Below are 72,089 nucleotides of genomic sequence, written 5' to 3'. Positions count from 1 at the left end.
TCAGCCTGAAGTATGAGTTTGTTTGCTTGTATAGCCCAGTTACACATTTCTGTCTGTATTATGAAACGAACAAACTTTTATTAGCAAACAACTTTAATTGCTAAGAGCTGGTTCAAAGAACATATGTCATTATACACTCTTTCTATAAACAAAACAGGCAAATTTAGAAAACTTTATAAGCTCATCTTGCAGCTTCTTTAAGTGTATAGTTTAGCAGTTTGCAGGATTGAATACTATAAAATAAATTAAAAATTCAATTAGAGCACAGCGTTACGAGATCATTAGAAACGAAGTTGTCGTATTGTGTTAACAGAAAAATTCTGCTGCTTTGGGTTGTTGTAACAGAGGGCACGCTATGCCTGCTGCCGGGGCTGGGTGGACTACATAGGTGGACCTTTCATTCAGAATGTGTGCTTTGCTGGAAACATATAAGCCTAAAATTTGTGGCACGCAGTGTAAAGTCATACCATATAATTAACTCATATCATTTATAAAAACTACTAATAAAAAGCCATGCAAAAATTCTGCTACCAAGCCACGTCAGCTTATCAAATTCAGACCAAAAATGCTGATCTTGTCAAAAAGTAGCAGTGAAAGAAAAGAAAGCTCACTGTAGAAGCTTGGGTTCAAGCAGAAGAAGGGGAAGGATCCATCTCCCCTAGTCCAAGCCATGGAAAATCAGATATCTCACCTGAACCAGAATCTGAATCAGTAAATGGCAAGTGAAAGGTCACCTGTAGAAGGATGACTTGACGCATCCAGCCCTTGGAGAAGTGGTTCACATGTGATGGGTCACCCCACAGTGCTGCTGCTTAGTCCTCGGCAGCTGCAGAGGAAGCCTAGGCTGCTGGGTTTGGTGAAATGCCAAGCTTTCCCAGGGTTAACCTGCAGGGAGATTCACCTGTCCTTGGAAAAAGATTGCCATGCCGACTCTCTCATCCAGAGGCACAGTGGTTTTATTAGGCTGCAAACCTTTTGGGTCTTAGACACCCTCAGGGAGGATATAAACTGCCTGTGAGGGGTTATTTTCCTATGTTTGTGTACTGGTGTTTTAGTCTGTTGTCATCTGTGTTTCAGGTGGAAGAGTTTGTACACAGGACACTTGCTGTCTATGCCAGTCATAGCTCTGGGCAGTTTTCTGCCTTCGGGCCCAGCTTATGTCCCTGCACCAGCTTCTAAACAGTTGCATGATGCAACCAAAAGGGAGAGCGTGCCAAGCCCTTTGGCATGGTCCCGCTGACAAAGTCCTCCTTTCCCAGGACAGGGAAGGGCAGGGCTGGGCTGCAATGGCCCATTCAGCCTCTTTGCTGCGTGAGGCTTCGCAGCAATGCCGTCTGCGCGGGACGGAATGGAGAGAATGGCTTATCTCCTCATGGATCCCAGCCCACCGTGCATTTTAGGCTGGACAGATGGAAGCCCCATTGGATCTAGCTGTGGAGGGAGTACAGATTAATTGCTATCTGACTGTCGCAGAACAGTACCAATTTCATTTGCCTGGGAAAGTGGCATGTGTTCCAAGGCAAAGGAAGAATAACATTTGCCTGATGCTATTACTTCTCTTGTTCTCCGGTCTGCAAGAGGAAAAAAGAGGCATGGTACTGCATGGAAGTCTGTTTCCCCACTGAGGAGAAATAAAAACACCTCATCCTGCAGGCACGTAATTTTGTCAGTCTGCTTTGCCAATTACCTCTTTTTAAAGCACTTTAAATTAGATTCAGCTTAATTCTGCTTCACTTTCAGGCCATAACATTGTTTAGAAACAGTATGGAAACATAGATATAATAAAAGTTCTCAGTGGTTTTAAAGAAAAAAAAAGAGGGTTGATGTTTCCTTTTACTGCTCACTGCTGGCCCCTTCGCTTGGCTTCAGAGGAAGCCCTGCATGTTGGCCCTGAGCATCTTTTGGCACCTCTGCCCCTTGAGCCCACTCTGTGACTTCACATGGTGGATGCAGTTGCCCACACGTTACTGTACCCACTTATGTGGCAGCAAAGGAGACCTCCAAGTCATACATTGAAATGGTGATTAGATTTTAGTAAATATGAAGAGAAAGAGCATGTGAGGGAAGAAGGGGGGGATCTGTGCCTCTCGCTGCCACTGTGTTTGCTGAGCGTTGATAACAGCAGGTCTCAGCTGGGATGTGCTGGGGAAGGTACATGTTGTCCCTGCTGTCTCCAAGGGATAGCCACCGATACGGCAGTGACCGGCTACGTCTGGCAGATGGGGTCCTGGAGTGAGAGCAAAGCTGGTCTGCCATGCAGAATAGATATGAGGCATAGTACTAGCAGCAGAGCAGAGAGAAAAAGACCCAGTTGTGTGAATTTCCCCATCTCTGAAACCTCTCAGGTCAGCCTCCTTTGAAAACTGTGTTGCTTATTATTCTGGCTGTCAGGCTCCTTTACTGACCTTCTTGAAGACATTGCTTTGCAACAGTAAAATAATATTTGCATGGTACAGGATAAAATTTGGAACTCTCAGTTCTTCAGACAAGCCCTAGTATTTTTTCAGAGCTTAGACAAAAGCTTGGGAGCATCTGTGTCTGTTTAAATTGATGGATGTGTGCAATTACTCCATTGAAACTTATCCCAATATAAATGCAGTTATACCAACATAGGACTGGTGTAAAAGCAGAATCAGGTCCCAAATAATTGTCTGAGTCTTGAAATTGTTACACATGGGTATGTAAACTAAACCAGTTTATTTTTACCATTAGCTAATACAATAAAGTATTTCTTTGAATTTTTCCTCCTTGTAGAGGCATGTAATGTGCTTTAGTGAAGTTAATCATGTGCAGCCTCAGGTGACTACTGCTTGTATTTCTAGTTTATTTTCTAGCCTTCTTTTCATTCTCCCTTATTAATAGATGTGCTGAGGTTTCAGAGGAAGCTTAACTTTCTAGAAGCCATTTCTCTTCAACTAGCTGTGACACATGCCCGCCTGATGGATGTACAGTACTCACTTTCTCTGCAGACAAGTATCTGATTTCACTGGGAGTCCTCGCTGACTCTAATATTGCTGAGACAGCTGCTCATCTTTCTCTTTTTTTTTTCGTGGTGAGGAAGCACCATGTACTCACTCTAATTACAAATCCTGTGATCTGGCCATTCTTCAGCTTTTGCAGCCTGCCTGTAACTCTCTCTATTGAGGTTTTAAAGATGATCTGGACGCAGAACACCTGATCCCCCAAAATATTCCATTTCATTTATTGCTCAGTTTTGCACCGATCCTACTTTGGTGTCTTTACAGGGGGCAGATAGGTAAGACAGGAAAAGGTTATTTGTTTATTTCTATTTTGGTTTTAGGGAAAGGGGACTGAGAAAGCAACCCTGTAACTCCCTGGCTACCATTCTGTGTGTGAGGATGCAACATCCGATGTATGCTTTGTGGCTGGTCCTAACAGCTTTGTAGATGCTCCTCATTTCTGATGGCGGGAGGAATTCAGTGGTTTTGATTCACCGAGTCTGAGTTTGATAGCTGCTGGTGGTGCACAATGACTGTTTTCAATGGTGCCCGTAGGCACCATGTTAAGGATGAACATACAGAAACAATTAGTGACTTTTCTAAGCAGTTACTGTTTGATGACTACCTAATTAAAATTCTTCACTTAAATAAATTGGTGGCAAATACCATTGGAAAGTCCATCCCAGCTATATTTAGATTATTAAAATAGTTACAAAGATTGATACAGGTCTGCAGAGCAGCTCCACTGAGCCAGGGAATGTGTTCAATGAGTGGTGCGCTGTGGTTTGGGGCTGGGTGTACTAGCCTACACAACTGTACAGGGCACCTACCTCCTTAGCTCAATCTTTGCAAGACCCTCAACTGATATAAAATACCTGAGCTTCAAGAAGTATTGTCTTTGTGACTTACCATGTTCTAATCAACATATTCCTCTAAGTGATGGCTCACAGGGTCTGTGCAAATTTCCTCCTGATTCTGATCAGTGTACATAAAAATGCACATCAATCACTTCAAATACAAAATCTGCTTTGTTGCATGGGCATGAGTATTCCTATCTTCTTGCCTCCTCTGTCTCTCAGCCACTGCGTAAGCAGGCCCACCTGCAAGAGTAGAGTATCTATCTCTGGAGAAGGGTGATGGATTTTTATTTAGTCTGTAAGCATGTGGAAGATGTTGATGTGGAATGAATATATCTTTGAAGTTATAACTTTAGTATACGATTTCTCTGTAACTCAGGGATTTCTCTGTAACTCAGTGAAGGTCTTGTCAAGTCAGTTGGTATGGTCAGTATTCACTGATATGGTTTTGCCTAATATAGTTTGTTTTTACCTTACAAGATAACAGCATTTCTTACGATACCTTTCATCCATATGGAAGCCAAAAGCCCTTGATAAACAGCTCTTCTTTCATACTTTTACCTTGTCTTCAGCCTTCTGAAATTTAAAGTAATTTCTTTTGTTGAAACAAGTATATAGCAGAGACTGTTCAGAAGTTCTTTGGTTGGCCTTCTCCATAGTTCTGTGTTTACTTACCACCCAACACAGTGCAAACTTGGGGGTGTTGTGCTGATTTGTCCTCTGAGTATTATTTCCATAAGTGTTTATTTTCCAGGAGATAGTGCGGACTGCCCACCTGAGGATGTGCAGAAAAGCAGAGTGCAAAGAAAAGATCCACTTAATTGATACATTAATGTCAATGCAAAAAGCTTCCCTGTAACTCAAAAGTGGCAAAATAAAGATCCACGTCCAAAAAAAGCAATTTTGCTATTCTATAGAAGGGGGTTTGTTATAGACCTCAGCATCCCTGTTTTTCTTTTTTAAATTGCGTTGTTCACCATACAGCCTATATTGATATATTTTTTAAAATCTCAGTCACATGGGTGAACACTTTGAAAGATACATTAAAAAATGACAAAAAACCTGGGTTTCTTCCTCTTCATTTTGGATGACTTCCAGGCCATCTAAATCAGATTCTGGCCTTGGCTGCTGCCGTTTCACACCCTTTGTCCCCTGTTGCTGTTCAGTCCTGGCAAAATCCTATTCCTTTCTAACTGATAAAAGCTTCAAATACGTACCTATCTGGAAAAGTTGCTGTTTGATCCAGAAGCTTCCAAAATTATGCTATTTGTCTAAGACTTGAAAACAGCCTTGTGCAGATGCTATACTCTTTGACCCCTATCTGTTAAGCATGCATGACACCCAGAGACATACAGTTGTAGTTACTCCCTTAAATAGTCTTATTAAACAAGTTTGTGTAATATAAATCAGTGAGCAAATATCAAATGCCTGAGTGAAATCCTAATCTCACTGAGGTCTACAGCAAACCCCCTTCTATAGAATAGCAAAATTGCTTTTTTTGGACCTGGATCTTTATTTTGCCACTTTTGAGTTACAGGGAAGCTTTTTGCATTGACATCACTGTACCAAAAGCAAGTACTGTGTCAACAAAAGTGATGTCTTTGAATGGTGGGTGACATGATTACTATTTCTGCCTCATTATGTGAAGTTCATTTTGAGTTTGCAAAGCGTTCCACAAGTCTCAGTTAAATCACACCATAAGGGAAATATCGATGTACACATTTTAAATGTGCATATACTTCCACAGTGAGCATAATAGTTAATCCAGAAAACTAGAGGGATATGCAGCATAGGACACATAAGTGTCCTCTAAGACTAGAATGAATGGGGGCTGTAAACTGGCATATATTAATTTTCCCCATTATTGTCCTTAATGCTTTTGTATCTGAACTTAGAAGCACTACAGAAATTCACTAAGTTTTCATTTGCGCTTTGCTGTTCTCTGGTAGCGTAACAAGCAACACAAAAGGGGAGTGTTTGAGAATGCTCCCAGATGTTCGGCTTGCTAAAGCACTGCACATGTGCCGGCTGTATTTGGTATTTTTAGATTTCTCTGAGATCCAAAACACTATCAAACCCCAACAGCTTTTTCTCTCTGAATCTTCAATCCATGCTGTGTGGCACTCGTTCGTATTTTATGATGCCAAAACAGGGGCTGAATAATCAGATACCCTGGCACTTTGATACGTTTTCTGAAACTACAGGAAAAAAAAAAGAAGTTTGGGCTTAGGAATGCATTCTTTAGCTCCTCTGGTAAAATCCTTAGCCAGTAATATCCTCCCTAACCTGTTATGGGGTTAAAAAGAACAAAAAACCCTCCTAACCACATTATTCTTCCTTGTAAATCACACACAAATTTTTCTAGTCCTCCTGCCCTGATTCCCAACACTCCCCCCCACCCCCCGCCCACTCTGTCTCCTCTCATGTAAGATATTAAAAAATTATAGTGTTTCTCCTGGGCACCACGAGGTTGAACTAGAAAGCCTGTCTACAGCACATTCAAAGATGACACCTGTTTCCTATTTAAAGCAAGTTCTGAATTTCAGCAGATATTGCTGTTTCTCAAACCTGATTAATGCACTAATATACATTGTTCAAGACTCTGCATCTTCTTTCATATTAATCTTTCCCATGCTCTCATCCTGCCCCTTCTTCCCTCCCAGGATTTCCCCATCAGGCTTATCTTTTCGTCTGACTGCAGCACCACATCTAACCATCTCCTTCCACCTCAACAGCTTATCTCTGGTATTAACCACATGGCGATGCTTGTTTCCTATGCTTCTGGCTGCGAGCATTAAATGGCTGATTGGATCACCTTGTTATATCGCTAGTAAACGTACAGTGCCTCTGGGAAAACAGTTACAGCTTCAGGGAGCCTGCAGTAACGTAGTCAAAATGCAAACTGACAACTGGGAGATTTAGCAAGGAGAGGTTCCTCCCCGTTGCACAGGCCCCTCTCAACCAGCATGGGAGGTGTTTTCTCTGCTATTTCCAGCTTTGGTGTGAGGAGTCTCCCCAGTTATTTTTATGAGAGAAATGTTTTTTTAAGACCTCTGCATGTCCCTGCTGTACACTCTGTGCTGGCTGCCCAAGGGCTGTCGAGTGACAGACAGAAGGAGGGACTGCAGCCAGGGTGGTGGCATGAGCCAGGGGGACATGTGACCCACATGGAGTCTGTGTCACCAAGTGAAGCATGCCTTGGCAGGCCTGCCTGGTCACTGACCCCGCACCGGCTCAAACCACTTCTTGGTAAAAGGTTCCTTTCTGGGAAAGGTTTCTTAAGATCCAGGCTATGAGTGTTGCACTTTGATACCTTGTCAAATTGCTGCTGCCACTACGGCAAGTGCTATTTCCAAAGCAAATGTACTTTTCAATGTCTTAGTTAAATGCCGATTGGTGCTTCTTCTGTGCAGGCACCGAAACTGGGACTGCTGGTCTGAGCAATGAGGCACATGTAGCATGTCTCACTGCATCAGAGTTTATGAGTTGGAATGGCTTTAATGGAAAATATCTAGTACAATGAAGAACCTTAGTCCCAAAAATAGGAGAGCTATAGGGTCATAAATCACAGAAAAAATTACATAATAAGGAACGCTTGGAGGTTTCTAGTCCAACCTTCTGCTAAGGCCAGGGTTAGAGCAGGTTGCTCATGGCTTCATCCAGTCATGTTCTGAAAAACTCCAAAGACAGAGATTACTCAGCCTCTCTGGATGCATTTTCTCAAAATCAATGTGCAATTTTTAAATAGATCTCAAGTTTTCAGGTAAGAGTAGGATATACTTTGCTCCTCTGCTTGGAGAATCATACGGTGCCTCAGCTGCAAGTGTTCAGGACAGAAGTTACTCCTGTGACTGCAGCAAACGTACATGGCTAGGTTCCAGAGGGTTTTCCTGGAGCCTTTACCACCAAGGTCAGAGGATTATAAGGCCATCAGATATGAGTACAGTGTGAAAATATGCCCACGTAACAAAATCTGGCCTAGCTTTACCTCTTGGATGCCCACCAGCCTGCTGTGTGAGGATCCAGCCATTGGATGTTTCACTTGAATTTTTATGGAGTATGGACAGAGTCCAGGCAAAGGCCCCTGTTTGTTTCCTCTACCTACTCCCTAACACCTGCTTTTGAGACCTCATGGTTTGACTCCTTAGCTTAGGTCCAGTGCAGACTCATCTTTCTTTTCTTGCATCAGTATTTCCACTGTAGAACTTAACGTTCCATTTCCATCTGATTCTTCAAGAGCTAGTCACTTGTTAGTGGAAAATACATACACGTGGGTGCATAGAGCCTTTGTGTGGAGCTTCTGAAGAGAACAAATTCAATTACTTAATAGAAAAGTACAGAAGAACTTACTAATTCTTGCGGACTTAAAAAGCTCCAAAAACATGACTGCTGCCTTTCCTTGGGAACTGGGCAGGGAGTTACAACATCAGGAGTCAGGACGTCCAGTTGCCTCCTGAGGATCCCACACCAGCTTTCTGATCAGGAACTGCTGAACCAGGGCTTGAACTGAGCACTCAGTTTGGAGCCTACTGCAAAGTTCATAGCAAATTTTCCAACTTGCCACATTTAAGGGTCTGGCTTGCAAAACTATCTGTTTCAAGCAGTGGTGGGAATGCACAGTTATGTTACATTTTTAAGAAGATACGTTAATTTAGCAAAATTTAGCAAGCCTATGAAACATTTGGTAAGAAAGGAATAGGAGTGCCGCCTTAATGCAGCAAATAAATTTTCATCAGTGTTAGAGTGCAAATTGCTCACACCCAAATTAGGAAGTGACATGTTTGTGCATCTGTAGAATTGTGTGTGAATGAGCAAATAAAGAGACATCTCAAAACCAGAGAGAGCAGAGCAGTGCTGACCAATGCCATGGCCAGAACAGTGAAGGCAGAGCTCACTGCCAAGTGTATGTTGTATGAGAAGAGGCCAGATGCGCGGTGGCTGCTGAATTTGCCAGCTGCAGTGTATGCTAAGTATCAGGAAACATGCTGATGTTCCTTAGCCTGCAGTCCGTTTCCTCACATGCAGAGGTGCACCATAAGGCACAGAAACCAATCTCTTAGCTTTGCCTTCTTTAAATATGAGTTAACAGAAAGGGTCAATCATTTATATCCTTTGATCAGGAACTGGTATGTGGAGAAATGTTCCTGTTTCCAATGGGAGTAGGATGAGTAACCAGCTGAACCTGCTGTAGTCATTTGCTCTGTGGTTACTAAGACAAAATTACCAAGAGGCTTACCTGGTGCAAAACATTTTAGTTGTCATTAATTAATTTATTTTTTTTACCAGAAAGACAGAGGAGATAAAGCCCTCAACCCCCCACTAATGGCAAATACACAAAAAAATAGCAACATGGGCTGTGTGCTCTGATTTCACATGTGTCCTGTGACATCTGCAAACACAAACAATCTGAGCCAGACCAAAAACTGTCTTTAAACCCAGTTCAGAGGTAATCAGCAGAACCCAGGGCACGATCACTCTCATCCTAAGGTAAATAACTATGCTTGACCAGATGAATCAGCCACTAAACTCCCATTTTTATATTGACGCTATCACCACTGATGATAAAGGAACAACACAGGAAGTCCACCTAGCAAGTGGACTTTGCAGACGACATTAGGAATCCTACTTCAAGTGTCAGAATATTAAAAATTACCTTGTCTCAGTAAGACTTTTGTGAATTAGGGCATTGTGCACTGTGGCAAATGTGGAGTGCAGATCCATAAAGGAATCAGAAAAGGAGTGTTTCCTCAGTAATTCTCCAGGTAAGCGTAACCGTCAGAGGGAGAGAAATTGAACCCCATGGTGGGACACTTTTGTCCTTCACACCAAAACAATGATAATAAAATACAAAGGGTTAGAAATGAGATTTTGCAGAAATATTCTTGAGATAAGCTTCATATATGCAAAATTTTTTTTGTTTTTGTTGGAAAATATAATAGAAGCAGTGTCTTAGGAGGCTTTAAGAAAAACACAAACAACTCTGGAGGTTTTTTTTTCTTGGTAGGTGATCAATTTAAATGTCAAAGTAGACCAATTGAAAATTATTTTTAAAAAGTTAAATTGAACATATTCAAATGGAACTTGTTCCCTTTATATATTCATGTGTTTTATATTCTGGCATAATTATTTTAAAACATGACTAAAATTCCATGAGTTTGATTAAGATGGTTTTAATAAGGAGCACAGAATATGTGTCTGTTAGTAATAATGACAATGAGCCTCATATTTTACAGTTTAATTTGCTGGGTCAACATCTAATGCTTTTCCCATTAGCATTGGTGTGATTTGATGTGGAAAATAATCCCATTTCCCAACAAACTTTAGGAGATAACAAATATTTAATGACACCCTACGTAGAAACAATAAATAAATTTGAGTCGCTGTTGGACTCCTGCGGAAAGAGGTTGTGAAAATTTTATAAGTTGGGAATTAATAAATTATAACCTGGCTGTTAAAATGTGAATCACTGAGGACTCTTGACACCCTTTTCCTTTCTCTAATTAGAATTTAAAAATAAATAAATGAACAAATAAACTTGTCATGTTTAAAGGCTAACTTACTTCCCTGTGCAAGTTGTGAAAGTAAGAAAAGTTGATCATATATAGTTTGTATGTTTTCTTTTACAAAATGCAATCTCTGGAAAGGACAGGAGTGAGATAAAGAACCTGCAGGATAAAACATAACTCATTTATAAAAACATGTTGTAACATACAAAACAGTTAACCTCAAAAAATCCTGGAGCCTCCAGATTCTTTATGGTACTCTACATATTAAACAGTCGTAAGAATTGTCAATGCAACTTTCATTTAATAAAGCAAAGTTATACATTTCTATATGTGCCTTTATTTATGAACATTTCGCATTCAAATTCAGAACGAGCAGGAATAAACACCAAAATATAGATGCAGGAATATCAGTCAAAACAGTGTATGTACCAAATATTCAATGGAGCTCAGATACTTGTCTGGAAAACATAAGAATTAAGTGTCTGTCCATACATTGGCTCTGGCAGCCCCCTGGTTCTTCATAACCTTTCCTCTCTGCTGAGCTCTCCTGTGCCTATGTGGAAGGGACAGTTGGTCCTTCCAGGGCCATGAGGATTCAGGGGTGAACGGAAGGAAAAGGAGTGAATGCAGACCCTTATTCCTCAAAGCAGAATGAAGGTACGCTTGAAAAGTAACTGAGTCTCCATTCATGTCTGAGATCCTCTGTCTGTCTTGTGAACAACCTGGCTTTCTCTGTTGGCCTTGGAGAGTCTATGGGCAGTGGGTAGCAGGCAACCAGATTGCCAGGGGGGCCCTGAGAGGAGCGGTGAGGCTCACTGAAGTCTCGGTGCTCTCTACAGATACCTCCACCTACTTGTTAACCTTGCTGAGATATCTTTGCATAGAGCACTTAACTCCCTGGTCTTCTCCTTTCCTACATCATCTCAGAAAGAGGATAAGAGAATTCCATGAAGGGCAATTTTAAGTTTCCCACCTTCTAAGCATGTATTCATCTCAAGCACGGGGATCTTTTGTTTAGAACAGAATACATGCCTTTACCCACTTAAATGTTCCTGCTAAATGCAAGACCATAATTTTGTCTGTTTGCTTCCACTTTCTTAGTGTTCAATGTATAGATGGATATAGGAAGAAAAGTGATAGTAGTTAATACAATAAGGTGATAGGGCAGGTCTTGTATCTTCCATTTAAAACGGTTTCTGCTATTTTTCATGATCTGGCTAATCTTCATGTCCATTTTATTATCTCTTGTTCCTCAGTATTTATGGCTCATGATCTTACGATCATGATCTTATGATGTGTAAAATTGGTCAAGATTAGGTTGGCTGCCTCTCCTGAGTTGGAATTAACTTTAGTCTTTTGCTGATCCCATGTAGAGAGACATATTGCATAATCTGATTGGGTTAATGACTCCTAATATTGGCTTTTGCTGAAATATCCCTTTTATTCATCTCAGCAAGTATCTCCTTCTCCATATTTTGGTGATTCATCGTACTTTAACTCCTGTTTCAGATGTCTACATTTACAAACCAAAGTTCTTGGCTGCTTGGTAATGTACATTCTCTGGCACTGTTTGTTAGTTTGACTGAGCCAGACAAAGCCCAGTCAGAATAGCAGTGTCAAAATCAGAAAGCATCATTCTTTTGCCTAAAGAATTATTGTGGATTTGGCAGTCTCATTTTTCAAACAGGTCTGATAACAATCTTGGAAGCCACCTGAAAACTAGGACTTTTCTGAAAAACAGGTGTAACTGCCTGCACTCTTTTGGTAGATGCTGTGTAAGTAATACAGCTAGAGTTTTACTGCCTCTTTCATATAGTGCTCATTTTGTTTCTGAAATGATTCTTTGCCTGAAGAACAGCTAATTGCCTCACTTTATTGCTGTGTCTTTTTCCTTCTCAACAGTGTGACACCAAGTGCTGACATGGGTGTATGCATAGGAGAGGTCCCCAGGAATTCCCCTACAGGATATCTGCCATTCCCAGGCCCTGACCCTGCCACAGGCTCAGGAAGAGCAGATTTCCCTCTAGCATGGCTCTTCATGAGGCAAAGCACATCCAGGAACCAAGACGGAATCTGTAGGCTATCCAGGTGTTCCCTTCACTGCCGTGGTCTTCTACGGTCAGCTGAGCATGGGTTGTGCTCTACAGCTGAGCAGAATCAAGATTTTAATTACACCATCCTGTGTCATTTCCTTTGCATGTCACAGTACTTGAAATGGTGGGTGGAAGTCTTCTGGCATTAGGCTCCAGTCATCCTCACAGAAGTGGTGTTGTGAGCTCAGCCACCTAGACTTGAGATATGGAACCTGTTCTGATCTTTCCTGGTCTGCTCTCTCTGTGGCAGTCCTTAGGTCAAGGAGACCATCTGGGGCCCTGGCATGAAAAGGGACAACTGAATGCAAGTATTCAGACCTTCCCAAAGCATAAGGTGTTTTGATCTGATGTTTGATTCAGGTCCATTCTTTCTGGAGACATGCAATCTATTTTAGATATATGTATTTTTAAGGTAACTAAAAGAGGGTAAAATATTTTCTCATGGAATTATTCTGCTTCTGTAACTGTTTTATTATAGTTCTAGGGGTTGACTGTGATTTCAGTAATGAACTGTGTCTCATTATTGCTCAGGTCTGAACAAGAGAGGTACTCTGTTGTATGTAACAGGAGCATAGAAAAAATTTGAGCACCTATGATGGCTGAACCAATTACCCAAGTAGTGGTTGTTCCTTTTGGTCATATGTTTAGTATATTTTTGTAACATACTGGAGCATTTCCTGCTCTTGCATGCATGAGTCCTAGCTTGGAGCAAGTCAGCTGAATTAATGTTATTTTCTTCAGAAAACAGATTAGAGACTTCAAAGACTTCTTGGTTGACTCAAAATGTTTTCATAGGAGAAGGTAAATGAAAATAGATACTTGTTTATTCTAACCAGACTGTAAATAATTTAGGAACTTTGCATCCATCTTTGATTCTATTACCAGAAAATACAGAAATTCAGAAAAATAAAATAAATTAAAACCTTAAAAATTCCAATATTAAATTAATTTCACATTTGGGGGAAAAAATGAGGCTCATTCTTGATTTACCTGCATTGATTCACTTGCCTTTTTGTTAAAAATTAAAGCATTGTATTAACTTTCACATTGACTATAAAACCCCACTTTATTATATCTCCCTATCAAAAATCTGTCTCCCAGCTGGCCATCCATTCTTTGTAAGGGAACTGGGCATACTTGAATTTCCCAGGACATGTCTATTGGAAGGCTGGTAGAAAGCCATGTCCCTCTGACTCAGTTCTCACCATTTTTTCTGCCAGTAAAAGTTTGCAGACAATGACCTTCCCAGCAGGTAGCTACTTGTTTGGGAATGAGCATCGTCAGTCTGGAAAGCCATTTATATTGGTGATCATTTTGACCCCACAGCATCTCACAAGGCAGGCCTAACACTGAGCGGGTAGCCTCCAGCTCATAACTCACACAGTTTACTATCCTTGGGCCCCTTAACTGTCCTTATTTGTGATCCTAGCATCCACTTTTATAGATACACATCTCTTGAGGTCATCAGGAAGATTAGATCATGTAATGGCCCTTGGCAGCTTTATTTCTCAGTAACAGCCCAAGGGAAGGTGAAGTTAAAGACCACTGGAATGGTCCTTAGCACCGAAGGATCCCCATACACTTCTCTTCTGTCACCATATCCCTAGCTAGTGGGGTGATAAGCAGAGTTGATGGTGCATGGGAGCTTTCATTTCTGATGTCTATGCCATTGTCTGTAATGGGTAAGTAGAAGTCCTGCAAAAGTGTTAGCAGCTTTTCTCCCAAAACTCAATGATTGATAAAAATAAGAGAAAAAATATCTGGTATTTCCTAGACCGATTTGGGAAGTAACGGTACTAACCAGAAAATAATTTTTTAAAAATATGATAAGCCTTACTTGTGTATTTCAATGCAAGGATTAATTTCCTTCTCACTAGAGTTTTGGTACCACCCTCTTTGAAAAAAGTAATTAAAAAAATTCATTACTGGGGATGGTAACCTCTTCTGCCATTTCAGTCAATGTTGTAAGGTAATGTAGCCTGGAGCTTTGTACAGCTTGGCACTTGTTATAAAAGAGGTCCTTTCTAATAAGATTTACATTTATTAAGACTACTGTGTCTGCCCCAGTCTTGATCTTCTTGAAGTTAAAGGATCTGACCCAAACAGCAGGACTTCTTGAAATAAAAAGCAGCCTTATAACATCCCTCATTTTACTGTGATAAGGAATAACTTCAGATCAGCCTTTCTCACAACATTTTATTCTTACCTGGATACACAATCCATATTCTCATTTACTCATGTAAATGCTTAGCATGGATATTTTAAATAAGTTACCTCCATACAAAGCACATATAATACAAGACACAAGTGAAGGCACATGATTTAGAACAAGTATAGGCTTCTCAGCAAATTACTGTTTTCTTTTAGCAGCTGGCCAAGACTCTGTGACTTTGGATCCTTAATATAAAAGTTTTCCCTGTTAAGCATAACTACATAGATACAGCCAAACTGAGCTACATTTGTGCCTACGTCATGATGTGCATTTGTTGCATTCCTTTCCCTGATCAGATAAAATTATCAGAGAAAGATTTGATCATATGGTCAGGTATCCTTTATGTCATGGCCTCTTACCTCAATATGAAGAATGAATCTTAGGGTTGAATTGCTCTAAACATACAGTCATCTGAGTTAAACCAGGATACCTAATTAGAAGAATATAGCTGCTAGCAGATACTGTGAAAAGGAACCGCCAGTAAGGTGTCCTCTGCCTCACCAAGGTGAGATGTGGTGTGGTCGTCACGTATGTTCCTGTTATCTTCATTGATGTCTTGTCTTTTCATGGAGCTATGGTTTCCATGATACCAACTGACAACAAACTGAACGTCCTAATAATGATTTGGGTTGAAAAGAATTTACTTTGAGATGTTCTTTTGAAAGATTTGCGTTTTTTCAGCCAATAGACTCTACACAAAGCTGCTGAGCATTCCTAAAACTAAAAGACTTTGCATGCTGAATTTACTCACGTATTTACAATTTAGAGAAGATAGCAAGTAAAGACAGCAGTGGACTCTTCATGCCAAGTCAGAGTATTTCCCCTGGTGATGTAAGTTGATGACAGCTGTGTGAAATGCCTTTTTTCTTAGGGTATTGTCTTGTGAGAAGTAGAAGAACCTGGTGTGTCATTTTCACATGCTTTATGTCTTTGAGAAAGATCATCAGGTAATTTCAGGGAACCTTATTGTTCTTACAAAGTTGAAGGGAGCAATCAAAATGACCCAGTTCATCTGTATAATTTATTATTTTCTTGCCTTCCAGCGTTTCCTCCCTTGGTTCATTTTTTCCTGAATAATTTTAAACTTTTTCATCTCAGTTCATATGGGAACATTTCAATAGTAATTTTGATCATGTCTGTCTGGAGTGCTTTTAGTTTTCTATTTTATTTTCAGTTGCTTGCGCCAGAGATGCATGCAATATCCAACATAGACCATATCACAGAGTCTTCCACCTGCGGTAAAGGAAAAGAGCAATCAGTAGCTTCACTGGATCTAAACACTAGATTTTAGAGGCACATATGTAAAAATAATTGTTTTAAGTATCACAAGTATTTCTGTATGAAGGCATATTTTTCAGTCCTAGTAAAACAGCCAGATTGGTATCTGCACATGAGCCAAGTTGCACACTTTTATTTCTATTGTGAACAAGAAAGAGCTTACAAACAAAGATTTAATTCTTTAGCTGAATAAATAGTTCCTTGGAAGTTATTATAAGGGGTGCATAATGCCTACTATGTTTTGATTATAATTATAATTCTCACTAGATCATCAACTCCTATAGCAAGACTGCTGTTTTTAAATAACGGACAACTGAATTTTTAGCCTTTAACAGTCATCTGCCCTGGACTGCAGAAATGTATCAAGTGTACAGCTAAAGTAAATGTTTTTCTGCATTGTGACTATTATTGTATAGTTTGGGGAAAGGAAATACGTCTATAAATGAGAAAGCTGCTTATAGCATATACATAATTCAGCATATTTCAGTGTTAACTTTGTTTCCAAATCATGTAGAGATGAGATCATGGGATGTTTTTTGAAAAATTACCCATTTTAGAAAACCTACTGCATGATATGAGGATGGATAACTTTAGTTATGCAAGCAACTCATTGATATCCAATTTATTAGTCTAATAAGTTGCATGCTATTCCTCCTATTTCCTGACTGGATGCAAATATCTCCTGGAATCAGAGTTGTCTGTACTAGAAATTCACTTTTTGCCTGGTTAAAATGTACTGGTTTCATTAACTTTTGCCAGTGACTGTCCTGAAAGGACATTCAAGGAAAATAACTGTGACAGGAGCAATAAGCCAGCAAAACTGTTCTGACCAAATACTTGGAAGGTATTCCCTTAGCTCTTTTTCAGCTACCTTCTACCCATTGTGCTCTTTCAGACTCGGTTATCCAGTCACCCAACTGAATGCAAACAAGATCAGTCTGGCAGATCTGGTCCATTCCTGTGGGCACTGCAGCTTTCAATAACCCAAACAGCTGGGCAGACTCACGAGGAAATGGGCAAGACTGATACCTGGCTATCATCACGGCAAATATTAGTGGATGTTCTTTGAGGACAAAGTTTCAGGTTTAGCAAGCTGGCATTTTTCAGCACATTTCTGTCAACTAGCTCCATAGCTGCTGCATCTGAGATGCTGCAGTGTTGTCACAACCTTACTGAGAGCTTTTAGGAAACACTGACTTCTGAAACAGCTGGAAAAGTATCCAGGAAAGCTGGGCACCCCAGGAAATACATTAATTCTTTGTCTCTCTTTTAAAACAACATTGGATTGACATTAAAAACAACACTTGTCCTGGAGACGCAGTGTTAGACTGTGGCCTCAAGCCATGACCATCATTGGCTATGGAGCAGAGAAGGAGCAGCACGTGTAGACCTGGAAGCTGTGTTATAAAAGGAATCTGATCAGCTGAGCCAGTATGTCTGTCGGAGATTCAGAGCAGAACATAGAAGAATGCTCTGTGCCAAATCACTCATTACCTCACACCTACCCCATCTCACCAGACCTCTTTTAGGAAACAACAGCAACAGCAGTGCTACTATCCTTGCATTTTTATACCTGGACACTGCACAAAGGCATGAAAGTCCCCGCCCCAATGCTTCTTGGAGCTAACAGGCGTTTTGCAACAAGTCTCGGGAAATGGAAGGACTCTCTGCATCTCCTCTCTCTCCACCCCCCACCCCCCCTTTCATGCTTACATAAATATGTATGCACAATCAGGTCTTTATTTAATGGGACTTGAATTTACAGCACATTAGAACAGTGTGTGGTTTGTACAGAAAGTGATAATACGGATTTAATTAGTTTGGTCTTGCTTTCTGTGCTAAAACTGAGTATGTTTAAATTATTATTGTGGCATTTCTTCTCTATTTGCTTTGTATGTATCATAAATAATAATACAATAAGTTTTCAAATGTCTTTTCTGGTGGCTATTAGGCTATGAAGCAAAATGGGAGTGCGCAGTGGAAGACTAATAATAACTTTATTGTTGCAGTACATTTAATTCCAAACAAATCTGAAATCTAGATGACTTTACAAATTTTAATCCTTTCACCCATCCTGGAAATGCTGACACTTTTTGTATATGGCTGTTATTTAATAATGCAGAAAAACAGAAGACAACTAATTGGGACAGAAATCCATTTAACCTTACCTAGTCAGCCAACAGTTAAGCCTGTAGTCTAGGCTAGTTGAGCCAGCTCCTCTTAGTGAAAAGCTAATCTAACTCACCATCCACCTCTGTGATCAGCTGGGCTAACCCAAAGGAAAGGGCAGGAACACACAGTCAGGATCAGAGAAATGTGGGAAGGCTCTTTTTCAGGCCAATATGGTTTTGAATGAGGTTAAGCCAACTCTAAAAATATCACCTGGTTGTTATAGCTTGAGAAGCCCCTTGTTTAATTTTCAGTTGTGTTTTTTCTTTTTCCTTGTACTTTGCAAATTAAGGCAAGAAAATATCAGGCAGGTCACCTGTGGAGCATGATATTTATAAAAATAACATTTAATTCCTTACTTCTTTGCAGATATGAAGAAACAATGTTGCGTTATCAATGTTATGTTGCTCAACATTAACAGAGAGGTTGTTGGCCAGCTGAGACTATTTCAATATGCCCAATAGAATCAAACAGAAAACAGGCAAATTGAGAAAAAGTAAAAGAAAAAGATAAGATATTCTGAGAAGACTTGAAATTAGCAGAGTTTAAATTAAATGAATCCCTTTGAACCAAAGAGCTTTCTGCCCTCCAAATTTGCTCCAACATACCTCTGGTTCCACATTGCAACAATGGGGAATTTTGGTGGCCTGTGTTGTACCTGAAGGATAAGCAATTCTGAAAAAGTATGTATGGACTCATTAATACTGAGCAGCATGTTTTCTTTGCCTGGATAAAGCCAATCCAGGGCTAGTGCAGGGCCGCAGGGTAGGAAGAAAGGGTTTTTGTTAAAGTTTCTATTAAGATTCAATTTTTCATTCTTAGGGAAGGTGTTGTACTGTCATAATAGACTGATTACTGCAAATAGAAGCAGCTAATTAAAAATTCCCTAAAATTCTGGCACAAACTTTGACACAAAATAAAAATCCTAAAACTTACAGGAAAGACTATTGAAAGATACTAGAGGAGAAAGTGCAAGTTTTTTTTAAAAAAAGCACAAATGTAACCTAAAGATTTACTGTGATTTAAACCAGCAAGGGAGTCAGACATTTTTTAGAAAATAGATACCCAATCTGAAAGAATTCTGTAGGAATGATCTCAATGAAAAGTCAATGAAAATGGAACTGAGGAGGAATAAAGAAGAACCAGATGTGCTAAACTCAAAGACCTAAATACATACACAATATCCAATACAAGGTGTATGCCAGTGTTTACCTAAAAGCACTCTGTAGAAAAACTATGGGAAAAATACACTTTTCTTTATCTTCGTGAAAATTTTTGGAGGCATGTATTAGACACATTTCATTCAGTTATTTGAGGAGACAGGCTGCTGGGAGATTAAGCTGAGTATAAATTTTTAAAAAAGAGAAATTTTTGCAGGGTTTTCTTTTATCTGAAACCAGGAAATTCGAGTCTTGGTAAGTCAGAGTAATAAGCACTGATGTAAACATAGCACATCACCAGAAATTCACCATGTCCTAGTTAATCAAACCAGGTTGACAAAGCCGGTGTTCAGTTCACATCAGATGTTGAAGCTGATGTTCCTCCCACCTGCACACCAGATGGAGCACCGTGCCAGGGACCTTGGCTAAGGGGTAGGATCTCACAGCCCTGCCACAGTCCCCAGCCTGAGTTCAGGGCATGACCCGGCATCCATGAGCAGGCATGCCTGGAAGTATCATGGGGAACAGCCAGTTTGCAGGGCTGCTTGTTTCTTTGATGAGTAACTGCCCACAGGGCAACTCTTCTTCTGGAGTCACTAGTTTGTGGAAATGAATTGGAGAAAGTTGGCTTTTGTAGCTGCTACCAAAGAAGGGCTTTCCTTCAGCGTCCCAGTGCCATCACCCAAGCCCTTTTGCATTTTGAGAGACTGTCCTTTTGTATTCATGGCAGGGGAGCACCCTCTGGACAGTTGCCCAGCCTAGGGCTTGTTCTACAGAGTGGGAGAAATGAGACAGGAAACCATGTATTTGGAACAATGTGTATAGATTTGTATAGGACTTTGATCTACTACCCATAGTCCTACACAAGATAAGTTTCCCAAGGGGCAAACTGTTGTGTCCTGTGACAAAGAAAAAAAAAAAAGCGTTCATGTACTGTGATTGTAGGATGTGTTTCATGAGGATTTCTTAATCTCTTTTTGTCTTCTTGCATCAGGACTATTAAGCCCCTAAAAGATATTTTCAAGACTTTGCATGCAAAGTAGTGCAATGGCAGATTACAAATTTAGGTGCCCAATAAATAAAAGAAAGTAAAAATAAAATAAAGTAGGTGCCTACTGCCAGAGGCTCAATCTCCAGAGGACTAAGTACAGTTCAGAACATGGGATTTTCATGCTGTATATACACTTGATTAAATTTGTTATGCAATATTCAGGTTAGTGTGGTGTCTAGTGCATTGTGGGAGAAACAGTTCATATTGTATGGCAGACAAATGCATGGAAAATATTTATTCTCATATCAAAAATTTAATTATTAGCTTAAAATCAGGACTTTAATACTTTGAAGTTTCTCTTCATTTGCATAGGGACTGAATTCAGATATCATTGATGAAGCTTTTTCTAACCTCCCCCTAATGCTGCTCGCAGTTCTCCATTTATCGCTGCTTCTTTCCACCTCCTTGCCTGGACAACCATTTCTCTTTTGCTTCATGAGTCTCTACTCGGTACCTTTTTCCTTTTTTCCCTAGTACTTAGCTTTGAAGCTACCTCCCTGAGGATGTTCGTCTGATGTTCTTAACAAATAAAGTCTAGCATTCTGTGAAACTCACATGCCTTTGGGTTTCACCACAGGCTCAGATCATGGTCAAAGTTTTTCTTAGACTCATTAACCTTTTTACAGGGACTTGGTCATGTCATAAAAACCCCAAACCATTGCCTACTTTCATTATCAAGGACCACAGGAACCCAATGGCTTCATGACATTTTCATAGAAAACAGTTTGTAGCAATAGTTTCTAAATTTAAGTAATCTACAAGCCCTGTAGGAAATTCTGGGGATGTGCATACATGCATATCATATACAGAAGAACTTTCTGGCTACATATAATACTGTTACGTTTGTCTTGTTTTAGCCTTAGGTCTTGTATTATCTGTAGTATTGTACAAGTTTTAGCTTACCTTTAGCAATTTTGCTTAAAGCTGTCTCTCCTACAGTACAAATGTTGTCACATGGTTTCATTTTATCTGCTGTGTGCACACATTTTGCCATTTTTGGTGTATCTTTCACAATCAGCTATTCCAATAAGTACAGTATCATTTATGTCTGACTCATTAACCATGCAGTCATTTCTGTTTCACTTGGTTGTGCTCTTAGTAAAAAAATGTTTTATCAAAATGGTAAAGCTGAGCAAATAATTTACATCAAACACTTTATCTTCCTTCTCCTCCTGGGAAATCTATGACCAGATTACACATATTTCTCAATTATTAATTATTTATATTTTCCTACACTGACTAATTAATTTCTTACTATATGGATTAACTACAGATATCCTGAAGTGAAATTTATTTCCTTCTATAATTAGTCAGTGAGGTTAGGTCGCTTTGTTTCAGATTCCTGGGCCACGTCACACTCCAGCATTCTTTACTCAGGGAAATGAAAATACTAGTGCCAGTAAAGTGGACAGCCCTTGAATGTTTACAGAAAAACATACACCTGTGTCTTTCCAGGTAAATGGAGTGTGTTTTAGTTAACATTTTCATTCACATTAATTTTGTCAGGTTGTGAGGATGCTAACAGTGGGAAAGTTGGGAAGTGAGGCCTTGTTTTGCACATCAGTGTACAAGGCTATTTTGAGTATCTGCAAAAAGTCTGAGCAACACAAAATTCAAGATCCAGCATCTCCCAAGTGTGAGTCTCAGACGTCCACCCTCCTTCAAAAAAGTGCAGTGAAATCAAGGTCAAGCTATGGGTGCTTGTTCAGGCAACACCAGGCTGAAACCAGGGCATATCTGCACTCAGAAAAGATCAACATCTGTCTCTGCTGTCCTTGAACAAGACCACCAGTGGCATTAATTCACCTCACCCTCCTCAACTGACTTCCCAGGAGAAGGGTAGCAATGCCTCCTCAGTGGTCCCCCTGAAGGCAGCACACCAAAAAAACTGCTCCGGTCTACTTGTGAGCAAGTCAGAAACGAGCTTGGATGTTTGTAACTCAGCCAGATCACTCTTCTGCCAACCGCAGAGAGGAGTTTGGGGTGCCCCTCCAAAACCACTATTCTGGATATCCCTTTGGCGGGGGACAGTCTGTCAATCACAGATGAAGTGCTCAGGCTTCTCTCAGCTTCCTGTTTTCATGAAGGCCAAGCGAGCCACGTCTTCTAAAGAGAAAAATTTTCTGTGTATGTACTGTGAAGGGCAGTTCAGTTAGTTTTAAGATAGTTGTTTAAAAGGGAAAAAAAATCTGGTTATAACACAAACACCTACAAGGTGATGGAGATTATCTTGCAGGTGAATCTCTATTTATCTGAAATCTGCAGACAAATATATAACAAACACAATGATTTTAAAGGTGTTTAATAGCACTGAGCTTTTCAGAACTTAATTTCTTTGCCCAGGCCCGTCCTCTGGGCCTGGTATCCTCTTGACTCACTCTTCAGACAGCAGTTCCCTCTATTAGGAGTTAAGGTGATATTAGACCTGTAGCTGGCATAGAAACAATTTGAAAACTCCTGACAGGGCACTCTTCTGCCTCTCAGAGTGGATTTGCACTGCTCAGTTAATGAGCTAGTAACATTTCAAAGCCTAAGGAGAAAAGAGGGTGAAGGCAGAACTATAGCCCCTGTCAACCACAGGTGCAGGAACCAAACATCACTTTCATCTTTAAAACTGGGTATTCTTTCTGGGTTAGCCTTGAAAAAATCATAGTCCTTCAACACTCACCCTCAGCTTCCATGGGTTTAAGGCCTGGAGTTGGCCAGGCAGTGGGCAGGCTCTTGCTGGGATGGGTCTTCAGTGACAAGGGTCCTTATTTTATAGCTGCCATCTCTTAAGAGGGTAGCACATGATCCTGCCACCAAAGTGGGTAGTCATAGTCGTCATAACATAAAAATGATGTCTCTGACAGAGATGTGCTTTCTGTTAGCACCCTTGTTGTCTGTGGTAGTGAATCTGAACAGGTATTTCTATTGAGCTGTTGCATGGGGTTGGCTCACTGAAGTTGTAAAACTGTAAGAGAAATTAATGCATCTGTGTCTGTGATTTGCATCTAGAATTGGATTCTCCTTCAGGTCCTGTCCCAGCATAAAGCAGACAGGAGGAAATTATATTATCTACTTGATAATTTATTCTAGGAAAATGTTTTGAGTGGAAACAATCAGCAAGAGATTTGTCTTCCTTATTCAGCAGTTACGTATTCTCTGTTCTCTGCAGAACATGGTAATATTATGGGGTGATTTCCTCACTGTCAGCTTATAAAAATACCACACTAATTTGTTGTAGTTGGAGTGGCTCTGCCGGGAACCCTTCCAAAGCAGTCAAATACCTACATGGACTGACTTGGCTGCCTGGCTTACTACATGCACTCTAAATATGGCAGGGTGAGACGTATTAGAACATACCAGCCTAGTCACCATCTCCCTGCTCTTGTACTCTTCATAGTAAAATCAATGCACATTGTGCTCTCAGGCTGGGGCTATTTTTAGGTGTTATTTTCCACTCAGTCTGCAGCTGTTTTCAGTCACAAGCTTCTTTAACTAAAACAAATACACAGTCCTTGGCAAAGAAGAGGTTGTAAAGAGGACAGAAGTGTGCACATGAGTCTTGTGCCTGCCTCATGGAGTTTTACGTAGGGAGGGCCAGAGGGGAGCAGAGAGGACCCTGATGTCCTGGAAGCCAGTGCCAACACTCACCATCGTGATTAGCCCTACCTTCAGCCCTCTTCCAGAATGACTGATGAAGGGCAGACTTCTCAGGGCAGAAGAATGTGGGAGGAGGGGAGCTGGAAGGCCACCAGACTCGGCATTATCTGCAACACCTCCCTGAGAGTTACACAGTCACAGTCGTTGCTGAGCCTTTTGCCTTAGTATGCACAAGATCCTTCAGCAGAATATGTAATCCCATCAGTCCTACTGCATTGTTGTCATTTCCTCCTTCCCTCTGCGCCTTGGGGAAGGGAGAGAATGGAAAGAATGGGAAGAGTTATCACATGGGATGCCTTAGTTGGTCTCTGAGCAGGAGCTCTGACTTTTGGAGCATTTCCTAAGCTTTGCAAAGCATGAGGGCTGAGCTTCCCTTCAGTTACAGAAAGGGAACTCTGCTTTATTCTTTCTTCCCTACTGCTCCCACCTGGCCCCAAGGCAGCAGTGGAAGTCCATAAGGACAGAGCTGCAGCTCTCTGTCTTCAGTGTGGGAATGGCTTGGTTGAACTTCCTGTTAATTTAAGAGCAGGAGAGATCAGATCCACCTATGGTAAAATGAGGTTAATGTTATATTAGGATGTGTTCGAAGTCAAAAGGGCATAACAGTAGCCAGGCAACGGCTTTTAGTGTTGTTTGTCAGGCTCATATGATGGAGAGAAGTGAAATGGAGTGATCATATTGTCTGAAGTCACTCCCATCCATTACATTGGACATCTTCACTGTCTACTGTGTAAACAAATAAGGTACTGAGAAGGCATAGGTCCTAAGATGCTTCTTAACCTTTAGTGCTGTATACAAGTCATGAATGCTGAGAGGCTGTACCCCTTTTCCTAAGTTTCTCATGTCAGAAGATACCATGGTTTTGCTGGTGAAGACGAGGGCATCGGCAGGCAATCTCTTCATTCCTCCATCATCCCATTCAATTAATCTGAGGAACCTCACTGAAAGAGTAGGAATACTCTGGTGGATAGCATCTGCTATGACAGACAGCAGATGTTGGAGGCATTGGGAGCTCAGATTTAAAAATTCCAGTTGACCTTCATAATCCAGCACAAGGCACACATCTGACATGGAATAAGGATCATTGTCTTGCAGATATCACACTATCTGTCTAAGCTTTACTCTGCGATACAGGCCCTTCACTGTGAGGCTGATGCAAGTGAAACAAGTATAATTTTAGCTTTCCATGTTTTCACTATGCAGTGTACTTACTGGTGTCACTACATAAAAGCTAGCTAGCTATGGTGGTAATCAAAAAAAGCTGCACCGTGACAGTCACTTATGCTTGTCTTTTGACTCACATTGTTGAAAACCAGCTTTTGGTAGAGTTTACTGTTTCGTTGTTTAATATGGAAACTTTCTCACACTGTTCTCACACTGTCCATTAGGAGAAGTGCTGCCATCCTCCATGTGGACTGTCAAAACCACAGGTATGAAGTGCCTTGTTGTGCTATACTATCAAGTTCTTCACTAGGTTTTTCATGAAAAGCAAACAAAGACACTTCTTCATGAAATCAGAAGTACCCAGATTATATTTCACATGTGTGAGTTTCCTTGTTTTTATTAAAATTAACTTTGCTCATTTGCCATTTTCAAGCTAGTTTAAAATGAGGATCACCTTGTATCCTAGGAAACACAGTGAGAATTTTATATGTGATCACATTTTTGTCCATGTTATGAAAAAAGCAGATGGTAATTAGGTGCATTATTCATAGGAAAGCTTGTTGAGCGCAGTGTCTGTATGGTTCCAGCTTCGATTAGAACTTGTTTGGAAGAACTACTTCATACTTTTCAATTGCCCCTCATTAAGTGTAATCATTACTCTTCTGTGGCCCCAGCATGCTTTAACTGTGCAGAACAGCACACACAACATTATTTAGAAAAAAACAGTAGATTTCTGGGGCCCCTTTCATTCTGCTTGACATCAGTGTGACCTTTCTGTCCATTTGAATTCATTATTATTTATTGCAGCTGCGAATGTGCCTTGTAAGAGACCACTTGGCAGCAGGAGAGGTGCAGACCTGTCCTGGCCTAGGGACAGCAACCGAGCTGTTGGAAGAGACCAATTCACCCACTTAGGTGGTGCAGAGGATACTGATGGCACACTTAGAGGCTGGGCCAGTTTGCATAAGAAGGGCAGGTGTCAGGGTTCCTGTATCTCCAAGCCTTCCACCACGGACAGAGTGATGGAGCAGAAAAAGCACAGCCATGCTGCAACAACAACATGTCTGCACCATGATTTTTGTTAACTCAACATTACCTATGTATTTCCCTGTTTAGATGAGTCCTACATTGTGCCCAGCAGGGTGACTAAAAGTTGCCAGATAGCCACTTGGCTAGCCAGGAATTTCTTCCTCCCCTCCAGGGATCTTTATCTCCTGCTGTAGGAGTTGGAGTCAGGGCAGCTTCTTGGGACCCAGACAATCCAGGGCAGTAAAATACTTTTGCAGAGGCTATAATAGTGACATCTTCCATTTCTGAGTCTGTCTTTCTCACAAACTGGGCAGTTCCTTAAGTATTAGGATAAAACCTGTGTTATCCGAAGTTGGTGAAAAGGCAGACGCTAACAACTGTGCCTTTTGCTAAAAGAAACCCTCAGTGCCTTTTTAAACAACACATTTGCTGCTCACCTTACAGTAGGATGTATTCTAGCCCACATACAAACAACATGTTGCCCAGTAAACAGAACTTGTTGTCTGCCTTCCAGTTTGCAACCTCCTACTCCCAAGAAACATATCTGTAAAGCTAAAAGTAAATGCTTCCCCTTCCACCTTTGACATTTTCTTGATTTGTTCACAATTAATCTTTGCATTTCTCACTGAAAAAATCTTGTTGGCCTAGCCCAGTCTCGCACTTGGGCTTCCTCCAGAGGTTTCTCTCTAAAAGAAACCCAAGAAGTCCTCACAGATGGCACTCAGACTTGGAGATCTCCATATGGAAAATATTTTTGTAAAGACAAATAACTGTAACTGGGTCAGACAAGGATATTTCTTTTTCATACTGCCCCTGAAAATAAAGAGGGGTAAGGCTATTGTTTGTCTGCTTATGCTACACAGAGGCTTCTGTAACCTTCCACAGCATGTTAAAGTGGGTAAATAAGGATATTCAAGTGCATGTTAACACTTGTGTAAGAAAGTGTGTGTGTGCATGTGTTTAAGAGAGAGGCTATTTAATACTATCAGTACTGTAGATGTCCATTTTATTTATTTTGTGGTTAGGATATTAGCAGCTTCTACTATGTCATCTGCATTTGCTTCTGAAGAAATTAACTTCAGCATTCTCCTTAATGACAAACTAATGCTTTTAACATCTTCTCTCTCCTTTACAGCAGACAATAAACTTAGACAGTGCCAACTGTGTCCTGCAGAAATAGATCGCTTTGAAGTAGCCATCAATACACAGATGTGAGGGTCCAAATAAACCTGGTAAAATATACACTTGACTAAACAATACATCAACACATTGGAGACTTGATTGTTTGTTTGTTTGAAATGTTTGCCAAATCCCTGACTGATAGAGTAGATAAGATGGTCCTTAAAGGTTCAACATAGCCATCTTCAGCACTGGTCTCCCAGAAGGAAGGCAACACAAACCTGCCATAAAATCAAAATCATTCAAATACTATGCTAATATGCTAATCATAAAATCCACGAAAATTTTCACTTTTTCTGTTCTTCACTTAGAATTCTTTGTGCCTCAAGTAGGCTACCATTTAAAGTTTCACCATGATTTCCAGTATAGATTTTTACCATTCATTTTCAGGCTTCTGCCATCAGAAAAGTTGCTTTCTCCTCTAATAACTCAGCTCAGGAATTACCTTAAAGCTTATGACAAGATTTTTTTTGGCTCACCTTCTGGTGCCTCTGGTAATGAGATATCTGTATTGCAGCAACCTATCAGACAGCTAAAGACACACAACTCTAACCACAACTTTTCTGTCAGTGTTGTCAACCCCATTTTACATGACAACCCAGATGAACAACAGGAAGGCTGAGTTCATTGTGTTCTTCCTCCTATGGCTTCTACCTACACACTAGATCTGAGTTCCAGGCTCAACAGAAGCACAAGGGAAATAAATGGCCTCCCTTTCCCTTTCCCTTTCCCTTTCCCTTTCCCTTTCCCTTTCCCTTTCCCTTTCCCTTTCCCTTTCCCTTTCCCTTTCCCTTTCCCTTTCCCTTTCCCTTTCCCTTTCCCTTTCCCTTTCCCTTTCCCTTTCCCTTTCCCTTTCCCTTTCCCTTTCCCTTTCCCCTCCATTCCCTCGCTCCCTCTTCCCCCCGCCAGCAGCATTATCCTGGTCTCTCCAACCTCTCCAGGTGGTGCTTCTAACCAGTGTCACATACTGACACTTCACACCAAAGCACTGCCCCAGACTAGCCTCCATTGCTACAGCGGTCACTGATGAACAAGGACACGCCTGACCTAAAATATCACATTCCCCTTAACCAGGCAGCCAAGCCTTGTTTAAGTGTGTGCTTTCTCAAGCACCTAGTGAAGCTAAGCCCACCTCTTCTCCAATTTCCAACAAAATAAAAAGTATAAATTTCCCTTATTTGTGAACGTACCTGTCCTCTTTCACAGGCAGTGGCTTGCTGTTGTTATGGAGAGCCTTGATAAGAAAACTCTATAAATTGTGTGAAGGAGAGAGCAGCGTCCGGTGAACCAGTCTCCTGTCCTGAGGGTGCAGACTGGTGTAGCTGCCGGCCAAAGGCCATGCCTCATGACACAGCTCTGCTTCTCAGTCACATGCTTTCATTTAGGAAAAGTCAATTTCTGAGCTCATCTTGCTGTGAAGAAACAAAAAAACCCAATCTACAACTGATATTAGTCATAGTGATGCTGCCTAAATTAGACAAGGACCTGGAACAGTGGGCCTGGTGAGTGCACAGGCTGCCATTCATTTGTCCCAGTATCAGTATTCATATCTAAATCTCTAACCTCAGGTGTCTGTCTCAGTACCGGACCTTTTAGCACCCTATTAATGGCCTTTTCATAGAAAAAATTGTTCATCCCACTCATCTTATGCTCCATTCACCCAGTTACCAAATCCTCTAGACCTCTTAACTCCTTTTCCAGATCAGGCATGTGTCCCTGGTAGGAGCTTTATCAGCCAACTTGAAAATATGAAGTGAAGCAAAACAGGTGGAATTTCATAACTGATTAAATACTACAGAGGGGACCATAATGCATAGGCTCCTCATTTTCAGACTGAAATCAGTCATCTTGTTAAGCCTCCTAGTAGCTGTGAGAGTCCTCTACGTTCTCCTCTGCATTCCTAAAGCTTGAGGGGATCCTGTATGTTGGGCGCACCGAGATCCTGCTGCAGGACTAAGACCTTGCTTCAGAGAACCCTAAGCAGTGGCTGTACCTTCCCTCTATCTACACGCTCGACATGTCTCACCTGCAGCGAGTCTGTGGTTCTTTTGGTATTACTGAACTGTCATGGTCTGATTTTCTGTGTGTGCCTGGTGGTGTGCTCTCTCGCTTCACAGCTTGATGAAAAAAAATTGAGTAACTACTACAGATCTTTAAACAGCTAGAAGAAGTTGTGTTTGTGGCCAATAAGTAGCAAGGGCTTGTGAAAGATAAATCAATGCCAAATATGGGTGTGGAAATTCTGTGGCAGAAAATAATAATTAATGGGAGGAGGGACTCCCTTGGCCCAGGCTTTTACTCCTTTCACAGCTGAGCTTGTAGAAATCAAAGTTTATAGTATTCTTAAGTGAGAGGAAGACATGGCCCAAGTGAATTACAAAACAGTAAGATCAGCACATACGAAGCGAGAATTAGACTTAAAATACCAAGGGCCTGGGGATTTTTTACTAAAGCATCTGACGCCTAGGTATCACAAAATCTGACACACTAAATTTACTCCAATGGGCTTGCACAGATTTGCCATGTGGATATAAATGTAGTGATGATGCAGGGAATCACCCTATAAGAAGCTGCACAGACCATCGCTTTGGACATTGTTGTCAGTGAGTTGGAGGAGAACCTAAGAGAAAGCTTGATCCTGTAGAGTGAACTCCCAGGGTGGAGCACACTGCCCAAGGAGACCCACAGGTGCCACCAGCGTGGGCCACTCAGATGAGTATGTGAGATCTGCAGCACCATCAGATACCAAATGAGTGGGAGAAACTAAACCTATCATCCCGCCACGGGACTGAAGTATGTTGCATTGGCAGCTGTCTCACTGAGGACATAAAAAGTAACTAAATACTGCAGGTAAGTGGAAAAGTTGAAAAGTGAGTTAGGAGGGCCTTTCGAGAGAGAGGTGTTCCTTGCTGAGGACCTGGTCTTTGGCTTTTGGCTTTGCTCACATGCTCCACCTGAAGCCAGTGTGCGGCACAGGGGAAAGCAAAGCTGGGGAGCAATGAAGGATGGTGAGGTTAGGGAGGGATGGACCACCACCATTCCTTTCTGAGCCACACAAGATTCCTGTGCCTGTATGTGTGCATTTGTAAGAGAGAAGGAGAGAGAAAACACCACACTGCTTGTTGTGAAAGGTTACAGGAGTAAAAAGAAACATAGAGGTAATGCAAGAAAGATGTTTCTAGTTAGTACTGGTACAGCAGTCAATGTGTGAATGTGTGTCAATTCCCTTTCTTCCTCTCTGCACCCAACATATATATTTAGATGTGAGCAGAGACATTGTTAATCTCAGATCCCAAATCCCACTTCGATAACTGCCAAGATTTGGGGGGGGGGAAGCTGCTGTAGCAGCAATAATACAATGTTATGTTTTCTGTCCTGATGGACGATTGTATGTGAAGTGCTCCTGTCTCCAATATGTACAATATTTCAAACTTTTCTGCCAAAAATAAAAATGGAAAAAATCAAGAAAGCCTTGAGGCAACAATAACTTATTTGACATCAAGTTACATGGGTTTTACATGTTTATTTCCTCAAATATTCAATTAAAAGCTTACTTACTGTGGCAGATGTCATATCACATGGTGCATATGCTCCCTCTCCAATACAGAGCAGCTTTTTAGAAATGACTGCCAAAATGTTGTAAGAACTTTTATAATGGTTTCAGGATGAAGCATAAAATGTAATAAGTCACACATTTTTGTGTGTATTTTATTGATCATTTGGTTCTAGCTTTCTGTTTGGGGGTGGGGTTTTTTTGATTGTTTGGGGGGGGGAAGGAGGAATTGTTTCCATGAAAAGAGGGAGAGAAGGAAACTGTTGGGGTTTTTTTTGGAAACTGGATATAGAGGCTTTGTTGTGAAAAGACAGCTGGAGTGACCTGAATGAGACAGGTTTCTTTTGGTCTGCTTTTGTTCCTGAATGTGAAATGCAAAAAGATGTATAACTACTATTAAATACTTCAGTAAGCTCAGTTCCACTGAAAGCATTTTACCTCTCTAAAAAAGATCTCTGGAAATTCTGTTGTTGGCCATTTGGTTAGCTATTATGAGGGTAAAAATAGGCTGTTTTCCAAAATCCTTGTCTGATTTCCATTCATAAATTAGTACATGTGTTAACCCAACTTAGATTAAATATTAAATAGATGTAATGCATCTACGTCTATCCAAATCTGGTATAGCCACCTGTTATACCTCATAGTGTAAGCCAGTCATTAGTGACTTTCAAGAAAAAAATATGTTTTCTGGTTGACAGAGTCATCCATACTGGAGATACTGCATGCTCTGCCATAGCATTTAAAAACAAGCCCTGGTTCAAGGATGCTGGACTACCTACGTAAGGGTCTAATCAGCTATGATGATCTCCACATCTTTCTTTTGACTGGCATTAGCAAAACAGCTCTGAGAAAACTCCAAAGCACCATGAGAAAAGAGCTGTGAAAAAGAAGGCTGAAGGTAACAACACTCATATTCATTTGCACCCACTGAAGCCTTGTATAATCCCAAGGAGTAGGGTCCCTGGAAAGTTATTACTGTCTTGTTCAGCAAAGGAGTGTCAGACCTAGGAAAGAGGGTGAGTTTTTACAACATGACCATAACACACACCAGCTGACATGTTACACACAGGAGAAGAGTGAGGCAGTGATATGGATCTGTCTTCACTAGCATCACTGCCTGCTACAATCCCAATAAACAACACATGTCAGCACTGGATCAATATACTTGAAATGACAGAGCTTTATGGATTTTAAGGAGTTTTTAGGACAAAAAAAAAAAAATCCAAACTGTCTTCACTGCAGAGTAGATCCTGACTGTCACCTGAACATGGCACTTTGCTCTCTGCGGGTTCCCACAGAGTCTTTAACCCTAACTTCACAGTGCTTTCAACCCAGGACAGGTATAGTTTAAATTTAAGCTTTTGTTTCACTTCAGCATGGGCTTATGAGCCACTTTCTTTGCCATAAGAAGATAGACTAATCAAAGATTATGGCTGTGAGGCTCCAAAACATTCCTCTCTCATCTTCTGGAAATGATTGAGAGCTGAAACTCCATGCTTGACTCCTTTCTACAAAACTTCTACAGTATTTAAGCAGAGATGCTATGCACAAAAAAGGACTTATTTCATAGAATCACAGAATGGTTTGGATTGGAAGGGACATTAAAGATCATCTAGTTCTACCTCCCTCTACCATGGGCAGGGATACCTTCCCCTAGAACAGGCTGCTTGGGTTTAAGATGAACAGGACGAACTTCTGTGTTAGCGGTACCCAATCCAGTAGCCCAACAGAGGCAAGGCTACTGAATTGCCATGTCCCCAGGTCTAGCCAGTAGTGAGGCTGTGTATGAGTTCCCAAGAAGCACACACAGACACATACATACAACATGCATATATATACACACCACTGGCTACACAGACCAACGTACACAGGAAAAGTCCACCCAAATAAAAACATAACAAGCAGGCTGATCCTGTGTGATCAAGATGATCAAGATCTGTTAGTGGAAAACATATGTGTATATACAGATATGTACAATATAAAGCCCCCCTTACTCAGTCTATCAAGCAGGTGGCATCTAGATCCCTGGTGTCCGCAGCTGCTGGCACCTGCACAAACAGAAGCCTGACACACACAGCCCCACTCCAATCACTGGTACTCAAACCTTCTCTCTGACAGGAAGACATACACACACATATACACTCTCTCTGGATCCCCTAGCAAGTGGCCTTGGATTCTCAGGCTATCCGGTAGGTGGGCCCTGGGTCCCCTTGCCTCCCTGGTACCTCATGCACAGGCACACACACATAAGCAAACAGGTCTCTCTGGTAGCAGGTCCAGACCTATGGTCTCTCCAGTGCCTGACCTTTAGACTCCTTAGTCTCTCCAACAGCTGGTTTGCAGCCCCCGGTCCCTCCAGCAGCCAGCTCTCAGTCCCTCTTACCTCTCCAGTATCCATCCCACAGGATCCAGTCTCTCTGATACCTGACTCCCATGGTCAGACAAGTATACTGACCAGCAACCTTTCTACACACAGCCAGCCAGTCCCTTCCAGCACATCAGGCAGAGGAATACCATGGTGGGCACGCAGTACTTGCAATATGGTTAAAACCAGATTAGCCACTTAATCTGGTCAAGTGCCAGTTTTTTCACTGACCATTCTTCGGAGAGGATGCTCCCGGGATTCCATGACATGGTATGCATTTTTCACTGCGTTCCATAGGCAGGTGTTGCAATGAAAATTACCTTGTAAAGGACATGTTCTGCAAAACAGACAAGGTAGATTCATGCACCTTTTAGAGGAACCGGCCCTGTTAGGATCTGGAAAAGGTAAATAAAAGCTGCAAAATGGTGTGCTGTCATGTAATTTCAAATAGTGTTACAAAGTTCAGAAATGATCAGAAATTCTCATCTTAGATACTGTAGTTTACAACTTGATTCATACAGGTGAGCTGGTAAAATTCCTTTAGGGGCTACAGTTTGATGGATAAGGACACCTGCAAGTGCTGGAGTGATGTTCACTTTGTAGAACCCAGCCTATAAGAACATGTCTGACATAGCGATGAAACAAACTGAACAAAGTATTTGAAGTTGAATGATACTTCGAGCAGAAGGAAACAGACTGGAATTAGAGCACAAACACCACATTTTACATATATACCAATCTGAGTATTACTGATAATTTTTTAATGCATTCCAAGCTTGCAACTACTATTCCTTGGAGACAACTGGTTCTTTGTCATTTTGATAGAGAAACATACAAAAGAGGCATGGGAAGCTTTTTCCATCCGCCCACGTTCCCCCATTATTGTTGGACTGCTCCCTTCAGCAAGTTTTGAAATACATTTTCTGGTCCAGTTTCACATTAGTCCAGCATTTCTACTTCCATTGCTGTTTTTTACACCACTATCTAAGGTGCTGGCAACTTCGGAATTTCTTCTGTGACACTATGCTATTTTTTTAAAATTTATTTTTCTTAGCCCACTTCCACCACTACCGTAGTTAGACAGGGTGTATTGCTCTAACCCACTGACATTAAGCCATACTCCAGAAGACTGGCTAGTGGTCAAAAGTTGTTCCATGCTGACCAGTGCCTTTAATTAAAAAGCTGATGAGATCAATGCCAGCAACCTCACAAGAAACTCTGAGTGCTGACAGCAGTTGCATTAGCACGGTAACTTTGGGAATTGCTCTTCTGAGCTATCCATGTCCCTGGAATGCTGGGCTGGGATTCAAAACATGCATTTCTGCCAAACCTTGTGAGGGATAAGAAAGTCACACAGAATATGACCCAGAAAAGTAAAGCCTTTGAAAGGCTGCTGCTCCACAGATGCAGCTACCCAGAATTACTGTGATATCCAACTTGCAGAGCAGAGCTGGGAATGAAAATAAGTGCTGGAATTTATTTTCTTGCACAAAACTGAAAAACAGGGCTCCTTTGAAAGACTTAATCTGACAGCAAAGCTTGCACAAAAATAAATGGCCGTTCAGGGTCTTTATTGACAGCAAAAATCATAGACCAAATATCAACGCAGGTGTACTCTAAAATGCAACAGCAATTTCCACCTGGATCTTTTGGAAAAGAACCCTGCCTACATCTCCACTTCTTTTTATCAAGTAATGGCTACTCCAGGGTCTGTCCAAAGACACATGCTGGTGAAGGAAAACAGGCATAAAGGGCCCCTTGGTCTTGAAATCTCCAGTCTTAGGGGAACACTGTAGTGTATACCTACTGTGCAGCTCAGTCCGGCCACTCAGTCCGGGATGAGAACTTCATTCCAGTCTCACACAGGAAAATTCCTGCCCACCTGCAACTACCGAGTGACCATAATGAATCTGGAAAATAAATAAATAACTAAAATAGAGCTGAAACATTGACTGGGTCCCTTCAGTCATCAGGAACCTGGGTGCTGAGTCTTCTGTCATTATCATAATTTGTGGAAGCCAAAAGACAGTTTCCATCTTCTGTCCATACCCATATGGAAAGATGGGAGCTAGACATAAAGTCAGCACCAGAAATTGCTCCAAATTACTCTGAGGTTGCTGAGAACTAGTCCTTTGAGGTACTACATGTGCTAGCCTTTGAACTGAAGAAGCAAGCAGTATGCAGGCAATTTTTCTTTGTACAAATCCCAAACCAGTATCCAAAAAGAAATTCAGATCCACATTAAGAAACATAAACTTAGGTTTCTACATGTGAGCCAGGTCTCCCAGATACCTCCGCAGTCACTGGAAACTTAAGGGCTATTCAAATGCACCTAAAACTCAATGGCTACATTTGATCAGCTGTGAATAGCTGTGAAGCTGTCTTAAATTTTAAAGTCTAAATCTGTAAGCTGAATCCCACCCCCATGTCTCTCTGTGGCAAACAACTGGAACTGTGCAGCAATAAATGATTGTAGCAATAACCAGTTTTATTACTGGCTCTCCCTTGAACAAAGAACTTGCTCACAGAAAGGCTGAACATGTGCTCATACACTAATGAAACAGGTGCTTCCTGCCAAAAAAAGATAAAATGAACAAACAACTCTTCCCTTGGCTTGACAGGTCAGGTTTAAGATCTTGTTACAAATACACTTTGAATATCTAAGAAGGTGTTGCTACCAGCCATCCAGAAGTAGGAGGTTGTCATGGTTTAACTCCAGCCGGCAGCCAAGCACCACACAGCCGCTTGCTCACTCCCCCTGCAGCGGGATGGGGGGGAAGAGAATTGGAAGCATAAAAGTGAGAAAGCTCGTGGGTTGAGACAAGAACAGTTTAATAATTGAAATATAATAATAATAATAATAATAATAATAATGAAAAGGAAAAGAACAAGGAGAGAGAAATAAAATCAAAGAAAGACAAGTGAGATAAATGAAAACAATTGCTCACCACCAACTGACCGATGCCCGGCCAGCTCCTGAGCAGCAGTGTATACTATAGGTATATGCACCTACATATGAGACTGCACTGTCCTATTCACTGATGCAGGGTTTGAGTAGCTTTGTCACAAAGCAGGTAGAAGACTATGCTTTCTTTTCATGTCTGAGACATTGACTGAGAGTGAAACTGGTCACCACTAGAGCTCTTGCACACAGTATGCAGTTGTCACACATGTGAGCTCCCACTACGCACTGCAGGTCTCACTAGGTGGTGACCATGCTCTAAATAGAATTAGGCATGGGCACTCTTAATGAGACAGCGATGTACCAGGCAGATCCTTTCTTCTTCCTGGCTTTTGGGCCACATGGGTCAGTTTGGAAAAACAAGTATTGGTCTTCATGCCAAATGCTACCAATATTTATGGTATATTCTGAACATATGAATGTGTTCAGAATTACCATTGTTTTGAGTCAAAGACATTCTCCTTTTGGAAACATTTTATTGTCTAAAAGTTAGAACTGACATTAGTACCACTCTGGTCCCCAGAGAAAACTGTTTTTGCAAATGTAAAGGCTAGGGACTTACGTCCAGAAGGAAAGACAAGCCCTTGGAAACATAGCTTGGCATCCTGGCTCCACTGAAATCAATGGCAAAACTTTCACTGACTTCAGCGGGGCTGGGACTCCATGCCTTGCTGATGAATTTGTGCATGCAGCTGCTAAAGCAATTGTGAGCATCTCTGGTGTGATTTCTGAATGTGAGAGAGAGAGACACGCTTCTACAGGTAAATTGGTACGTGCCTTCACTAAATGTAGTGTCTTCCCTTTTATAACCCTTTAAAAATATTTTCCTTTTAGAGGAATGTACCACAGATGAAAATTGTTCTGCAGCTGTTTTTTGCAACACTGGATGTGAGTTACATGTACTGAGTGAATGATCCACTCTGTAGGAAGTACAAGACAACAGGGAATATTTATCTGTCATTGTTATGTAAACAGAGCTAAGAATTAAAGACGAAGTGGCCAGAACAGGGATGGATGCACATTGACTGAATAACCTGGGCATCGTGGTTTTCAAACCTACCTGTTCTGTACTTGTGATTAAAGCTATCTTTAACTGACCTTGGATTTACATTTACCTTGCTTTGTTTCTGCCCATGTATTTGGGAAATTTAAAAAACTGCTGTTTTCTGATTCACAGAAATGTAAAAAAAAAAAAAAAGAGACAGTTAAAAACAAAAAAACCATATGCAATAGTGGAACACAAAGATACTTGGGTAAAACATGAAGTGAATAGTCAACTACATGGCACAGATCAGAGGGGTTAAATTAACACATGGTGAATACACACAGTTATTCTGAGGAAATGAAAAACGATCAGGAGATTCACTCAAATCAATGCAAAAAAATTGACCTTGACCATATGTGTCTCTAAGAAAAGCAGGTGAAAGCCCATCCTTCTCCCTAGCAGAAGATGCTCTAAACTTCCTAGAGACAGACACTCTAGAAATTATTAACACTACTATCAGTTGATCATTGCGGAGTGTTTTAGAGATCGGTCTTCTCACTAAAGAGCGAGGTTAGTAGATGCATCCAGATTACTCATTTTCAGCTGTTTCTAGTTTAACTAACATGTAAAATGCTATGTACAACAGCCATGGTTTGGAGGCATTGTTTCTACATTCCTCTTTTAATTTTAGCAGCTATATTTTTTCCTCTTAATCCCTATAATAATCCTGTTTTGAGGCATGCTTAATTATTTAACTTTGCCATTCTCTCAGGGAAATTATGGACTAAATTGCAAGCATGTTATTAATACAAAGCACCATTTTGTTAGCTAATTTAGAATTTCACACCCACATCAAACAGGCAGATGTCTATAATCTATTATTTGTGATCCTGCCCAACTCCGAGTGGACAAAGCTGACGCTCCTGTTCCCTCTCCCTGCTGCAAGGGCAGCATCCCGCATCAGGTCCCCTCGGAAACCCAGCCCCGCGTACTCTGGTGCACCATCATTTAAATCTCCCAGTTTCACAGCCTTTCTCCCTTAATGCCATGCTCAGTGGACACAGCTGGCTCCTCTTTTCTTTTTGGAAGTAGTTTGGTTTTTTTTTTTAAATTCCTTTACTATTGCTTGATTGCTGTTGGATACACTCTGGCTCGGCATATGCTTCTCAGCTTAATCGTGATCGTTTCTGGCCTAGGCTTGGGACCTGCCAAACCAACTGTCAGAATTTGTCCCAGGAAGGGGGGAAAGGCAAATTTAAACCCTCCTCCCAGTTGGTTTTGCTTCTAATTTAGAAATGAAGAGCATATATTTATTTCAAAAGGTTACAAGTCCCTTTTCACTGTTCTTGGCTCTCACATTCATTCTGTATTGCAACTACTTCATTTTAAGCCTTGTGCAGTACAATGTTGTTTCTACTGTAATGCTGTTTAATGTAGCAACACAAACCTGGCAAGTGACCTGAATTTCACAGATCAGCTGCAACCACACAGGAGACGTGGGGACCTGCAAGAAGAATGTTTTGTTTCCTCTCTTGATGTTCTAATTGCTGCCCATGATCCAACTGCTCCCCCATCTGACCTTGCCTGCAATTTTCATCGCTTATTCTTTGGAGGCTGTCTAGATGTATGACATGTCTGCAATTCCTCTTGGTATATGCATATTCAGCACCTGATCAGCTGCGTGTCTCTGGGTGTGAGACAGTCTAAATGGAGTTGTATCAAATGAATTATGTGCTGTGCAGGGTCTCTTCAAGTATGTCATAAGCATAGTGTAAGTCGTAAGCCAGACTCAAAAGGCAAAGCCTCTTTGTTGAATATTTTGCATGGACCATCTGAGAGCTCAGATGTCTTAATAGAGCTTCTTTCTTAAAGCAAGCAAGACACTTTAGATAACCCGAGTGGCTGGAATATTGGTACAGGCTTGTAAAACCTGATGAAGCTTTGAATATGTCATGCATCTTTCCCGCGATAGTCTTTTTTCTAGCACTTTTCTTCACACAACACCTTAAGTCACTCGAACACAGACATGGAAGGAGTGAGGATGAGTGTAGGGGATGCAGCTAAGAAACTGAGATAGTATCAGCTTCTTTTGCCAGTACTTTTACTAGTCTATATATGTTCATTGTATTCTGCACCCACCAGCCACTTTCGCTCAGGACCAGAGCAGACTCTACCCACAAAGCTTCTGTGCACTCTTGTTGAAACATGTTACATTTCTCCTTTCATTTCCTGTGGGTTTTGTTAGCTAGAGGACTAGATCATTCTGGACTAGAGTATTCATTTTCATTAAAAGTTCAAGATCACCCCATGAGTATGGATCAGCCTAGTGGTAAGACTTAAAACTCTTGGTGACAGCTTTATTTACTCATGTTTCATGCACAGTATGTTCCTTCTATCCCATATGCCTTCTCCCTCAGAAACAGCAACCTTGCATTCACAAAAAATCAAGCTTTACCAATATATTTTTAGTGTACATCTATACATTTCTAAATGTAGGTGTGACCTGGAAACTCTGCCGCACAGTTAACTTCAGGAATGAACGAAGAAAGTTAACGTGGCTTTTTTGGAGGTCTATTTCCACTCTGCAAAGGTGTTCTTTTTTTGTAACAGGGGAACACCAAGCCAGTGACTGGATTAAGGCCATAGTTGTCTGGGAGCCCTGTCTTCAAGATCACCAAAGGAAGGAGGGGAGCCCTCAAATGCCCTTTCTCTAATCTGGCCCTAAGCCCAGCCAGATGAACCTCCAGGAAGGGAGATGCTCTCAGATCCCTTGCAGTCAGACCTTCTGGTCCTCAGGGGCAGCACCCTTTTCCCTTCCAGAGCCACCTGACAGAATCCCTGCAGGGAAGATCTCTTTGTTTGTTAACTTAACTTCCCCATCTGCAGCTGCTGGCATGGTGCACCTAGAAGCCATCTCTGGCTGGCACCCTGCATGATGGAACCTGTATCCAGTGGCAGGGGCACTGAAGGATTTACAGATCCTCCAGCAAAAGGCTGGAGAGACCTAAATGTAATAGATGCTGGGCTGCACTTTTTCAAAGTTAGATGCTCATAATCACTTCCACCAACTGAAAATTCATAGCAGTTCATTCCTAAAATGTGTTTGCTTGCCCTGCCCTGATATGTATCACGTGCTCAGCTTTAGATATGCCTCATCTCATCCAAACATGGGAAGACATGCTGAAACAAACTAGACAAAGACAACACTGACCTGAAGGAGTCTTCTATCAGTTGTATAGCTGGTCATATTCTAACCTAAAATAAGAAAGCCACAGAGGACTAACTTGCCTCTTTTCCCAAAGTCTCCTATTGCACAATTACCAATAGGCAGAGCTAGTGTACCCCTGAAATCACATCTCTGTCCATGGGACATGCTTTCACGGCACACAGATGTCCACTGACAGAATCTTGAGCTGAAGCATGTAAATGCAGCTGCCATCAGTGGCAAATCCTATTATTATTAATGTTAACATTAGAAGAACTTAACTAATGGAGCAACACATCTGGATTTGTAGCAAAAAAAATCTGGACTAAGAAAGTGAAATTATATTCTCAGGAATAAATTATTCACTGCATGTGTACAAACAGCAGGAGGAGAACCACAGGCTGAGGAAAATATGTTCCAACTTACCAACAAAAATAAATACATGAAAGTATGATGTGAACATCAGCTACATCTCCTAGGCAAAAGCTCCACACGGGGGCCTAAAATCCAACTATATTTGCATTTTGACATATTATCACCAGAAAAGACATGGCAATGCAGCCCCTGAGGCAAAGGAGTTCAACATTGCCAGGCCATCTGGGCTTTTTTCTTAGGGGTGGAAAATTCCTCTACTCCCAAATGTCCTACAGGATTGTATAGAGGGAAGTAAAGAGGGTAAATAGGGGATGCCCTGCCTTGGAAGCAAGGAAGCTATTGCAAAGAATTATCCAGATAAAAAGCCTGTACTCTTGAAGAAAGTGGAGATGGTTTTGTACTGCTTCCCTGAACCCACTTGTTTCCCCTTTCTTCCCAGTCCTGATGAGCTGGAAAACACTATTAAAACACTGCTGTAACTCTCTCACTACGCTGTTTCCCTTTGTCTCTCTCATTTTCCCTCCAGAAGATCCCCTCTTTTTAATTTGCCATTACCCCTTATCCCAGGCACATCACTCCTACACACACCCACACACCCACACACACACCCTGAAGAGAGATTATGATGATGCAGGTGAATTAATCTTCTTGAAGAGTGCAAACAATGGAATAAATGGAAAGGGTGATAAAACTTTAGTCTAGTTTAATGAAGCAATTGAAAGCTGCAGAACATCTGCCTTTAAAGGGATAAAGGAAAGAGTTACTATGCTGCTCACAGAAGCTTCAGAATTTGGAAAACAAAAGGAAACTGCTTTGAAATGCTGTCATGGGAGTGCCCACTTTGAAGCTGTGCTAGGAAACCCATCCTGGAGTGTTTATGCTCCTGGGAAAATTCAGCCCAGATGTGACAGCAAAAACTGTGATGCTCAAGCCACAGTTACAAGATCTTGCCGTGAGGGAGCACAACACGAGTGGGAATGAATGGAACCAAAGCACATTTCAGTCAATGAACCTATGCTGATATGCTTTGAATCAAACAAACAAACTTGGGTCTCTACTGATGCCTCCAAGGATGGCCCTGGGGCAATGCTGTTCCAGGAGAACAGAAGAGATGCACTTGGCTTTCTATGGCATCTGTTACAGACTGATGGCTGAGCCTGAACAAAGCCACGACTGACTCTAAATAAAGTTTAGACATGGCCCACAGATGTATGAAATTTTCTAGGCATATGTAAGCTTCATAACTAAACAGAAACTGGTCTTCAGAATTACTTTTTGCTAATATACAATATAATGTGTATATGTATGTGTATATACACACACACATATTAAGGAATCTGAATCATATGCTTGTATAATCAAGCTTAATGGTGAAACTAAAAAATTAGTTATTTGACTTTCAGACAATGAATGGTAAGTGCTGGGTAAATGCAAAAGTATGTGGCAGATGCAATGACATTCTCTAATTTTGGCTTAATTACAGAAAAGTTCATGTGAACTTGTGTGGTCATGCAGCTCACCTAAGATATGAGGGAGCTGAAAACCTTGTGCTCACTGAAGGTCCTCAGAGCACAGCATAAGGCACATTTCAGTCGGGCTTTGAAGAGACCATCATTAAGGTGGTTTCCATTTCCAGAAATGAGGTCCACCACAGTAGTTAGAGGGAGCAGCTGCAAGACAAGTGATGGGCAGGCTAGACACAGATGTCTTCACTCAGACATTATCCATGGTAAATAAGAAGATTTTCAGCTTTGCTGGCACTTGAGGCTGGGGGTCAGCAAGTTCATGTCAGACTGTTAAACAGGATTTCCTGAAAGGGAACTATGATTAGTCTCCTTTCACACTGTAAGCCTGCAGGTTAAAAACAGACCTTTTGCCAAGAGGATTCTGCCAGTTGTGAAGCATGGTGGCCCACAGACAACCTCAGAAGTCTCAAACCATTTGGCTAGTTTGATTTTGATGCTACATATGAAAACGACTCTGTCATCTCAATAGCCTCTTATGTAGCCATTTCTACCCTTACCTTATTTTTACCTGCAAGTGCGAGAGTCTATAGTAAAGACTAGATGGCTAAAGAAACCATTTCAAATCCTAACCACCATGACTGCCTTAGTTTTACACATCTAGTGGACATAAATTCTTGTCATCTTGTTTTATGCCAACAGCAGGATTTATTAGATCAGACAGGTCATTAAGTAATTTTTTTCTTTAATAATGTCTTTGATTCAGTGAACTCAAATTTATGCGCTGTTATAGTGAGCTAACAGCTATTTTTTGGCTAGGAAAGTCAGCAATAAATCTGAATTTAATAAACTGACAACAGATCTCAATGTGAAAGAGATTCAAGGCACTCATTTTTCGATTATTTAAAAGCAGTGAATCCTTGCATAACTGCAAGACTAATTCCAAACTAAAAGCATATTCTCTCTAAAAATATCTCATTTATCACAACATGCAATTCTTCTTAATGCGGAGATTATTTTAAAAGCTGTCTAGCAATTGCCCTGGTCACCAGTGGTAGCACGCTCCTTTCATCTGCCAAAGAGGAAACAGAATTTGGGATTGTTCTTTTGCGAACACAGCTCTGTGAACAAGCACATATGCACCTCTACGTGCACTCTCTCCTACTCCTCCCGTCTCCGTTGTCTGCACGCATGCACACACGAACACACAGAAAAAATATGGAGCTGGAGAAACATGGTGGGACAGGTTATCCGGAGAAGTTGCGGAATCTCCATCCTTCAAAATTTTGAAAAGTCAGATGGACAAAGGCTCGGAGCAACCTCAGAGGCCTACCCAGTTTTAAGGAAGGGGTTGGACTTCTGTCCCCCAGAGGTCACATCCAGCCTAAATTATTCTATGATTCCATGAGCTCATCAGACACCTGCCCTGTTGCTTGCTAATGAAATTTTTCAGGAGCTCCACGCACACACCCACAGCTTGTCTACAAAGGGAAAATCACTGTCAAAACTGCACAGACATAGGTTTATCTATATATATGTCTCATTATATATATTGTATGTGTATGCATATGTGTGTGTGTGTGTACATTTGTATGTGTGTTTGTGTAAATGTTTTTGCACATATATATGTATGTATACAAACACGCCCTTCACTAGCGTACTGCCCCACTGGTATTTCAACACCCACCCATCCCAAAAGACAAACCAGTTCTCCTGCAAGTGATGTGGCTGGGAACTAAGATGGAGTGGCTCTGTGTGGCACTGACTGGGCAGGCCTCTCAACATGCTCAAGCAAAATGCAGAAGCAGTGAAGACACAGGGCACAGCTTCACCATGGAAATGTTCACACACAGGCCATGCCATTCCAGGTTCTGGTCATCCCAGTGCATTGCACAGTGAATAGTTCATCCCATCCTGTCTTGCTTTTGAAGGCCTTGAATGAGGTATTATGTGATGGATATGCGTGCTTCATATGGGAATCACTCACAACTATGTGTTTTAATGACCTTGTTCTAATTTCTGAAATTTCCTCTAGCTATATGAGTACTTGGGCTCTGTGTCTCCCAGCCCAGTCTTAAGTAGATCTTTTAGGCCATAGAAAAATTAAATACTTCACATGCATCAAAGGACTGTATGTAGGTCCAGAATGCCTTGGTTGGTAGAATGCCTTTGTAAGCTTCTTTTATTAAAGCCTACTACTTCATTCACCATCTTCCACAGTGTTGTATCTGCCAGTTACGTATCTTTGAAGAGAAGGGGCATGTGTTGAGCTGCTCTAGAGCACTGTAAAACAGGTGCACCAGAACAAAACCCAGGACACCACTCTTTTCCTATATGTCTGGCCTAGATCAGACTCCTGTGCAACACGGGACAAGGAGGCAGAACAACTGTGGTCATAAGGGAATTGTCCTGTATCTGTTATGGAGCAGAAGATGAGGAACTCCTTGCTATGAATGGGACCTGCTCTCAGCCCTTGTGGTGCAGTCATAAGTGTAGGAATATCACCTTTCGATATCTGAGCCCTATACTTGAATTTTCTTTTCATTGCTCTCCACTTTCAAGAAGAACCCCAGTGAATCACACTGTCTGGCTATAAAAAGGGAAACTAAAAGACATGTCAAATGTCACGGTGGCTTTTTCATGTTATCTCTCTGTTGTTCAGACAGGAAGTAGGAGTGCATCCTACTCGCGGTGCAGAGAGGGGAGACAGCTGCCTCCAGAGTCTCTTTATCAGGAGGGACTGCCCCTTTCAGAGAACCACAGGGTTGTTTTCTTTTCTTCTCTTCTCAACACAGTTCTGTTTTCTGGCCCCCATTCTGCCAACCTAACTTGTCCTCTGAGAGGCAATGTTTCAGAGTGTCCTGTCTGCTAAAATTCAGTCTCATTTACATTTTAATCCAGATTTTGAACCATATCAATCTACTCTGAAACCATAGGGGGTGGTTGACATAAAAAATATTTAAGTTTGAAAGCCTGATTGTCATCTCGGTTAATGCAGTAGATTAGGAACAGTATCATTGAAATTCATGCCACACTGAATAAAAGAGCTCAGAACACATTAATGCTTGAAGTGAAGGAATAAAACAGCCTCTCTCAAGCTAGTCTCAGACTTCTTAGGGAAGGTCATTTAAAATGTCTTGCAGCCACATTTTCACACCACTCAGAATGAGTGTCAGTTGCAGCTCCTCCATGAGTATTTGTTGCCCAACTACACGACAGGTAGGTATTTTACACATCTCAAATGGGAGATTGCCTGTCAGCTGCTCTGTGGCCAAATCCTTTCATTCTATTCACAAATACATTCCCACTTGCTAAGGTTCAAAAGCTGTATGCAGTCCAAAAGCTAAAGTACCTGGCAACTATAGCGCATCTGTCATAGTCTATGTACTAATAAGGGTTGCAAAGAGCTGGAGCAGCCCATGCAGATAGCTGCAGGATCACATTCACACATGTATGACTGACAGGTAGAAAACTATCAAGTATCCTCAGACAGGCAAAATTATTTCTTCTCTTCAGGAAGATTGGCAGTTGCTGCCCAGTCCAAATCATCCTCTTTCTAGAGACTACAATTAAGAACATGAAGATACCAGCCAGTAATTAAACCAATGGTGTCTTCAGCAGATTCCCTCCTTGGTTTCAACCTTTCTTTAAAGCTGAGGTTGAATTTCTCAGGGCCATAAATAAGCTCCTACAGATCTGAAAGTAGTGTTTGCAGCCCAATTAGCTTGTAATGGCTCTTCAAGCAGTTGTTGATGGTAGTAATCTGGGCTTGAAGTCTTGGCATGTAAGGGATGCTTGTGATTGTAGCTCATGTTGTCTCGTGTTGGCTGAAAGTGTATAGAGAGGACAAGGGTCACTTAGTGCTATCACAAACTAAGGCCTCTGACATAAGGCATCCCTCAAATATGTACCCTGTTGCCCATGTGCTGAGCTTTGTTAGTGAGATCATGCCAAAACTCAGGCCAGAGAATTAGCAGCTTTCTGAAAGAACAGCATTATAGCACTGCAGACAAAGCTCTCTTATATGCTTTGTGCTGTGCAAACTGAGACCAAGTGGTAAATGTGTCAGTTTAGGAGTGTTTTGGACTCAAGAAGCAATGGAATGTCCTTTATATCTTTCGTAATGAGAGTCTGTTTGGATTAAAATGATCTCCATGTAAGCAAAAAAATTACCAGCCTTCCCATTTCAAAGCTGGCAGGGCTTCTTACACAGGCCTCTATTCAAACAGTGTAGGGGAAGAGGAATAGGGGCCTTTTTTGTTTAACTCGAATGACGTGGTGTGTATTTCTAACATAAAAAGCAAGACAGAAAATGAACTCTGTCTAAGGCAAAAGATTTAGAAGAAAAAGGAAAGTATGAATGTAGGAAGCTGTCTGAACACAAAGGCAAGGAAAATGAACACTTTTAGTCATTGGCAGAACATGCATTTTTATGAGCGTTAACAGAAATTTGGTGTGATGATTCCTATAATGACATCCTAGCCAGTACAGCTGGTCTGCAAGCAGAAAGGGAAGAAGCTGGATGAACAGTGGGATCTATGAAAAGTCTTCAGCACATGTTTTAAGAACAACTTCAGCCATTTTGGGGAGACCTGAGATTGACAACCTAGTAGGGTTGAAAAACATAGTTGAAAACAACAAGGAAATTCCAGCTGAAGAAATGCAAATTTATACCTCATCTAAAAAAAACTGCAGACAGCTATCCTACCAAAGACCAGAAGCCCAGGAAAGCACTGAGGAGCAGTCTGTCTAAGCCAGGTTCCTTTTCCCCAAAAGCTGGCAAAGCACAGTGCTGGAGAGGAGACTCTAGAAAAGACAACTATGTACAAAGGTTGATGTAACAAAACATACATTTAAGACAAAATGATCAAATACAGTTTATTACCTCAGGCTTAATTCTCATGTACCCCTGCTAAGAAATCTCAACTACCCCTTTCCCTCTATGCAACTTCCATTCTCCTCACAAAGAAAATACCACCCTCTGGCTACACAAGGAAGTACCAGAACAATCTTCACAATGCTCCCCTTTCTCCCCAGATGAAACTCACTCAGCTTTCTAGTTTTTTCTGTTACTCCCCAAAACCTCTCCCCAGATACTCACAGTGCTTGCCTACCTGTTCTGCTTAAGCCCTTTTCTTTGGTTTCTGTCCCACTCACACTTCTGTCTGATGCTCTTCCCACCTCTCACCTCACTCAGTAACACAAACCCAGACCCTATCTTGGCCTTCCTCTGCCACACCTCTGATGACACTTGGCCCAACCTGGCTGCTCCATGATCCTCTTTGCTGCCCTCACAACCTTCTCCTGCTATAACCTCTCATGGCAACATGCCTGACCTGAATGCTTCACTACTCAGTCTTTTTACCTCTTTTCTCTGGCTGTCTGTTGCATGACCGTACCATTTCTCAACCTACTGCAGACAGCCAAACTATTTTCTCCATCATCTCCCAGCCCTGACAGAGACATGTATTTTTCCTGCTGACACTATCCTGCTATCACTTTCACAAAGATGCCTTTCTCTCACACTCCCTTCCCTTTCTCTTTCTTCTCTTCCTCCTTTCTGCTTTTCTGAAAAACCCTGTATCCAAGCCCTTTCTCTGCTCTCACATTGCTCTCAGCCATGAGTCTCCTTGGACTGCATCTCCTGAGAAATTTTGGAGAATTCTTCATCCCCTTTCCACCCTCACCCACCCTTGGATGAGGATGCTTGTGTGCTGATGACAAGCCAATCCTGTAGGAGTTGGTTTCTTTGCACTTCTGTCTCTGTGCTCTCTGCAGCCATGTCTCAACTTTCCCCCTCACCTAAAAGACCACTCATCAAGTCATGCTCTCTCTCTTTGTTCCCTCTGTTGTTGAATTCCCCCTCCAGTCATGATCAAGCTTCTTTCAGCATTATCCATTGCTCCTGGATACAACCCCTCACCTGGCATTCATGTGTCCTCCAGTCCATCAGCATCTGCTCTCAACTTTTGTCCTTTCTCCCTACTAATAGCTTTGCTGATGCTTTCTTGATGCTGTGGTTCTTTCCCTCCTTTTTCCCACTGCAAGTTTTATACTGGCACTAGCTCAACTGCAACAACTGTTCTCCAAGAGCAGGCTGACAACTGCCACTATGAGTTTGTTCTCTCCTTTTTCCATTCACCCGTTTCATGCAGCACTTAGCACAGTGGGCTTCTGGCCCATGAGCGAGGCATCTTAAGCACTGCGCTGAATGCAAATAAAATCACATGGCTGTGGAAGTTGTTCCTGCCATTCATATGAATAGTTAACTGCTTTTTGTTAATTAACTTTTTGCCGCCATGACGTTTTGTAACAACCTTTATGCTGCTTAAGACTAACCCTCTCCTGCAGGAGTGGTTGAATAATAGCACCAGCTGGATGTGTCATAATTATCACAGCCTCGGCACTGTGGAAATATAAGACTTCTGGTGGGTGGAAGTCATTGCCTCTTTCTTTTCCTGTGTGCCTGGGCTTATCACAGGATGTCATTCAAGGTTAAAAAGCTTAGCATCCCTGCTGATCATGCCTTTCCCCCTGGAAAAAACATGTGATGGATATGATCAAAAAGGGTTGTATTTCAGCTGTGCAGTCTGTTCAGGCTTGTCCTTCTTTACCTTACCGATGGTGTCCCAGAAACAACATGTGACCCTGTGCACATGAGGGATTAATAACTGGTGTTCCATTTTAGTGACACTGAGAGCATCAGATCATTGTTGTGGGACGCTTGTCTGGAAGCAAATGAGCAGAAACAGCAGTACTGCTTGCCTCACACCAGAGAGGGAGAGGCTGACTTTGGTTTTGCCACTTCAATGTTTAGATCATTAGGGAACGTTGGCTCCAGTCGCATTTGAGAACTCATTGCCCTGCAGTTGCCTGTGCCCCTTTCTCTTGCCTGTCAGTGATGTCTTCATGGTATGTTATGGAAAAGGGTGAATATATATTTCTTGTTCTGAGACGCTAACACATGGGATTTCCATTCCTATGCCCTCCTCTCTATTCATAAAAAGATGCCTCTAGGCGTTTCTGTTTGAATGCTACATTTTCTAGCAGGAACATAGATGACCCTATATTTATACTTCCTTAACATCCCTTTCTATTCTTTATCTGCTGTATAATTCAGTCAAGATCAGGTAGAGAGAGAAAATGGTTTAGACTCCTAACCCAGATTGGTAATAGCACTAATGTTTTCTGCAAAGATAATGTATTGCAATTCCCACTGACCATCACACACTGAGTATATGCCTAGAAAGACTGCCTGGTCCTCCTTCTTGAGGACATGGCTATGCCTCAGTTTACCTAGATTTGGGATTGAGGCCTCACAGACTCCACAGCCAGCTCCACTATAATTGTATTGGCAAAGTTCCTAGATTCTGCAACAGCCTGGTGGAGGTAAAAGCCAATTCTGCCACTGCTTCTTTTCTATTGTAACAAAGGATATGTTTACTCAAATAAATATCAAGATTAACAATAGGGACAGTGCAGTGGTATCTCTGCTACTGCCTCAGATATCACTTTTCCTTTATTTAGTAACCTTGGCTTTCAGTACACCACAGCGCTGGGGTTTTTTTACATCAGCAGCTTTTGCCTGCGTGATGGCATTTGTAGGAAGGACTACCCCCCAGGCAAAATCAACAGGATACTTTATAAAAAGGACATTGCTGTTTAGAACAATGAGGAAGCAGTTGTAACAAAAACTGGTCTAATGATGTGTACTTATTCCTAGGTTTAAATACGAGATCTCTACTCTGCCTCTTTTCTTACTTGCTGATGATTTGCATATTATTGTCTCCACTAATAGAATATATCAGTGTTCTCCTGCTTACATATCCCCTATTTATTTCTTCTTTCTTGCCATATTACCAGGGTGCTTCACAAATACAAGCAAAACCAAATTTTTGTTAGATAGCTACAATGTTATTTTGGCAGAAGGCAAAAAAACCCAGAATTGTGAACTTATTTCTGACCTTCTGAATGCAGGGTACAGTCTTAGATTTGCTGATTGTTAAAAATGCAGATAATTTTAACATAAATTCCTTGGACAAAGTAACTAAATGAGCTGCAGTATTCCTTTGAATAGACTGACATTATGACTAAAACACTGCCAAAATTTTACACGTTTTCCTGTGGTCTGTTCTCCAGACAATGAGATCCGTGCTGCCAGGTTTTTCATTAATTAGTTCTTCAGTGGATGGTAGAGAAGCAAGAAGAATATAAGCTCAGATGTGTTTGTTTACTTAACGTCCTCTGCCCCTTAACCTCCAGGTTCCACATTTCTCTAGCAAATAACTTTTCCTCCATTATCTCAAAACTACAGTACACCCAGCATTTTAATTTTCATTCCTTGTACCCTTTTTCCCTTTTGCCTTCTCTGTCATTACTGCTTTCCTGTGTTGACATTAGGACACCCTAATCCAGTGACTGCCCCCTCCTCCTTTCCTCAGGACTGCCCTTTTGTGGGGTGAATGGATGGGTCAAGGGAAAAAGCTGATCTTTCATCCACACAAAATGTGCATGAAGTTGGCTCTGTTATATAGATCAGCTCTGGAAAGACGGAAGAGCTTCTGTCAATATGTTAAAGAAAAGGGAGCCATTCTGATGATGCTAATAAGAAAATAAAACTGCCCAAATCTCTCTCTTCTCTGCCTCACCCTCTTGGCTAACTCCATGGGAATCACTGCTGTTGTTCATGTCCCTGGGGAAGAAGGAAAAAGAAGTGAGAGCCTCAGGGATACATTAAGAAAAGGAAAAAAGAAAAAAAAAAGGCATGGGGGGAACTGTTCGAGCCTTAAAAAAATGGTATATCAAGAAAGTAGGAAAGTATAAGCTGTACCTCCTTGGGAGAATGCAGCGGGGTGCAAATGTGGCCAAGAGAATGTGTGGGGGCAGAGCAGCAAGGGGCTCACTGATACCCTTGTGAAACTGTTCCGAGCCCAGCGTGGCCAGCTGTCATGTTATCATAGCACAGCCCAAGGTGCATGCAGGCTCGCTCTGCTGCCAGCGAGCCCAGCCGCTCCCTGCGCCTGCTGCGCCTGCGGCCTCCAAGGGAGCATCTCTCCACAGCTCCTCAGCAGCTGGCCATGTACAACCCCTCTGGCATCAAATAAGGCGTGAGCACAGAGTTCCGACACTCCCTTCACTAGGCTCAGAAAGGTAGCTTTCATCCCTCTACTCATTCCCATGAAGCGTGCAAAAACTTAACCTCTTTGAAATTTCCACCTCTCTGTCCAGAGAGTACTGTGTCCAGTTCTGGGCCCCCCTGGTTCAAGAAAGACAGGGAACTGCTTGAGCAAGTCCAGCGGAGAGCTACCAAGATAATCAGGGAGCATCTCCCTCATGAGGAAAGGCTGAGAGACCTGGGTTTGTTCAGCCTGGAGAAGACTGAGGGGGGATCTTGTCAATCCTTACAAATATCTGAAGGGCGGGTGTCAAGAGGATGGCGTCAGACTCTTTTCAGTGGTGCCCAATGACAGGACAAGGGGCGAGGGGCGCAGGTTGGAACACAGGAAGTTCCAGCTAAACACGAGAAAAAAACTTCTTTACTGTGAGGGTGACAGAGCAGTGGAAGAGGCTGCCCAGAGAGGTTGTGGGGTCTCCTTCCCTGCAGACATTCAAAACCCTCCTGGACATGTTCCTGTGTCCCCTGCTCTGGGTGTGCCTGCTCAAGCAGGGGGGCTGGATGAGATGATCTCCAGAGGTCCCTTCCAACCCCTGCCATTCTGTGATTCTGTGATTCTGTTTGGCTAGCACTGACCAGTAAGGACAGACACACATGCACTCGCCACAGGCACCCTCCTTCCTCTAACAAAAAAAGTCTAATACTGAAGCCTCCTAGTGCAGCAATCAGTACACAATAAAAATCACCAAAGGTTTCTATGCATTTTACCATCTCTGCTGTATGACCAGCCATCTCATCATCACAAATGCCCTTCACCCCAAAATGCTCCAGTGAGCTGTTATCACCTTGCGCTCAGAGGGACCACTTGCGGGAGCTGAAAACAATTTATAAAGGTAAAGACAGATCAAGGCAAGGGAGATGCCAACAGAGGAAGATTTGCTTATCCTGATTTATGCTGTGTACTTACGATTAGGTTTGATAGGCAATGCACCACTAAGACAGACCTTATGAGTAACTCAAGAGGGGTTAAAACTTGAGCTGTCTGAGTTTGTCTGGCCCAAGGCTATGCACAGATCTTGACCAGCAAAACTGATACTGCTGCCCTGCTGTGCTAGGAACTACGCGTTGCCACTGCCCTCATTCATCTTCTCTGCTGTCCAGTGGTTTTCCTTCTTCCTCCAGGATTTGCTGGCCTTCCTTTTTCCTTATGCTAATTTTCGTTCTTACATGTATGCCTCTTGTCTCCCCCTTCATACTCTGACACAGGAAGTTTATGGTGCAAGACTGAAGGAGGATAAAGCAATTCTCAAGAATCAAGTGGAGAACATGGAGAACGAGAGAGGCTAACAAGATGGCCATCTTGAGAAGGACAGGTTGAAAGGGAGAATTTCTCTGGTGGCTCCTGAAGATTACTTGCTTCAAGTTGTCCCATGTCATGGAAGCCACAGAATGAACAATCCAGCTCATATAGGTTCTTTTTCTGGGCAGAACATTATGTACTTGGTTAACAGCCCATAAAGTAAACATAAATCCCTAAGCCCAAGAGTGTCATTTCAGCTAGAGGCATCTGTATCAACATCACAGTGACTTTGCTTGGCTCCTGTTGGTGTGTCCTCAAGGTAAATATGTATATTATTTTTTATTCATCTCCATGAGTTTGGACACGTTCTGTACCAAACCCTCAAAAGTCACCGTAGTTCCAACCCTACAGCAGGGAGGGTATGTGAGATCAAACAAGGTAAGCTCTGAGCTTGTAACAATAAATTTTTTAGCTTTATTCAAAAGTAGAATAAGCAACATTAATTCAGGAAAGCTAGTTATCATGCAATAATACCTACAGGGCCCACAACTGTTGAATAATTTAAAGTAAACTTTGCATTGAGTGCCATGAATTATAGTCTTAAATGAAGAGCACACAGTCAAACCAGTTAGTTCAGCTTGAAATATCTGGGTCCTGATCCAGGATTTATGCCTGTATTTAAAACATATTACCCTCAGTCTACATTTCCACCTCCAGTGAGAAGTGCCCATCTGCCTCAATCCACACAGAGCAATCAGTCCAGTGGAGCCTTAGCTGTGCATTCCAGTGCAGGACTCAGGTTTCCTCTGTGATGTGCATGTGTCTCCTCCACACACACCAGTCCTGTCCAAATAATACTGGAACCCTGACTGACCTTTCAATATTAATGACAACATACTCTAGAAAGCACTAAGAGAGAGGTTTTCAAAGCTGCTAAAAGACATAGATACGTATCTTGTGGGATTTTTGAATGTGACTAAATAGGCCAGTTGGCTGACTCCCACTGCTTTCATGAAATCAGTAAGAGTTGCGTACCTAACTTTTTCAGTCATGTTTGGAAACCTTGCCACAAACATATTTGAATAACTAAGAATTTTGGGACATTTGGCCTTACTTAGAGATGAGGTCTGCCCAGGCACAAAGGAAAAAAAAAATCCTCCCAAGACTGACTAAAGCCTAGTACCTAGTACATACGGATGCTCAGAATAGCTGCGCTGCTCCAGACAAGACATAGTGACTCAGCTTTCGTTTTGGTTTCATATGCTTTGTATCCCAGAATCAGACCCAGCAGAAACTGAGTTAGCACTATTTTACTGAAGCCTGAGGCCTGGAGAGCACCTGCAATTGGAACAGCTGCTTCATGTAATTGGTTTGTGAAAGAAAAAGGAAAAGAGAAAGGCTCTGCATCTTCACAACTTCCTTCTTCCCCGGCCCCGCCCCCCCAGTAACGTGGAGCATTTCTAGCAAGGACTGCCAGGTAGCCTGCAACCTGAAGCTACGCTCCAGAGGCTTCTCACCCAGGAGTGCTAACCAAATTGTGGGCTGTTGACCTTCTCACCACCATTTTGCCTGTCACTCCACATGCAATGCAGGAGACTGCACTTCATCTACATCATCTTCAGCAAAGATTTTTACCTCTGCCACAGGAGATAAACAGAGACTCGCAAGAAGTGCAACTTTTGGTAAAGTCAGTTATGGTTCGAGAAGTAGTTGTTCAGATGCATGGTACGGCTGTCTTCAACTTTCACTTACTTGAATTGTTATATGAAAAGAAACTAAAATCTTTTTCTGTTTTTGAATTTCAGTCTGCTGTAGAAATCACAGTTCACTACAGAACTCATCACTAGCATGTGAAAAACATTTGGGGAAGTCACATCACACAGGTTTTCCCCAGAAGTCAACACACTGAAAAAAATGTATACCATGTATATTTATCATCACTTCTGCACAGATCTGCATTCATCAGATTTGAGCTTTCATTCATTTTAGCCACATGGCCAAAACGATCTGTATGTATCTGTCCAAAATTGTCTGCTTTTCTGTTTCAAGCTATTGCTTGCATTCAAATCTAGACACAAACATGAACCAGCACTGATATTCATCTTCTCGTCACTCAGAACCAATCCCCCACCTCCAGCAGTATTTGCATTCAGGCTGGAATAGGAGGCACAACCCCGGCGGGGAGCTTGATGTGAAGCTCCGCATTTATAACCCTGTCACCAGACTAAATCAAACGGTATGTGGTCCATAACACTGTCAGGGAGGTAGGATATGCCGTTCTGCATCTGATGAGGAGTGATATATTCAGTTAACCCACATAATAATGTTGTTTTAGGACTAAAATGAGAAACTATTGGCTAATGCAATAATCTTCTTTTTCAAATGATGAAGAGGACGTGCAGATACACCCAGAGTATAAAAACCTAGTTATCTTAACAATACAGGGATACCGGCATCAGGACTTGGATTCTTTACAGCCTGTGTTCTCTGCCTTTTGCCTCCTATTTGTTGTTTACGCTTAGGAATAGAGCTGTGGGGGACGGGATATTTAGGAACTGTCACCGCACAAATGACATATGGGTGCTGCCTGGCTCATGGCATCTTTATGATGGTGTGACTTCTAATCCAGACATATGCAGATTAGCAGCGGGTTCAGTCATGCTGAAAGCATTCAGGGCTTCCTTTTAAGCACCGATCCCTTTCTGACTGGCAGTGATGTGACTGTCAGCTACTGTTTCTTGATGTCTCTCTCACATGACTCCTGAGTGCCGTGATACACCGTGCTTGGATGGCTATCCGATTTCCAATCAGTGTACGGCGGCAACAGACAGTAACGGGGGTTTCTGTTCCTGGCCAGGTGCCACAGTGTACTTGGAGACATTTGCTGCTTGCATGTGAGTTTTGGAATCCCCTTTTACAATCAGGAGGTCTATGGAAAAAGAAATCCCTACCACAGCATGAACATAATACTGGCTCTGTGTGATGCCAAAAGCATTAATCTCCTTCAGCCTTAAGGCCGTGTGCCTACGGACTCCAAATGTCCTGATTCACTCAGCCTATTTCCCTTGACCTTATGCATGATTTTTTGATAGTTATAATGTCACATGATAGCACACTGCACTGCCTTTGAGTTATGAAAATGGAGCTTCACATCAGTAGAAAAATCCAGGTATTTTTTAAATCGCTCATAGGAGAATGGAAAAGCCATTATTGTGAACTGCAAACCTGACGGTACAGTAGCTTCCAAACTTGGGAATAACTTGCCTTTATCCTGGTTAAATAATGCTCCAGTTTAAGTAAAAATTTCTCAGTTTAATTTTAATGAAAAAACCATGGACTTCTGCTATAACTCTCACTGCCAACAGAGCCTGCAGCCCACTTCATTCAAGCCAGGACTCCACTTAAGATGTTTATAAAGGAGCAACAGGTGACTAAACGCTATGCTGAGAGGCACATCAGAAATGCTTTTGACAGACAAAAAAATTGGCTTTATCCTTTTCACCAAGTGCTGAGTAGGTTTTGAATTTAAAAAGTTGTTCATAAAAATGAAGATAAAGAAGCCATTGTGTGGTGAGCCCTTCTCCTCTGTTACTGTCCCTCTCAACTGCTCCGTTTTCAGTTTTGAACTCCTCGTATTGCCTGTCCAGGGAGACGGCAGCCCTCCCGTGGGGGTGGGGCTTTATAGCTCCTGCAAAGGCACCTCATCTCCCTGCTCGTAAACCACTGCTGGAAACTTTCCTTTCTTTGGCATTACAAGGTACGCGATGGATGTTTGGGGCTTCTGGCTTTACAAAATGTTAGTTAGTACTAAGGTAGGGAGTTTGCTCGGTCCTGCCACTGTCATCGTTCCCTCTCTCAAAAGCTGCTCAGGCTGCTGTAAGAGATGCTACAGCACAAGGAGGCAGTAAGCAATGGGCAGCACGCACCTAGCAGGGACGACCAGTTAGCCCACTAGAAATTATGACTGGTGGTAAAGGCTGCTGCGGCTGTTCATGGGAACAAAGAGCTGCTCACAATGAAAGTGACGTTCCAGTTCCAGTGCAGAGCACCCACGTAGCAGCAGTGCGTGCTCCAGGCGTTCCCAATATTGAAACACTCCCTTCCAATGGACAGTGCATCAGTCTGTCCACCAGACAGTCCTGTGGCCAGCACAATATTCATACCTGTAAGAGGACAAGACTATTGCCAAGGTTCCTTGGATGAGAGGAAGAAAGGAGGAAAACAGAGATGCTTCCCAAAATGCTGATTTAGTTTTCTTTCCTTTACCATCTCACACTGAATTTTTTTTGTTTAACCCTTTTTTATATAATTCACAGCATATGAATAGGTCAGCATCACTATCCCCTGGTCGTCCGTCAAGTGTAATTTAAACACAGATTGCTGCAGAGAAAGGAATTTGAGCTGATGCCATGTGAGTATGTTAAAAAAGACTGCTGGAAACTGAAGCCATGTTTTGTTGCCTCCAATCTGGGTACAGCAGAATGGCTGCAGTTGTTTGGCAGGTCATGAAGGCCCAGCGAATTTACTTTTATGAGACTTAAGGAATGTAGTAAGGGTGAGATCAATGTGACCATACAGAGGTTTGTGAAAAGCCAGTAGAAATTTTTTTTTGATACAGGCAGATCTCCTTTCTGGTGAACTTCCAAAATAACTGGTCTATAAAACATGTAAACTCAATCACATGGTTCATAAACACTGAAGGAAAATTACCATTTTCTGCACGTTTCTATAAACGCAGTTCTTGTAGGGCTGATGGAGAGGAAGCTTCAGGTTTCTCACTTTTCTTCATATTACTGAGTGGGGACCACACGCCCGGATCAGCTGAGTGTGGGTCACAAGAGCAGCGACAGTGAGGTTCACCACAGATCCTTCTGCCTGCTGCTCTGGTCTGCCAGCCATCACCAGTGCAGGCACAGAACCACAGAGCCACTTCAGTTGGGAGAGACCTCTGGGGGTCACCTAGTCCAACCTCCTGCTCAAGGAGGACAACTTCAAAGTTAGATCATTGCTAATTACCAACAAAAACACTGGGGATTTGCATCTGCATTGGATGTACAGCATCAAATGGAGAATTCAGCAGAATTTCATAAGTACGTTCTCAGCTAATCACTACCTTAACTTTAAGGGCGTATTTTAATGTGACACAGATTTATGATCAACTTTCTCAGATAAATGCAGCATACCCAGAAACCAGCAATTGTAAACTGTTTAAACTTAGTAACAAATTGACCAAAGGAAACCTAATGCTTTAATCCAAACACAAGCAGCAGACAAAAATTCGGATACAGTTGTCAAACATAGAATAATCTTGGCTTTTACTTCAGGTTGTTGGTTTTGGTTTGGGTTTTTTTGTTTTTATTTTTTTTTAGGAACTGTAATTCAACCTTGTCAAGTAGGAGTTTCTGGGGTTTTTTTGGGGGGAAGGCTCTCTCTAGATCAAAGCGGAGGCATACGAGGAGAGACCTGAGGGCAAGCATGTGCTCTCACAGTCCGTGTCAGGCAGCTGAGGGTGACCAAATCTGCTCCTCATTCTGTACAGCTCGGGATCTCTAACAGTACTCTGCTTGCTCCGCTCATATTTCCTTTTTACAGGGGAAAGACTTTCATCAGAAGGCTGAAACAAATTGCACCTTTGGCTAAACCATAATGCATGCTAACCGGTTCTTCCTCTTTCCCACTATCTGACATCAGAGCCATGTTGTTTGAGGAAGTCACAGTTACAGTGATTGTTTCTAACCACTGCTCCCTTCTATTTTAGTCTGGCTGAGAACGATCCCATCCCTTTATACTCTGCTCCTGGCTAAATGCACACATATCTGTAACCTCCAGAAACATTATCTGAGAAGACCAGAGGACAACAAGACATTTCTGTGCAGAACAAAGGAGCCAAAAAGGAAAGTGTAGCTCTTTATTTATTTATTTTGTATCGATTTTAAATTCTTTAACAACAACAGCACTTTGATTGATGTGAAGTCACAATGAAGTCACAGTAGACTTGGCAGTATGATGAATGCTCCTTTGACCTTTAGAGCTGGTTGGCCTCATTCCCCCACTGCTGTGCACCTAGGGTTGTATTTTATACCTGTGGCAAAGTGGTTACCAAATCAGCATGGTAGCAGTTTATAGCAACTTGCATGAATCACAACACAAGGAACAAGGCAGGGGGAAATCAGGCCCAGGGCCTTCTCCCACAAGGCATCAAAGAGAGGGTCTTTTATAATTTACTACAATACCACCTAAGTACCAACCTAAAGAGAGGCCCTGCCAGGCACCCTAGGAACACAGAAGAGTGGGATGGCCACTTGCCACAGCCTGAGGGCTTGTCTACAGGGGGAAGTTACTGCTCATTAAATGAAGGTGTGTCCAGGGAAAGCAGCTCTTTGTGCTCCACGAGAAGACCATGCCGTGTTTGAGCTCCCAGCTTATCCCAGCATGCAGTGACTGTAGGCGCTGTGTAAACCTGTGGGGCCACAGAGCTGCTAGGCAGAAGGGCTGGAGCCTCACTAGTACCCCTCCTAAATGTACCCTGCCTCTGAAGCAGATTAGCCCTGGGCAGAGAAACTTCTTTAACCCTTTGCAAGGTGCAAAAGCCTGGGTAACAGGCAGAAAAATTACATGGGAGAAGAGGTTTCCAGAGCTATGCATGTAACCCTGAAAGGACAGTGTTGGCCACATCTACAGGACCTTGCTAAATCACTCCTAAGATTGTCTGACTCATGGTGCCCCAAAGTGGAGGAACCTAGATGTGTCCACACTGAAGGCCTTCAGACATCCCAAATCCCTCTGAGGCACAGCCCAGCTCTGTGCTCTCCGGAATAAAGTCAGTCTCCAAATCCCACCAGGAGGGAAGGGGTCCATGATCAAGGCTCTTTAGTCATTATATCCTCAAGGCAAATGCAGCAATGGTCACCTTATAACCTCACCATGAAGCTCTGCAAAGGGGTCCTGCTTTACTGAGCACTATTTAAGATCACCCAAAAGCAGATCTAACTGATTACATGCAGGTATGCCAGGGCTGGGGCAGGGAGAACTCAATCCATCACCACTTTGTCAATGACTGAGGCCCAAAATGCCCCTTTTCTGAAGAGAGGGTACAGGCTTGAACAGAAACGAGAGGTTTTATACAGCAGGTGTTCTGAACACATGAGCTCCTGGGCTCTCACAGGGAGACAGTTTTTCAGATGGTTCAAGGCAGGTTTGCAAAGGTGTCTCATGAAATGTGCCTCCATGAATACAGTGATCACCCAGTCCCAGGGTCTAGGAGCAAAACCAATTCCTGGCAGAAGAAACACAACGCCCCCAGTTTCTTCCAGAGGTCCAGGGCACCTCCCAGCACTATCTTATTCCCTTTTCTTCAGAGGCATGCTTTTGGAGTCAGTGATACAAAGCTGTTTCTGACTCTAAGAGAGCAGCCCAAGCAAGTGTCCTAGGATAGGGAAATTTGGTCTGGGAGTCTCAGCCTGTGACCATGGGAGATGGCTTGTCTTACCCTTTGTGAGAAAAGCAAAGAAAGTCAGAGAGCAAGGTTTGACCAGGGCCTAGAAAATCAAAACAACTGTGCAGTCCCTTTTCTGTCTTTTAAAAGTCCTGCAATTTCCCCATGTATACCCAACATAATAATTTTGAAAGTGCTCAAGAGGAACTGGGATTTGGCTTATTTGTGGTGTTGTGACAGGCAAGTTTGTAGGAAAGCCAGGTATAATATCTCCCCGGACACCAGTGGCACCAGGACTAGGCAGGCGGTGTGTGGGTCCAGGAGCGTCTGCACCCTTGCAAAGGCAGGGTATGTTAAAACAGCCAGTGCACCATCATTCTGCACATACACAGTCTAAGACTGTGTCTAATGCCACCCCACTCCACTCCTCAGTCCTGTCAGGATTAACTCCACCAACAATTTCACAGAGCTCCCCAAGACAGGCATCCACAACTACACCTCTGTCACTCAAGTCTTGCCTCCTTTGTGGCCAACGAAACCTCCCCTATGTCCAAGTGACCCCCTGCACTCCAGTTCCTGGGTGAAGGCAGAACTTGGTAAGGAAATAGAGGGTTCAGCTAACTTCTGCTTCCACAGGCTCTCCCTACTTCCAAGATGCCTTCTTGCTTTTACAAGCACCCAAGGGACGAGTGCTGTTTATTTAGCAAAAAATCTGGAATCCATTAACTTAAACCAAATCGTGGTTTTGAGCCTGTTATTTGTTCAAAGGCCCTGTTGAATAACCAGATATGATGAAGCCTATGAGGTGTCTCAAGCATAACTCACTGCAGAGTTTGTCCTGTGTGGTCCTTACAAATGATGGCACATGAGTCAGCTGGCTAACCACTAGAAAGCAAAACCATACTCCTTGTAAACTTTCCATTAGAAACAGTAAATTAACAAAGCCACAATCACTTCTCCAAAGCTTCTTTTTCAAAGCAAGCTCTTTCCACTTTCCCTTCTGATTTCTTTCAGGATCCTGAGGTGAGGACGAGCTCTATCACCTTCTGAAAGAACAGAGGGGAGAGTGGGGCAGGCAGCCAGGTGCAACCTAGAACAGCAATGCAGAATGTCAGGAAGATTTCACCTGGAAGGGATCTCTGGAGGTCTCCACTTCCACCATCTACCCAAGAAAGGGCTAGCTTCAAGGCAGACCAAGTTGCCTCACGTTTTCAATGTCTCCGTGGACAGAGATAGTGCAACATTTCAGAGAGATCTGTTCCAGCATTTGACTAAGTCTCCTGGTGAAGAATTTCCTTCCTACAGTCAGAACTTCCCTTGCTGCATCTTGTGCCCATTGCCTCTTGTCCTTTCACTGAGCAACACTGAGAGGAGTCTGGCTCTGTCTTCTCTGTAACCCCTCTTTAGATGATTTAGGAGAGCACTTAGATCTCCCCTTGTCCTTTTCTTCTCTGTGCCAAATACCCCCAGTTGCCTTAGCCCACCCTGCCTATGTTACACACTCCAGCCCACAGCACAGGAGCATTTTACTCAAAATTAATTACACTATTCCATTACTGCAGAGGTCAAAACCAATGACCTCAAGATGTCACGCTGTGTATTTTAATGATAAAATGCTGACTTTTCAAAATTATTTGAGGATTTTTTCCTCATTCTGTATAGGTTAGATGTTCCTATAAAATCACAATAAATTTAAAATTATACGGAGTTAAATTTTATTACAAGTTGCATAAAATACAGCAACAAATCATATCCTAGCAGGTGACCATCCTTCTCTGCTTGGTATTAAGCCTGATGCTTGGACAGCTGAGCTACACTAAGCATCAGATAAAAAACCTGCAGATTGATTGGACCCAACTGGCACCTGCAGAATTAACACCTGCAATTTTGGTCAGCTAGCTAAACTAATTGAACTGAGCAACACAAAGCTATCAGATTTCACTCCTTCTCTTTTCACACATAACTCTTGACGTCCTTTGCAAACAGTTGTGAGAAACTGCATATTTGATTTAGTTTGAAATTTGATCATTTTCGCAGGTGACCGCAGCTTTGTAATGCAAACATGGAGATAACTCTTTATTCTCACTGCAGAACAGAGTGGGTTTGGGTTTTTTTTTTTCTGCTTTAGAGAACTGCCAATGGATATTCAGTGACAAGCAGTTTGAATAGATAGATTTAATTTTTGCTAGAGCCCCAGTTACAATAACAATCCTTACATCTCTTGTAATTACCACCCAGAGTTTCACCCACAACTACATAACTGCTTCTCTTTCTGTATATTTAATCACCCTCTCCTAACCTCCAACTCAACTAATGGAGCTGCTGGTTGATTAGCAAACAAATAATCACCTGAGTGCCAGATACAGACAGCTGCACCGTGTGTGTGTCACTCACGACCCACCTGCAGAACGCAGCAAATGCCAGATGCTTGTCTTGGAGCAAGCTTGGCAGCAGACCACTGGACACAGAGAGTGGTGCATACATGCATGCATGTGCCTGTACGCATGCAGAGAAATAAGAGCAAGAAAAACTCAGAAATTGTTGCAGAAAGGAAATATTTTTATCTGCTCTTCTCTCACGGCTCATTTGTTTCTTGGTGTTTCCTTGGCGTCATGACTACCATACCATCTGTTAAAGAGAGAAGTTTGGTGCAATCCCAGGTAGTCAAACAATGAGCTGGTTGCTCAGACTGTGCAGTGAGAGGGGATTTTGTAAGTGGTCCTGACTAATGTGGTGTGTGTCTCACGAGTTTTATAGTTTCTAAACATTACAAGATGGCAAGCAGTTACGACTAATACAATGTTTGGCAAAATCTCCTGTCTAAACCCAAATTTTACACTTGATTCACAAAGTGACTGCGCAGTTCAACAAAAGGTGGGCTTGTAATAAATGTTGGCATTATTCACAAAAATATATTAATATTTTGATTTTGCACACACCGCCTTGAAAAATAGTTAGAGAACCAATGCCAGCTTCAGTGTATATACACCAGAATGCTTCTGAAGTACATCCGAGAACTCTCATTTAATGAGGTGATATTTTATTTTCAAATATACATTCAGGTGTGTGGTGATTATTCAGGAAAGATATAAAGCTCATTCAAATTCATTGCTTTCTCTAAGGCTGGATTTCACTTTATTGTTTGATTTTCTTGACAAAAATGGCATTAATACTTTAATGGAACCTGGGATTATATCAGAGTTATTAAACTGAGCAGTGCAAAAATAAGACAAAATAGACCCAACACTAGAAAGCAAAGATTTGTTGGGCATCCTTCCACTTGGAAAGAGATAGTGAGTAGGTTAGAGGTAACCCATCTTTTTTAACTAACCTTGAGCAAAACTCAAATTTGGGCCCAGTATAGATGCACACTAACACTTTATTAACATATTTTCTTCTTTTTAGCAATAAAGGCAGACACTAGCAAAGACACAGTCAAACTGAGGTAATGAGGTATTAAACTTTTCCCTTTATGGATGTAACTCAATGTCAGCTTGGATGTTGCAAGCGGGCAAATGGATGGGAGCAGCAATACAAGAGCAGAAATGTTTTCCCCCTCTTATTAGGGAACGTCTGCTTGATTACAGTGAGGGGAGGGGAAGGGAAGGGGTCCTCCATCTTCTGTACATTTATATCTTCTCTCCTCATAAGGCTTTAAATTCCCATCGTTTGTTTAGATTGTACTCTTCCTTCAGAGAAACACATTGTCTTCTGTGTTTGCCAAAGAAGATATAAACTCCCTTAAAGATCTCCTTCTAGCTGAAATTGCTCACCAAACCGGAGAGCTCCCTACATGCAAGTCTATGTGAGGAAATGCAAGAATCTTATGCAGAGCTCACCTGAATATTTCCCTGGTAGGGTAACACCACTGTGCCACCAGCAATCTCTGCTCGTGCAAACATGACTTAACAGCAAACACAGGTGAACCTTCTGAAAGATCTAATCTTAGAAAATGTACTAAGCTGCTTGATCCACAGGATAAATAAGTGCTTCATGGGCTATATCTATACTGCTGGATCAAATCTTCAGTGCTTCTACATTTTTCTTTCCATACCTTGGCATTTAATATTAATTTATTTATGTGGAATCAGCCATAATCATACTTGCCATATGTGACCTGTTACCAGAACTAAAGGGTATTAATTGCTAGGAAGAAACTGAACTGAAACCACACTTGGCTGCGTGTGTTGTAATATGTAAGGGGAAGAAGAGAGTGTGAACAGCATCCTGCCTTCCTGCTCTGCTGTGGACTGTTGCAGCATTGACTCCATGAGAATTTGTGTGTGCGTGCGTGTGCGCGTGTGTGTTGATAAATCACCAGCAATACTGGCTTTCTCGAAGTAGGGAAGGGAAGGGAGGGTCCACAACCCCAAACCCCACTGTATTGGCTGCAGATAAGTGCTTACTGGCACCTGTGGAGAGCGAACTTCTGTTACAATCTGTCAGATCTCACAAAATGAACCCAACCTTTTCCTTCATAAAATAGCACTGTATGGAAGTAGAGTAATCTCCAGGAGAACAGTATAGATGGAGGGGGAAATACCAAACTATGTATTTCACCATTTGCACTTAAAAGACTGGTATGAGAAGTGGTTTGAGCAATCCCCTTCTGAGCAAAACAGACTGACTCAGTGCCTGAAGGTCTTAAATGCTGGCATCCACCTGCTGGGTCACGATTTATATCATCTGCATCTATGTGACGATCATACATTTCCTTCCAAATTGTTGATAAAGGTATTGACAATGCTGAACCAAGAATAGCTCTTTATGCAACTTAAGTTCAAAATTTACAGTACTCCTCTGCCAGCTCTTCTAAACCAGAGATTTCCAATCTGTAGTGTGCAAAGCCCACTGACGGTCTGCACGCAACCTCCAAGGAGCAGCCAAACACAATTAAAACTCTGTCCTGCTGCTTTCTTCTGGAGACAATGAGAGCCTGCTGGAGTAGGTAGGAACTTACTCTCATACTTGGGCTCAGTCTCACACAGCGAAGGGAACTACTACTGTGTAGCTGCTGTCGAGCAGCCTCTTCTCCTTCCACTGCTTAGACTACTACAGGACATACATGCAGAAACTAAGGGCTTTTTCCTTTGAATACACCCCTACAGTTGCTTTCAGTTTCACTGACAGCAAAATTTGTTCTGTAGCTGAAATCACAGAAATCACTAGAGGATCATACCGTTTCGGGACAGTAATGGAAAGTGGAGAAGCAGTATCAAAGTAAAATCAAAATGTGAAGCTGAAAAAGTTGAACGTAGTAGTAAAATCTCAAATCATTAACAGAAACTAATTCAGGAGAGCAATAATCCAGCTAATAGCTAATCAAAAGGATACAAAGTTGGAGAAGTATGTAAAAACAAAAAGATCAGAGAGAAGAGAATCAGATGGCACCTGACAGAGGAGCAGGCATTCAAATATGAAATAACATATAACAAAAGAAAAAACAAGGAAGATAATGTAACAATGACAGAAAGGAACAGAAACCACGAAATATATCAGAAAAACATATCTAATAATATTCATAATGCCAGCAAAGGTCCAAGTCAGTCCCAGAAAACTATACAACTTTTGGAAGTTGAATTTAAAGAAAGAGTTTGGTTTATCAGCAAAGGCACACTGGCGAAATGCGGACAGGACAGATGAGAAGACAGAACAAGCAAAAAAACAAGTTTTCCAATATTTTATGTTCCTTTCACCATCGCATCTACACCTTTCCCCTCTCATGTGCGTGTGCACACACACACTCTCCACTTCTTTCCTTGCTTCAGCCTACTGAATCCTGTCACTCATCAGCTGTCTGGGGTCTCCTATAGTCTTTGTTCCTTTTGTGTACAAATAACCAGCCCCATGAAGCTGCTAGGATTCCTAGTTGTGTGGCTTCAGAAAAATGTACTTGGAAAGACCTAGTTAATGGTAAAGTCCAGCAAACTCTAAAAGACATTTGAGAAATCAGTGTACCTCAAGAAGTTACTGTGAAATTAAGAGCTGAAATCACAAACCTTTGGATCTCTTGAGGGGGATGCCCTACACTGCAGTTTCTTTGTAGTCTTCAGAGGCTGATAGGCAATTATCTGATGAATATTTTTGTTATTCTAAGAAAATGTTGATTAGTCAAATACAAACTTTGGGGGAAAATAAGGCAGTATCAAGAAGGAGAGCCACAAATTTTGGTCAAAAGTAGGAAGAAAGGAATGCCAGGATAGCTAGTAATTTGCTTGTGAGGGAAATTCATGTGGCAGGGGAGAGAACCAGACACAAGTCCCAGCTCTGCCTGATTCACAACAAGAATATGAAGGAAGCCAAGTCAGTCTTTCTGTGGTTCAGTGACTATTAATACAAGACAGAACAGACGCAACTGGAAAGCCTGAGAAAGTCCCACTTACACTCCCTTGCAAAAGGCACTGTCTGGAGACTAGGGAGGCCACAGCCTAGTTTCAGCAGGGCAGGCACTTGCAACTACATTGAACCATCTCAGGTTTGTGCTGAAATGTGGAGGGAATATTTGTAAAATCTCAGTGAAGTTTGATGGCTGTTCCGCACCTAATTCCATGTTCCTCCTCTCTCACAGCCCTCAAAAATGTGCAATCCTGGTGGCTCCACTACACCGTGCTCTCCTCTGAGAACTCAGAGGAGCAACACATTGGCTGAAGCAAGTTGTTCTTTGCTTAAAAATATCTGTCTTGGCTTTCTTCTCTTTCTGACACTAAATGGTAGAGTTTAGTTCCGTTGCCTTTGCTATTTCCCCTCCAGTCACTGTAGGCCATTGCTAAAATCATCCTACAGCCTTCTCTTCACCAGACTAATCCCTCAACCTCTGCTTGTGGTCTTGGTCCTTCGCTATCCTGGTGTCCCTCTGCTGGACTCCCTCCAGCTTCATTACAGCCTCCTTTGAAGTGGGGGAAGGAAGGAGGGCCAGTACAGGATGCACGATTCCAGGTATGGCCTCACCAGTGCCAAGTAAAGGTGGATGAGAACAACGACTTTCCTTGATCTGCTGGGTATGGTCCTTCTAGCCCAGCATGAGGTTTACCTTACAATGAATTTTGGCTCAACCATACGTGGTTCAACCAGTCCACCACAGCCCTGAGGTCCTTACCAACCAGGCTGCTGCTTAGCCAGTTACCACTTTGTACCAATGCTGCAGTTATTCCACCCTGAATGCAGAAACAAGCATTTCTTCTTGCTTAATCTCAAGAAATTTCTGTTGTCCCAATCTTCAACTTTCTGAAGATTCCTCTGGACTAAAGCTCTGCCATTCTGTGTGTCAATCACTCCCCCCCACTTAACACAGTCTGCACATTTGCTAACGGTGCCATCTGCCTCCTCATACAGGCCACTGCCTTCTTGTCTTTGCTATGTTTGAAAATGAATTTCAAGATGTTCTTTTTCAGTGACTGGGGTGACAGTAACTGTCATATTGTTCCCTGGATTCTCCTTTTTGCCTTTATAAAAGACAGGACTTTTAGCCTTTTTCCAGTCTTCATGAACCTCTGCAGATCGCCCTGATTTTTCACAGAAGACAGATAGCAGGTAACTCTTTCAGTATCGTCAGATGAATCTCATTAAGCCCTATGGATCTGAATACATCCAGCTGTAGTTCTCTCTAACTCATTGCTTCTTCCCTGTAGACTGTCCTCCATAACAAATAGCGCTGGTATATTGGTATAAAGCTAGGAGTAGGCTTTGTCTGACCCCCAAAAGACATTGGGGACCCTGTTTTGTAATGTTTGTCACTATCTTGTTCTCCCCCATTCACTGGGGGGGCCTACATGTTCTTTGAACTTCTTTTATAATTAGTGTTCCTGTAGAATCCCTTCATGTTACCTTTAGTGCCCTCTCCTCTCCTTAGTTCCAGCTGGGCCTTGACCTTACTCATTTTTGTCAAAGAGAGCACAGAAACCCTGCTGACCTTCCCTAAACAGCCTGTGCTCAGTCATGGGAGCACTCCAGTCAGGATCTGACACATAGTTTATGTATGCTTCAGAAGACCTCCCACCAGAAGTCTTCATATCATGCTTTTTGTGTAAGAGAGTGTTACACAAAATATTACTGCTCTGTTTTCACTTTTTTCTCCATCTTTCCTACATCACCTCTTCCTATCATCCCATTAACTAGGATTTCAGCTCTGTAGAGCTAAGCTTTCCTTCTACATTCGTATTTCACACACTTGAGTTTCTATCTTCACTTGTGTTAGCGTAACAATCATCTTTTTAAAAGTGTAACATAATATAACTGGGGTGAATGCTGAGGCTGGGGGGCAGGAAAAGAGGAGTAACTGGTTCCCAGTACTCGTAATTTGCAATTCACCAAACTCAAAAAAAGATGAATGCACCTTAAAACACTCAAAATGATTTAGCATCATTTACAAATGTAAGCAAAACTCTGTGATCTAGTTACGGTCATTTATCGTTATTAGGAACAGGAAAAACAGTTAATTTTGTATCCATTCAAATGAATGGGAGACAGACCTGTAGGTGATCAAGAAGAGTGAATAGACTGTAATTATACTACTTTTACTTGAACATTAATTGCAAAATTATGTGCAATAATTATGCCACTGTTGTACTGAAGCCAAAAATGAATTTAAAAATATCCTTTACTTACACTGATTACATTCTACTATCCTTTCTATGAGACCTAAGATGACAAAACCAGATAAAGACACCGAAGTTTCTCTGTTAATCTTCCAACAGAATACCCTAGCAGTTATTGATGCATAGCAATTAGTGCCCCCTAAAGAATATTCAAAGGAATTAACAACTCTGTGGTCTCTAGAGGGCGAAAGCAAATGCTGCATCCTGACTTCTCCCTAACCTGTGCCACTTGCAAGGTGTGCTTTTCAAGATTTAGGAGGCCATAGACTGTAAGTGTACCCTCCAGAAGGCCTACAGGGTTCACAAAGTGATGGCTTTTCTTGAACCCATCCTCCTAAGCTCACCTTTGCCTTGTACTCCAAGTCCTTCTCCCTGCCAATAGCACCCAAGTCAGGGACAGGAAAGGGCATTTGCCAGCTTTGGAGGTAGCACTTATTAAGCCAGTAGTGACCTGCCATGCCCAGAATAGTCACAACAAAGTGCCTGAATTACAGGATGGTGTATCTGACTCCTGACTGAACATGTGTTCTCCAGCTGCTCTGCTCACCTATACTCGTGGCTGCTTATGCCAGCAGCCATGTCTACTCATTCAGCTGGCTGCTGTGTTGGATTCAGGTGGTGAGGAAGAAATCATCCCCATCCAGCTGGGTCATTATTTCTATGAAGGGCATTTCTCAGACCCAATAAGCAGTAAAACAATACTGAGATTTTAATTCATTTCTTGCAGCTTCCACTATAATTATGGCACTGGTCAGATTTTATGCCAAGTTTCAAGTGGTATCCCCAATGTAAAATGTCTATTAAAACATGATTTTTCAAGGATCAACATTAAAGCAAACCTGGTTATTGAATTCACAGTCAGAACCATGGCTGACTCTCATCTGTCTGTCTCTCAAGCTCTCTTCCCTCCCTATGTTGCCTAAAAGGAGCATCTTTTCACCTCAGTTTTCTCCTTAGTCTTCATCATGAGGAAAAATAATCAAGGACAGAATTCTAGCAGCAGGTGGCTTCTGTGTAGAGCTCTTCTTTGCTCTTGCCAGGATGAACAGTGCTGTCCCACTCTTTCCTGCCCAGCATTTTACAGGTGGGGAACCAGAGGCCCCAAAAGGAGATTTATTGAACTGGCAGAGCCAAATGCCATATAGATCTTGCTGTCACCATCCAGCACTCTCTCTAGTAGGTTTGTTCTCTAGTTTAATCGCAACAATGACTAGCAATGTGAGTCATGTTTCCCACGCTGTCACAGATTCCTCACCTGTGTGATGCTGCTAAACAGGGGTCTGAAAGGGGATTTTAGACACCAGCTCCTGCCCCAATTACTCACACAGAGTTGGCACTGTTAAGCAGAGACAGATACAGTAATTAGACCTATGACACACCTCAGTGTTTAAATATTGCTTCACCCTCCTCGCATGCAGGATTTCATGATGCGACCTTGGATTTTCTGAAGGTGCAGCACAACCATGGCACATTTTGGTTTGAAGCATTTTCAGGCCTTGAGAGCAATTTTTATTTATTTAGTTGGGTTTTTTAAAGTCCTTAAAGAGTAGAGCTTCTTTTTGGCAAGTACATGTAAAAGCAGGAAAGCAAGAGACAGTGCCAGCCTGAGTCTCAGAGAGAGACAAGATCTTTAAAATAGTATTTCCGCTCCTTTTGAGGCTACAGCCTGTGGTTTCATCTGATGTACCTGTGTGGCAACCTATTCAAATGAGCTCACAGAGAGTCTCATATGTTGAAAGATATGAGAAGGAAAGAGGAATTTCCAGTGGAAAATGTGATTGAATGGAGAGATGTTCACTTGGACAATCTCTTACCAAAGCACAGCAAATGACTAGAGGTAGCTGCCAGTCTTTTTTTCCATGCCATGAGGCACTCTCTTGTTACTGCTTACATCAATTAGAACTCATAATGTAATTACTGGGCACATCAAAGCATTGTGCCTCCCCTCAGAAAGGCTCACAAGCCTGCCCACTCACATTGCGGTCTGCAAGTAACTATGAATCCCCCAGCACTTACTGATGTGTTTCACACCTCAGCTCAGGGCTCTGAGTGATGATTTTAGGCTCTTCTAGCCCTGATAATTACAGACACCATTCCTCAGGAACCCTCAGACTTAGTCAAACATGCTCTTTTTTTCATATTTCATATTAATAAGAACTACTTTTAGAACATGATGCTCACAATTTACTATATAGTCAAGAAAAGAACCCATCTATTAACTGGATTTATCAACATGCCTGGGTGGGTTTTTTTGAAAAACAGAATGATCTCTAAGCATCCCTGATGCTTAAGGGAAATGTCAAGGAAGACAGGGTCATTTTCAAAAGGGCAAAGGAAATGGATATGTTATGGTTTGGGGTTTTGTTTTTTGTTTTTCAGACAAGTGTCATACCATTGCTCTTCATCACAAATAACCCTTTTTGTTTCAGTGACAATAACTACACATGTATTTGTTCTATGATGACAGTGGCCTGATTTGTAAACAAGAAATTCCCTACCAGAAATAATCCACATTGTACCCAAAACCTCCAAAGCAAAGCTAGGTCCACAACCCTAAAAGACCCCAAAAAGAGCTGCCTGAACAGAAGTTAGTATACCAAATACTCTTGCTGATCTGAGCCTGCTGCTCTGCAACAATCCGGCCTGGTCTCACCCCAGCTGTACATCCCAGTCTCCTCCCTGACATGGGCTCTCACATTCCTCTGCTTTACTGGTGATCCAAAAAGGTTCACTTCTGTTATGTGGCCGGTTTTCTGATCTACTCACTGTGTAGGGTTGCCAGAGACACCACAAGAGAAGTGACAGGAATGTGTAACTGGGGAGGGATATTCAGCAGTGGTCCCAACTTTAATATTGTTTATCTGCAGCCTGAGAGTTTACAGCTTGCAAAATCATCCAGGAAAGTGCAGTAAAGGGATAGAAGTGAGAGGTCAGGGCTCAGCGGTCTTCACATATCTCGTCTTTGGGGACTGGGGCACTTCTGCCCACTTGCCTTCCACTTTCATGCACAACAGGGCCAATCCTAGGCATAGAGGATTCAGCTGCATTGCACAGCAGGTTGATAATAACCACAGCCCTGACGTCTGCTCTGAATACACTGGAGCTGCAGAGTGCCAGGTCAATGCAGCTGCTGACATTAATGAGGGGATGGAGACAGCAGTTTCAACCAGGGTCTTCATTATCACTCGTCCCATTTAACATCAGCAACAAGTTGCATTCCCCAGGCTCTCCCTTCTCTCTCTGAGCTAGCTCCCTTCCCTCCCTTCTCTCCCACAGCATGGGTCCTAACCAGCATCTCACTTTGCGGGTAGCAGCACTGAGTTTGGTTTATGCTGTAAGAAGCCCTGAATAACCTTTGCCATATGGCTGTGAGTAGCCCAAATGCACAGCTGTGATTACAACAGCTGCCGGCACTTGTGCTTCATACAACTCAG

The sequence above is a fragment of the Phalacrocorax carbo genome, chromosome 2 (assembly GCF_963921805.1).
Source record: "Phalacrocorax carbo chromosome 2, bPhaCar2.1, whole genome shotgun sequence".
Taxonomy (NCBI): Eukaryota; Metazoa; Chordata; class Aves; order Suliformes; family Phalacrocoracidae; genus Phalacrocorax; species Phalacrocorax carbo.
The sequence above is the reverse complement of the archived record's forward strand: the minus strand, read 5'-3'. Positions refer to the sequence as shown.